This window comes from Salmo salar, chromosome 05 (assembly GCF_965601325.2).
Source record: "Salmo salar chromosome 05, fSalSal1, whole genome shotgun sequence".
Taxonomy (NCBI): domain Eukaryota; kingdom Metazoa; phylum Chordata; class Actinopteri; order Salmoniformes; family Salmonidae; genus Salmo; species Salmo salar.
In genome coordinates, this window is record NC_138295.1 from 49378096 (window position 1) to 49450184 (window position 72089).

General features: G+C 44.7%; 1 protein-coding gene across 2 annotated transcripts; it reads left to right on the forward strand.

The window, feature by feature from the left end:
• The first annotated feature begins 11005 nt into the window (after positions 1 to 11005).
• On the forward strand, positions 11006 to 29555 carry LOC106605015 (vascular endothelial growth factor A-A). Of its 2 annotated transcripts, XM_014200230.2 has the most exons (7): positions 11006 to 11717; positions 13014 to 13056; positions 17897 to 18093; positions 18692 to 18768; positions 19295 to 19327; positions 26457 to 26588; positions 27936 to 29555. In XM_014200230.2, the coding sequence occupies exons 1-7, from the start codon at positions 11649 to 11651 to the stop codon at positions 27955 to 27957; spliced, it is 573 nt and encodes a 190-aa protein (XP_014055705.1). In that variant the 5' UTR covers positions 11006 to 11648; the 3' UTR covers positions 27958 to 29555. The 2 variants fall into 2 exon arrangements, with proteins under 2 accessions (XP_014055705.1, XP_014055707.1); XM_014200232.2 differs by lacking the exon at positions 26457 to 26588.
• The last annotated feature ends 42534 nt before the right edge of the window (positions 29556 to 72089 follow it).

A 72089-nucleotide genomic window follows, 5' to 3' on the forward strand; every position in this document is an offset into this window, starting at 1 on the left:
TTAATTACATTTTTAACCTCCCTTTCAGGTCAATGCTGTTCTGGGTCAGAGAGAGAGGACTGTTTCTTCTCTGTCAGCAGGTTTTGTTGTTTGCAGCCTGGTGTTATGATTTGCTGGCCTACCACCTTGTGTGAGGAGGTAAGCCAACCCTCAGCAGATTTGCCCTCAATAACTGGCTTTGTCGTTTAGGTTTGTTTGCTGTGACTGGCTCATCAAACTCAAGGTTGGAGGACCAGGGTACTGCTGGTCTCTGGGCTTAATTTTGATTGATGGGGTACAGTGATGCTACATGTATAGGGGCATGTCAAAGAGACAAACTCTCTTATACTGTTCCAAGGCAGTTGGAAAATTAAGACTACAAGGTTTTCATGATCAACTTCACAGACATTCGATGTGACCCTAGGGTATGGCAGGTAGACCAGAGGAATCACAAGCGTACATTTCCAATTAAATTTAGCCATTTTATGGACAGCTTTTTAGGTCTTTTGAAGTTTATTCAGTTACTTGTCCATGAAAACCATATCTTCCCGAGGATAAAACATCTGATATCTTCATTCCATCTAAGAAATGTACTAATTCATTTTGAAATGGAATTTTCTCATTATGTAGGAATGTACTTCCTGTTCATCAAGAGTAACTCAAGCCACAATGTTCTGTAACTACCCTCTATGTAACCTGAGCTCCAAAGTATATGTTTGGATTCCCAATCTATGGGCCTAAGCAGAGGAATACAGTACAGTACATACAGAAGATATTGAATGGTATTGAAGGAACTCAAGGAAGGTTTGTAAGGGGATGTGAGAAGCTCCACATTGATGGTTCCTTCTCTCCAGGGAATACTGGTGGAGCCGGACTTTAGGATGAGAACATCCCTGTCTAGCCTGGACAAGATACTGTTACTGGACCACCCATGGATGAGACATGATCATTGGCTAGGATGTGGGAAATTCAAAAATTCAGATGACGTGATTGGTTAGGGAAGATAATTGTATTTCCTTTGTTCCAGAATCCCCTTAAAGTTTTTTATTTTACCAGGTAAGTTGACTTAGAACACATTCTCATTTACAGCAACAACCTGGGGAATAGTTATAGGGTAGAGGAAGGGGGATGAATGAGTCAATTGGAAGCTGGGGATGATTAGGTGGCCATGATGGTATGCGGGCCAGATTGGGAATTTATCCAGACACCGGGGTTAACACCGTTAATCTTACATTAAGTGCCATGGAACCTTTAGCGACCACAGAGAGTCAGATCACCCATTTAACGTCCCATCCAAAAGACAGCACCATACACAGGGCAATGTCCTCAATCTCTGCTCTGGAATTTTCTTTTTTTAGACCAGAGGAAAGTGTGCCTCCTACTGGCCCTCCAACACCACTTCCAGCAGCATCTGGTCTCCCATCCAGGGACCAACCAAGACCAACGCTGCTCAGCTTCAGAGGTAAGCCAGCAGTGGGATGCAGGGTGGTATGCTGTTGGCAAGTTGGTCAGGTTGAGATACTTGGCCATGGAGTTGGATATCTCCCAGTCCCTGGCTACCAAACATTTTTAGGACAAGGGAGTAGAACTAAATTCAGGAGGGGTTTGTGTGTGAGGTGATGACATCTCTCTTGCTTTCTGTTCCCCATCCCTACTTTCCTCCTTGTGTGTTTGTTTCTCCTCAACCTCAATTCCTCTGGGTTCCTCTCAGAAACTCTCAGATGGAAATCATGATGCCATGTTCTCTGACAATGTTTTTAAAAAACGACATATTGTATTATTAGTAACCTATACATGTGCAGCCCCTGTGGATTTATTATATACTGTAACTCATGGTAAACTCAAGTTCCTATGAATCAACAATTATTCTTGGTAGATGTTGCTGCTTTATGTTGTGCTTGATAGTGACTGTGTTACGTTGTCTATCACTATCTTCCATGTAACAAGCACACACAGGTGACATTCAAAAACACACACACACACACTCACACACACACACACACACGCTTTCAGCACTGCATTCCAGTGTGAAATTATGTCACCTCTATGCGCCATCAGTGCCAGATTAGCTCTTAGCTACTAGCAGAAGGGTCAAACGTTTCCCATAATAAGTCAGAAGTTGTGATTTCTGTTTGTTTCCAGCATAAAGGATGAAGAACACTAAAGGACTATGTAGGACATGTGCTAGTAGAGAGATATTACTGTAGGTGCCAATGGATAGAGTTTAGCCACCACAGGTCTGTCCGGCAAGATATCTTCAGACAGGTTTATTAAAGACAAAGCTTCACCACATCACACTCTGTAATGATGTCTCACAGTAAAAGTGAGAATGTATAAAAGTCTTTCAATGGAAAGATAGAAGAAAATAATAACCCTAAGTACAGGCTTACAGACTAGTGGTGCGCGGGTCAGCTATTTGTTCACCCACACCCACCCGCAATTGCTAATAGCCCATCCCCAACCGCCCGACTATATGTGATTAAGTGAAAATCTGAGGCCAGCACCTGTCCCTAACCCAAAAATATAGAAAATGTGCTATAGGCTACAGTCAAAGACAGCGAGACATGTGGTACACAGCCTAATGAGCTACTGTAGCGTGACTGGAAGCACCTACAGTGAGGGAAAAAAGTATTTGATCCCCTGCTGATTTTGTACGTTTGCCCACTGACAAAGAAATGATCAGTCTATAATTTTAATGGTAGGTTTATTTGAACAGTGAGAGACAGAATGACAACAAAACAATCCAGAAAAACGCATGTCAAAAATGTTATAAATTGATTTGCATTTTAATGAGGGAAATAAGTATTTGACCCCCTCTCAATCAGAAAGATTTCTGGCTCTCAGGTGTCTTTTATAGAGGTAACAAACTGAGATTCGGAGCACACTCTTAAAGGGAGTGCTCCTAATCTCAGCTTGTTACCTGTATAAAAGACACCAAGGCATGGAGCCTGCAACAACGGTCCCTAGTCCGGAACCTACAACGACGCTCTCCAGTCCGGAGCCTCCGGCGACGCTTCTTAGTCCGGAGCCTCCAGCGACGCTCCTCAGTCCGGAGCCTCCTGCGACGCTCATCAGTCCGGAGCCTCCAGCGACGCTCCCCAGTCCGAAGCCTCCAGCGACGCATCCCAGTCCGGAGCCTCCAGCGACGCTCCCCAGTCCGGAGCCTCCAGCGACGCTCCCCAGTCCGGAGCCTCCAGCGACGCTCCCCAGTCCGGAGCCTCCAGCGGCGGTCTGCAGCCCGGAGTCTTCAACGGCGGTCTGCAGCCCAGAGTCTTCAGCGGCGGTTGGCATTCCAGAGCCTCCGGGGGTGCTACTCCCAGAACCAGAGCCGCCGCCAATTATAGATGCCCACCCGGACCCTCCCCAATAGGTTCAGGTTTGCGGCCGGGAGTCCGCACCTTTGGGGGGAGGGGGGTACTGTCACGCTCTGACCTAGGAGAGCTGTGTTCTCTGTTTAGCTAGGCCAGGGTGTGATAGGTGGGCGGGCATTCTATGTATTTGTTTCTATGTTTTGGCCGGGTATGGTTTCCAATCAGAGGCAGCTGTCTATCGTTGTCTCTGATTGGAAGCCATACTTAGGCAGCCTGTTTTTGCCTGTGTTTTCGTGGGATCTTGTTTTTGTGCAGCTGTGTTTGTGCAGTCCCAGAACGTCACGTTTGTTTCAGTTTCACCTGTTTATTGTTTTGTTCGAGTTCACAAATAAAATATGTGGAACTACCGGCACGCTGCGCCTTGGCTAATTTATGACAGGGAATTCGAAGACAGCACTCGTGACAAGAATGGGGAGATTTGATTAACCAACGTCAAGTCCTAGCTGATGGAGACATGCTGGTCCCCCGCTGTGACCATTTTCCCAAGCATCTCTGTGCAGTCAGACCTTTTAATTATTTTATGCCAGCTGTCCCCAACCACCGGGCCGCGGGCCGCGGACCGCTACCAGTCCGCAGCACATTCGCTACTGGGCCGCATGGAAAGGATTTTTTTCTTTTTTTCTGTAAAATAAAATAAAATAATAATTATATACAATTATAGGCTATTTGTGCAGTAATAACATTGAACTTGGTGCACTCTAATATCTCTGTCACGCCCACAACAGTTTACAGATTTTGAACTTGAGTAATGCGAGTTCATCACGGTCTGCATGAACTGTGTTGCCCGCCAACTTTGTACTAGCTAGCTATGTTAGCTGACATGAATAAAAACAAACAAATGTCGCTGGAGAGCTTCTTCAGAAAGGGTAAGGGAGATAAAAGGCCCAACAACGATGTCGATAATGCAGAGACAGCAAAGCCCGAGACTGCAAAAAAAAAAAAGCCTCATTCAATAGAAAATATGATGAGTCCTACCTAAAATATGGCTTTATTGCGACAGGTGACTCGCATGCTCCAAGCCCCCTGTGCGTAGTATGTGGAGATAGGCTATCTAACGAGGCAATGAAGCCCTCAAAACTGCTTCGGCACATCGAATCCAAGCACCCTAAAGACAAACCTGTTGAATTCTTTGAGCGAAGGAAACGTGAACTAGAAGGACAGAAGAAAGTCTTGAAAGCCACCGCATCAACAAACGTGGCTGCACTGAGAGCAACATACTTAGTGGCTAGCCGTATGGCTAAGGCCAAGAAGCCTTTCACTATTGGCGAGGAGTTGATTCTACCTGATGCTAAGGACATTTGCCGTGAACTCTTAGGAGAGGCTACAGCTAAAAAGATAGCACAGGTTCCTCTTTCGGCTACCACCGTCACTAGGCGAATTGATGAAATAGTGGAGGACGTTGAGGCACAATTGTTAGAGAGGTTTAACGAGTCACCATCGTATGCAATCCAGGTTGACGAATCTACCGACGTCGACAACAAGGCAATATTGCTTGTTTATGTGCGATATATATTTCAGGATGATGTGCATGAGGATATGTTGTGTGCGCTGTCCCTGCAGACTAACACAACGGCCGCAGAACTATTCAAGTCTTTGGATGATTACATGTCAGGAAAATTGGATTGGTCATTCTGTGTTGGCGTATGCACGAATAGGGCTGCTGCCATGACTGGACGGCTGTCTGGTTTCACTGCCTGGGTTAAGAGGTTGCACCTGAATGCCGAAAAATGTCACGTTGTATTGAGTGATTTTATTAAAAAGTTATCAATAGATTTTTAAAAAACATGAGCTGGCGCACACCCAGAATAATAGTTTGTGTGGTGGTGCTGACTAACGGTGAATAAACTATAAACAATCAACATTTTGATAGATTAAAGTTATCAGTCACATCAAAGCACATGCCCTTAACTCACATCTGTTTGGGCAGCTTTGTGAGGAAATGGACGCAGAGCACAAACGCCTTCTCTTATACACAGAAGTCAGATGGATATCTAGGGTGAGATTGCTTGCCAGTGTTTGAGTTACGAGAGCCAATGTAGAGATTTCTTTCAGAAAAAAAGTGACCACTGGCAGAACATTTCAATGACGAGGAATGAGTCGCAGAACTCGCTTACCTGTGCGACATATTCAACCTGCTCAACAACCTCAATCTGTCACTTCAGGGGAGAATGACAACTGTCTTTAAGTTGGCAGATAAAGTGGCTGCAATCAAAGCTAAACTGGAACTGTGGGGACGATGAGTGGACAGGAGCATATTTGACATGTTCCAAACATTAGCGGGGATTTTGGGAGAAACTGAGACTGGGCCGTCTTTCTCCCAGCTGGTACGAGATCACCTAGCTTCGCTGTCAATGGAGTTTGAGCGTTACTTCCCAACCACCAAAGACCCACGATGTGTGAAGGAATGGATCCGCGACCCATTTGTGAAGGTCCCAGGTGAATCGTCCATGTCCATGCAAGAAGAAGATTAGCTCCTTGAGGTTGCAAATGAATATCCTGAAATAGCCACAAAAGCACTGAAAACGTTGCTTCCATTTCCAACATCCTATCTCTGCGAAGCGGGGTTTTCCGCAATGACGACAACAAAAATGAAATTACGGAGTAGACTGGACATAAGGAACTGTCACTGTCTCCAATCACCCCTAGATGGGACCGTCTTGTTGCCGGGAAATAAGCTCAGGGCTCCCACTGATCAGTGACATGGTGAGTTGCAATGTTGTTATTATATGGTCATTAGAGAAAAATATGCTCTTTATGTCGTTAGACCGACTTAAACAAAAATGTTATGATTAAGCGGCTATACTAAACTTATAGGCCTAATCGATTTTCCGGTCATATCGTGACCCCCCCTCCCCCGTACCGGTCTATATGACCGGTACGTGGTGAAAAAAGGTTGGGGACCGCTGTTTTATGCCACCAGGGCCACAATAATTTGCCCCCTCTGATTATCCGAGTGTGAGCCCCTCCCCATGGGTTACTGCAGCTAGTGTTGCCAGCACTGCCGCTACCTGGGTGGGGGCACCCCACCGAAATTCCCACCGCTAGGTACAAAGTCTTCAACGTCCTCATTAGCAGCTTTGAGAAATTCCACCCATCCGGGGGCTTTGGCTTTGTTAGACCAGCCCTGCCAGGCAGGCTGAGACACTTGAAGGGGCAGTGCTGCTTTAGTCAGTCTCTGATTGTGTTTATCTTTTTGTCTTGGCTGCGAATAGGCTACTTGCAGTATAAACTTAACCACACACTAGCATGCCTAAACTTAACTTCGTCCTAACCACTTGCGCTTTCGTGTAAATACTAGTGGTTTTACAAATCGTGAATGTGACAGTTTCTCGGGCTGCTGCGATTTGGACAATGTTACTGTTTCTTGTGAGATCAAGTTGCAATGGACAGTTTTCTAGCAGAGGTTACATGAGATCTCTGTCCGTACAGAATGATCTGATCTGTATGAATGAGTTAAATTTGGCATGCTCTGCCAGCGTGCCTTTTCATCCCTAGTATAATCTAATTGCCACTGATTAAACAATGTGTGACATATCATCTGCCTTGTCTGGACAATTCACATATTTATCCTTAATATTCCTTATCACTTCTTTTAGGCCCATGTTTTCAACTGAGGGTGAATGGATTTTAAACCAAAGGGCTGGTAGTCAAGCTGACTGTTTCGATGTGTGTGACCCTACTGTACATGAAGATCAGTCATGGGTAATACGTATTAATAAAGACTTGGTTTATTGACAATGAGAAAGGACTATGCTGGAGCAGCTTATTGGATAATAATTGCATGTGAGAGCTGGGGTCTTTGAAACATTTAAGTGGCCATTGTGGTGTTAAAATCCTAATATTAGGGTTTAGTAGTTATACAAAAGGTGAAGGTGGCGTAGATTTTCTTTTTTTATAAGTGTTAATTTTGTGAGATTTTCTTCAATGGACATTACCTGGTTGACATATCTTGGGTAGTGGGTATTCACTGTCCTGCTTGTTTGAGTCTCTGACTCTGATGAGGTCCTCTGATTATTAAGTTTCAGGAAGGTCTAAATTACAAGTGGTTTTTAATGGTAGATCCAAATGCTGAATATCACTCTCCTGCTTTGACAAGTAAATTATTCAGGATGCATGTGTGCTTAACCAGCAGACAGAATTGTGTACACACAAACATGTGCCTCTGTGTGTGTGTTTGGTGTGGGTGTATCGCTGATGGGACAGGAAGAAAGCTCATTAAGTTTCTTGGCCCAAAACTCTGAGGAGATTTTGTCGAATCAGCACAAAGCAGGGAGGCTCTTATGGAGGCAAATGCACCTGCTTGTTATCTTTCAATTAAAAGTCAAAGCTCCGCAAACGAAAGGAGTGACGCTCTGTGGACAGGATGAGTCCTCTCCGTCCTCCGGCTTAGGTTACATCACAGCGAAGAGGGACTCCCTATGCTTCATTCCTCTACTCTCTCCCTCTCTTCTCCTCCTCCCCCTGCACTCATGGTATGATGGGTTTCCCAGCCCTGTCTTGATCTGCAGATGCACATGTTATCATTGTGACTCCCCTGGACGTTGGGTCCAGACTAAATATTTTTGCAGAAAGCATGTGACAGGTCTTATAGGCCTCCGACCGGCTCTCATGATTAAGGACAGAGGTTATGGCCTAAGGTTGTGAAGTGGTTCAGCTTTGACCTTCAGGCTCACAAAGTTTGGCAAGGTGAGGTTTTGATGCAATTCATTGGGTGGGGGAAGAAAACATTTTAATATCATCCTAACACCCAAACTACTTGTATATTATGATTTCTATAAGCATAAACATGAGTTTCGGTGTCTTAACCTGGTACAAGTTCATAGATTATCGAATCTCTCAAATACGTAATAAAAGGAGCAACAGACTTATAACCATGGCAGAAAATAAAAGGGGAGAAGAGACCTTGAAAAAGAACAGGTCTGAGACCGTTAGACAAGACATCTAAGATGGGACAATATGTGCCCACACATAGGGCTCAGTTGGTAGAGCATGGTGTTTGCAACGCCAGCATGGTGTGTGCAACGCCAGGGTTGTGGGTTTGATTCCCACGGGGGGCCAGTACAATTTTTTTTTTTAAATAACATTAAAACAAAATAAAATAAAAACATTTAAAAAACAAATGTATGCATTCACTACTGTAAGTCGCTCTGGATAAGAGCGTCTGCTAAATGACTAAAATGTAAAAATGTAAGGCTCAGATTCCTTGTCAAAGACATATAGAAAGTTACTTTTCATAGATTCCCTCAGCAAGTGTAACATCTAATCGTATAGTGGATTAAGCATATGAGACATGGCAATAATGTTACTAAAATAGTGTGCTTACAGAGAGCAGCGAGTTTGAAATACACATGTGAGCGAGAGTGCGAGAGCAAGCGAGAACAAGATTGACTTCTTGTAAATATTATTCCCAAACATGTGAACAGAGCGAAATGTACCTTTTCTTGCTATGGACACGTTTTGAATGAAAATACGTTCTTGTCTGCTGTAAAATCATATTATTTCACTGATAAATGATGAGTCAAATTACTCCACAGTGTCCTCTACAGGTTAACAGTATGTGTGCAATGAACAGAGGGTGAAATACATTAGCACCTGTGACTTGCCGGTCAAACCATAGTCATCCCATAGAAGAGTAAATAACACTTCACTTTTATTGGGATTCTATTTAGGTGACAAGTAATATAGCCTCTTCTGACCAAATTCACATGTAGCCACCACAGACACAAGCACATATAATGACAACTCCCCTTCACAGAAAATATCGAGGAAAATCTGAGGGAAAGCAGACATGTCAAGAATATGTATATTAGAATGAATGCAATATGCTATGGTGCCAGATACACCCTTGTTATATCGATTACATATCCTATAGGATATATCTAAACCCATGCTAGATGGGTAAATCTGTGTGTGAGTGTTTGTAAATGGTATGCATGTGGAGTATTTCCATTCGCCTCACCCGTTGCTCATTAAACATTAGTCACAAAACCTTTCTATGCTCTACAATAGTCATTTGAATGCCAGTCATACTTTGAATAACTGTACTTTTCCATAGTTGGAAATATACTAATAAGTCTATTTGTTCTGTCTCCACAAATCTAAATATTATATTTTGTATTTACAAATTCTAATTCTGTGTTTGACTATTCTCTAAAAACGTACTTTTAAAACACTGATAACTTATCCATGTAGGGGAAATAAACTGTGGTGTTTTAATCAACACGTTGCTTTGTGTATGGGTATGTGAATCATAGATGGGGAGTGCTGGGCTGGACAGAGTTTGCTATACTCTCATTAAATCAATATTGAAACTCCTTTAGAAGCCTCAGGAAGCTAATCAACACAACAAGGTCCTCAGCCCTGGGGCTGTCCTCGCTATGAATCCCGCCACTGTGACAACAATTTTGGACCCCCTTGTGACCCCCCTAAATGTGGAGTATGAAATAATTTCTACATAACTCATTTTTGCTATCATTCTTTTTTTACATCCGTTATTAGACAGTGGCAACGATGATGATTATGAACATGGTCTTTTGCCTGCTAATGCCTGCAATGCAGTGAAGAAAACAATATGACAACAATAACGTCTAATGTAACTGGACCCTCTAACAGTACAACTGGCCCCAGCTTGGCCCCCCCAGTTGAAATGGTCTAGAACCGCCACTGGGTGGAGGTTCTCTGTATCTCGCTCTATCTGTGTGTGTGTGTGTGTGTGTGTGTGTGTGTGTGTGTGTGTGTGTGTGTGTGTGTGTGTGTGTGTGTGTGTGTGTGTGTGTGTGTGTGTGTGTGTGTGTGTGTGTGTGTGTGTGATATCACATCCGTACAGACTCATGCAGTCCCCCTATTAAAGTTTGACTTACTTTCTAATAAGGACAATTTCTTGCAACGTTCAGCACCTAGAAAGTGCTATGATAATGAGGCTATGGAATGAGCCCTTTTTGATTCCTGAACTCGGCATTGTGTGTCGTATAACAAGAGCAAAACACTATACAGCCCAGGCCATTGCAAGTCCCTCTCCACTCCTTCATACCTGAACATTCTCACCTACTGTACTCTGTATCTTTTTAGAGATCCAGGCATCTCAAATGTCCGATATAGGCTACAATCTCTGTTTAACTGATGAACTAAAGACATGTGTGCACCAAGCGCTGGAAGTTAACTTTAGGTGCAAAAGCGATTCCTGCACTAGTCTAGGCCTAGCCTGATTCTAATTGGGTATTTTCACATTGTTTATGGTAACTGTCTCACTTGCCAATACTTATAACATACAAAAACCTTTGGTTGCAAAATAAAAAGTATGTAAATTCTAATATTTCCACAAAATGGTAAAGGCTATCACAAAACTATTATTTGCAGCTTTTGAATGATTCACTGTAGCCAGAAAGGCAAAAAGAGAACATGAAAGGCACCAACAACACAACTAACTATTGGACATTTAATACTTACCACTTTAAACGTGTCATGTATTATATTTTGCGTCAAAGTTGTGACTTAAACACTCACCAAATCGCACCATGTGAACATCACTGTTAAATATTTTATGGAAGCGCGCCCACCACCCCTCGCCTGCCAACCAGTACCGCCCACATTGGTGATCTAGCCAATGAGCGCAAGCGTCATCCTACACGTCCGATTGCTAAAGGCAATAGCTCATGATCATAGAACAGTAAACGCGCTACACGAGCGAGAAACGGAGGTGTATGACAAGTTCTCCCTATTTTGCGCCTGGACGTCCAAACGTTGAAGAGAAACAAAGTCATAGTAAAATACATTTTAAAAATCTAGACAAGGAAAGGGAGACCGTTTCAAGGAGGAATGCTAACGGATCACTTTGCACAGGCAAACGCTCACACCACTCTGATCAATTTGTAATAACTCAGCCGCCGCTTTCACACGGTGAAGGCAATGCGTAAAGTTGCTTTCAGAAGTTGGTGAAAGTTGTCATCCTGGTGAGCAGATAATAGGACGGAGATGTTCAGTCCATTATGGGTTTTCTAATGTGGATGTAGAATAGAAATCTTGGAAGAGTCTCCGGATGACCGACGCATTTTGGATGTTACCTTTCTTTGGGGCTATTCTCTGAGATTCCTTAGAGGCGGATGCAATACAAAACAATTAAAAAAGGATTCCTCTCAGGTGGCACATCTGCCATGTTTGGATGGATTAGATTTTTACTATAACCAAGATTATCAAGAAATTGTTGAATTTTTTTTGTGGTTTTTCTTTATTATTGTGTCTGATCCAAACGACAGCTGAAATTTTAGTACAACTGTCCAACTCACCTTCGGAATTACAATCATGAACATTGGCAGTTTTGTACAATTATTATTTGCAGTGCTGCTTCAGCTTCATTTGTATGCAGTTAAGGTGAGAATTATATTTAAATCGGAGGGGATCAGATACGTCCGATGAATTAGGAATATAATGCTGTTCATGTTTCATTAATGAGTGAGCGACAAGGGCGATCACATCTCGTCACTTGCTGCTAGGTCCGTAGGTCACTTATAATGTATTCACTTTCTGTGAATCATAGGCCTAAAGAGAGGTTTTATGCCACTGTTGAATTGTTAATCCTGACGTTTGACATACATTTTGGTCCTTTTAGGAAAAAGTGTCATATGCCTATCCAATTAATGCTGTATTTTCTATTATTATAAGTTTTGAAAATGCACAATACACCTGGCATTAATGTCAACAAAATAGTAGGCTAGGCTAAATCGGAATTTTGAGTGATTTAAAAGTGAAATGAGTTGCATCATTACACTAGCATAATCCAAAATCACGACTATATGTTGTGGTGATTTAATTCAATTGGATTCCTATTGAATAAAATCACGACAACATAGTTAGTCACTATTCCCACTGGGCACACACTGGTTGAACCAACGTTCTTTCCATTGAACCAACGTGGAATAAGAGGTTGAATTGCTATGTGTCCCGTGGGTTGATTCCAATATTGGCAATGTATTTGCTCTCGTTTGTAGACTAGTCTACTGTAATGAAAAGCAAAGTCCAGACGACCTGTCTCTTGAGAGCGCAAGGATAGTGCAAACCTGTTGGCCCCTAACAGAATAGCCTAGCTGGTCACAGAGGGTATAGTGTCAACATGTATTTCACTCCGTACTTAAGGCTAATAATAGCCCGTTTCTATTAAACGTAGGCCTTGTTCATTAAAACATAAGCTCAAATGTTTATGATAATCCAGTACAACCAGTAAACGCTAACAATGGGCAACCCACCTCACTGTCTTTCATCTATAACATTACATCGGCTTCTTTCTCACGCAATATTGAAGTGCTATTGCAACAGTCTACGTCAGGTGATAACGTGACTGGAGCGCTGCTGTGATGCCATTTTCTCTCTTCACTTGCCCATAGGCGGGAAAATATTCAATGAAGTAGGCTAGCTGTCATAATAAAGGGGGAATGTATTGGAGTCTTGCTGTATAATAAGCTAATTCCATACATTGATGCATGGCTTAATGACATACCACAAATGACTGTGCATGCAATTACATTATGGAAATGATATATACATAATTCAGAAGCAAAACTGCATTGCCTTTTGAAAACGTGATGCATAGCCTACCATGGAAAAAATGTGCATGACAATGGATAAGACGTTAAGCTTGCTCTAATGGCTTACATGTTTGCATTTTTACAGACAGCCCACATACCCAAGAACGGGGAGAAGAGTAAAAATGATGGTAAGTGCCGAATGTACAAATGTATTACAAGTGCAATATTGTAGAAGTTTATTCTCAGTGTTTACCTTTATTGGGGGATTTGGTGTGTGTATAGCCACCTAGTGGACATATTCTGAATCTGAATTTTCCCAGAACAGACTTTTCAAGTTTAGGCCTTCAATGAAAATGAGTTTTTGACAAATTGGCTGTTGCACATGGCTTTTGCACATGGCTATTGTCATAACAAAATCTTTACATTGTGTCAATGCTCCCTCTCTATCAGTGAGAGTATATGAGTATCATATAGGACCCCATGGTACTATATTGAAGTCTTAGTGGTGAGTCCCTGAGTGAAAGGCTTTACTTGGGACTTTGGAATGACATTTTAGTCATTTAGCAGATGCTCTTATCCAGAGCAACTTACAGTAGTGAATGCATACATTTCATACATTATTTTTCCCGTACTGGTCCCCCGTGGGAATCAAACCCACAACCCTGGCGTTGCAAACACCATGCTCTACCAACTGAGCCACACGGGACAATATAAGTGTGTCTGATCCAAATAGTCTTCTATATGTTAACAGACAAGGTTACTGCATGAATTCAAGGCCACTGCTGAATTCATGTTTTATTTAGCCTTTTTCTCTCCTCTTGTGATTTGGGAACATGGCAAACACATGGTCAGATTGTATCATTTATATTGGACAAAAGCATTTCTGTATGCATGGTTATGTTTGTTTATTGACAGGGACAGAGTGTGTTTCACTTGTTAGCTGTGTTCAAGGCTAGTCATGTTAGTCAATAGTGGATACAGACAGGTTATTCACTGTGATACGTCAGGGACTGGTCCTCAGCAAAGAAAACACAGGAATTGAAATGTGGTTGTTTGTTATTCTCAGCACAAGGGCAGCGACTCCATTCCTCTTCTCTGACACCTGTGAGCGGCTTTTGACCTTCATTTCGCACGCACGCACACAGAGAGAGAGAGAGCGAAATACAGAGAACCTCCACCCTCTCTCACTTCAGTTCACACACACACAGTCCCACATGTCAACAATACTGCCCCTCAAAACATACTCTCACTAAGACACACTCAGTCTCAAAATACACAGAGACAGAATATCCATATCCTCTAAATCCCATCTCCCCTGCACCATCTACATCCCTTTGTGCCCCAGTAGAAGCATGCATGTTCCCCATTCACTATAGCATTGTACCAGTATTCCGCCATCACAGCGATGGGTCACTGCTCTTTCTCTCGAACACAGCTTTAGTGGAGGCACTCTACATAGTTTCCATGGTATCTGGCATCTCCAACTTCCCTCACCTTGTTCATTGTTGTCTTTTCTTCTTTCTTTCTCACATGAGACGGGATTGATAGCGAGGACAGCCCCAGGGCTGAGGACCTTGTTGTGTTGATTAGCTTCCTGAGGCTTCTAAAGGAGTTTCAATATCGATTTAAGGAGAGTATAGCAAACTCTGTCCAGCCCAGCACTCCCCATCTATGATTCACATACCCATACACAAAGCAAGGTGTTGATTAAAACAACACAGTTTATTTCCTAGTGTTTTAAAAGTAACTTTTTAGAGAATAGTCAAACACAGAATTTGAATTTGTTAATAAAAAACATTTAAATTTGTGGAGACAGAACAAATAGACTTAATAGTATATTTTCAACTATGGAAAAGTACAGTTATTCAAAGTATGACTGGCATTCAAATGACTATTGTAGAGCATAGAAAGGTTTTGTGACTAATGTTTAATGAGCAAAGGGTGAGGTGAATGGAAATACTCCACATGCATACCATTTACAAACTCACACACAGATTTACGCATGGGTTTAGATATATCCTATAGGATATGTAATAGATATAACAAGGGTGTATCTGGCACCATAGCATATTGCATTCATTCTAATATACATATTCTTGACATGTCTGCTTTCCCTCAGATTTTCCTCTATATTTCCTGTGAAGTGGAGTTGTCATGGTCAGAAGAGGCTATATTACTTGTCACCTAAATAGAATGTATTGGAGTCTTGCTGTATAATAAGCTAATTCCATACATTGATGCATGGCTTAATGACATACCAAAAATGATTGTGCATGCAATTACATTATGGAAATTATATATACATAATTCAGGGAGGCAAAACTGCATTGCCTTTTTAAAACGTGATGCATAGCCTACCATGGAAAAATGTGCATGACATAGGCTAAGACGTCAAGCTTGCTCTAATGGGCTTACACACACACATACTCACACAATCACATTAAAACAAATGTTGCCTAGGTACTTGAATGCTGCTAGACAGAGTGTGAAGCAGCAGCTGTGCAGAGGGAGACTGTGGGGCTCCGTAGAGCCAGAACAGCACAGGTAGACGTGTTGGGCTGGTGACCTTGGGCTGTAGACTATGGCAGCGAGACAGACAGCCTTTCTCCCCCCACAGGCCTACAGGCTGGCCTGGGCTTCTCCTCTGAGAGCAGGTACTGGGAGGGATAAAGGGAGGTAGTGGACACTGCATCTGCTGACCAGGCAGGTCATCCAGGGGCTAGCAGCAGCGGTGCATGGTTTGAGAAGGAGTAACAGAGCCAGCTACGGCAGGCAGTGGTGTGTCAGGATGTTGTTGTAGCATTAGGCCGGAACTGACCAGGCCGACTGGTTAAGGGGTGGGCTGCCGGGGGTCACATGTCAGAGGTGAACCCTGGCACCGCACAGCCTGAGGTCATGGGCTGCTCGGATGACCTGGGGGTCAGGAGGGGGACGGGGTCGCTGGAAAACCAGTTCATAGGATGGAGGGTGGGGGATTATTCTCGGATGGAGACGGGTAGGGTTAGTCAGCATCTGAGGAATTGTGGGTTGTATGTATATGGCATGTGTGAGTGAGTTCAGATCATGTAGCTTAAACGTGTGGATGTGTTGTAGTTGTCCCTGTGTGTGGGTTTGAATGTGTGATGGGTTTAGGGCTGGGCTGTATACCGTATTTTATGATATACCAGAATTGATGCAGGAACCGTTTTGGGTTTTTACTTTACCTTCTATACCGGTATTTGAATGTTTGGTTTGTTAAATGTGATATGCCATGTGTAATGTCAATTTTTATAGTTTACTTGCTTCTTGAGTTATCTCTCTCCGCGCCACTTTCCACACAGACCTAGCCACGCCCCCTGTCACTCAAGGAGGGCATTTGACATTAATCAACCACGAGACATTTGCGTTCAGTCTGCATGGTCAATGCAACAATGTTGATAACAACAATGCTGTTTTCACTTTGCTTCTTAATATAAATCCACTAGCGTTCTATAATGACACGATTAGTTTGTGTTTCTTACATCAGCAAACAGCTAGTTTGTATTTTCTTCACAAGTTGCCCTAAATCTTGTGAGATGCTAATTGTTAGCCGCTGATGCTTATAGCTAGCTAATAAATGTACTGTGTAAGAGCAAACGTAGCTAGCTAATTACTGCCTGATAATACCAGTGATGGTGTAGACCTAAATCAGCATGTTTGTGCAACAGTATCTTCTAAATCAAAGAGGAATATACAAAGCAAGAATATATTGTTTACATGAAGTATCTAAGAGAACATGCAATGTAGCCAAAGCTTATAGGGTCCCCTAGGAAACACTTATCAACACTTTAGTTCCTACCCTGTCACAATAACTCCTCCTTGGCATTTTAATTAATTGTCATCTCAAACAACACTGTATTCAAAGTGCCCACTATTATATTCTAACTATAGAATTAGAATAGTCATTCTATTTCCATGCTTCCAACAGTTTTGGAGTGTGCCTCTGGCTATCTGTAAATAAAAAAAACAATACCATGGTGCCATCTGTTTTGCTTAATATAAGGAGTTTGAAATGATTTATACTCTTACTTTTGTTACTTAAGTAAATTTACTTTTGATACTCAGGTATATTTAAAACCAAATACTTTTAGACTTTTACTCAAGTAGTATTTTACTGGGTGACTTTCACTTTTCTATTAAGGTATCTTTACTTGTACTCAAGTTTGACAATTGGGTACTTTTTCCACCACTGCAATTGAGTGCAGGAAATGCAGAAATTATAAAACTGCTGAAATTTGTTTTGGTTGAAGTTGAACAGTATAAAACAATAAGAATGGAGAAAGACCCATTGAAATCACTTATAATGTATGTGTTGCCACCCTAGGATCACTCACTACTCATAAAGCAAATGTAGAATTTTTTTATTCAAAAACTAAAAATACCGCCATACTGTCCTTTTTAAACATTTTTTTTTTTTAAATACCGTTATATAGTATTTTGGCCATATCGCCCAGCCCTAGGTGGGCTTTAGACAGCTGTGAGCACATGCGCAGGTTTGACTGTTTTGTTTTGCTGGGGGACATTAAGACCCTTGTCAGCACAGTAGTCTGCTTTGTTGCATCTGAAGCCATATATATGTGGCTTTGTTTATCTGCTAAGCTGGCTTTAGTAATGGGAACCACTCAGGAAACAAATGCCTGTACCTTTTGACGACCACAAAGGCACACAAGTACTCTCTTCCACTGCCAAGTGGAACCAGAACAGATGGGGGGATGACAGGGGGATTCTAGGAAATAGAGGAGGCATGGAGAGTTAGGATAAAGGAGAAAAAGGCACACAACTGGGGAATGAGGGAGGAAAGAAGGATGAAAGAGAATGCTTTGGAGAGTTTTACAAAGCGGAGAGGTTGGATGTGCTGTACTCTACAGTATAGCAGTTTTGTGGTAGGGTTGCCACTGATGTTGCTGTCTTCTCCTCAAGGAATCTTACTGTTACTGACAGTTATCTATGGCACGGTGAGGATGAGAAGGAAACAGTACTGATGTTCTCCCTCTGCTCTTCCTCCTGCAGTGGTCCCGTTTATGGACGTGTATAACAAGAGCATGTGTCGGACACGGGAGATGCTGGTGGACATCTTCCAGGAGTATCCAGATGAGATTGAGCACACCTACATCCCCTCGTGTGTGGTGCTCATGCGCTGCGCCGGATGCTGCAACGACGAGGCGCTCGAGTGTGTCCCCACGGAAACAAAAAATGTTACCATGGAGGTAAGCGCCAACTCCAATTCTCGCCGGGACCGGTGAACAGGGGATTTGTTAAACCCTCTCTCTCCTCTCTCTCTCTCTCTCCCCTCTCACTCTCATTCCATCTCCTATCACTTACAACCCCCTCTCTCTTCCGTATCTCTGTGTCCTTTCTCTCTTCTGTTCCTCTTCTCACTGGTTATCTAGGTCTCTCTCTCTCTTGCTTTGCTTTTCTCACTGTCCCATGGAAAAAGTGAAGCAGCAGGGGCTTGGCATGTCAGCTATTTTGTTTACCCTTGCACACCCTGTTTACGCCCCTGTTTATGTGGTTGAAGTCTTTCTTGGCCACGGTCAGGAGTCAGGACTTAATGTTGGCATGAGCCTAGGGTGGAAAGGAATAAGCTATAGGAATGTGATACAGCGCATGCCTGGCTATGGTGTCAGCCTATCTTCACCGACCGGTTAGCTAGTGGTCAGACTGTGACCACTTTGTCAATGGTCAGAGCAATCACTCACTAAGAATCTCTGAGGTAGTAATGTTGCGGCAGAGGAATTTGGTTTGGGGGGATTGACCCTTTTTCAATGTGAATTTTAATGTTTCATTTCTTATGTTTCTCTACAGGTAATACAAGTGAAACAGAGAGTATCGCAGCATAATTTTCAGTTAAGTTTCACAGAACATCGAAAGTGTGAATGCAGGTAAGAATCTTTTCTCAGGTCTATAATGATTTCAGGCTTCACTGTTTTGCTTACTGGTTAAAGGTCCAATGCAGCTGTTTTTATCTCAATATCAAATCATTTCTGGGTAATAATTAAGTACCTTACTGTGATTGTTTTCAATTTACATTTTCAAAAAGAAACAAATAGCTTCTTATTTTGCTATTACTGTCTGGGAGTGTTCTGAGTAGGGAGGGGAAAACTGAAAACTAGCTATTATTGACAGAGAGATTTCGAAATCTCTTTCTTATTGGTCTATTAACTAATTATTGAGGCCAAAACTCCATCCCACCAAAACAGGCTGACATTTCAGTCGGTCTTTTCAAACAGCTCTTACACTAAAAGGGCATTATCATAATTTTTTTTTTTTTACAGTATTATTCCAACCTCATAGTGTGAAAATGTATATAAAACATAGGAAATCATGTTTTTGACTGCACTGGGCCTTTTAATAAAAAGCTAAATATAAAGCTAAAGGTTTTGTTCTCTATTTTCCTCTTAATTTCAGACCAAAGCCAGAAGTTAAGGCAAAGAAAGAAAAGTAAGTACATGTTTTGCGTTGTTATTGTTGAGTTATTTGTGGGATGAGGGGAGGGAGCTGTCTGTGTTCAGTTTGGCTCCCACTCTGATATTCAAACTGTCAAAACAGCTCTATCTGCCAGCCCCAAAATATCTGAATATTTTGATTGACCAGTTTCCCAACCAATCATCATCCCGTTCCCACAGACGCTTTAACTTAACACAGAGGACTGGGACCTAATCCTCCCGAACCAATAAGTATTCAGTATTCCTCATGTTGATTGGCAACTGTACATGCAGATGAGAAGAAGCCAGCTGGACACTGTGGTACCGGCAACAATGTGGGGTAGCACTAATGCTAATGCTAATAGTAACGGTGAAGCTACACTATCTTTTACCCCTGCTGCACTGAGAAGTCAGCAGTTGCCATGCTCCTGCTGATAGGACTGAGTCGATCATTTTAAAGGGTGGTGAGAGGAAGTGTTAGGTTGCCTTCTAATAGTGATTGGGATTATCAGCACCTCATAGGCTCCTACACCACACCACATAGCCCTGTCTCTCTCTTTTTAACATAGCGAGGGGGGGGGGGTAGAGGCCTAGTTCTCCATGTTCCCTTCACACCTTGTGGGAGTTAGAGGACTAGCAGCACACCTTATGGAAAAAACAGCCTCTCTCCTCTATCTTTACTGGTGCTGATAAGATATATAGTTTTTTTTACGGGGTTTGTTTCAGTTTGTCTTCCTGCCAGGGTCTGTTCGTTTTATGGCGGTTGGTTTAGTGCTTTACTCTGCGGCTGTAAGAGTTGGGTTGAGGTAGTTAGCTAGTGCCAGACCATCCACGACTGGCCGGGCTGTCCAGCAGCCTTCTTCTTAGCTCCAGTTGCTCATGCCTGACCCTCGGCCCTCGTGGCTACTTCCACACTGTAATCATTGCAACAGGTGTCATTCAGTTAACCCATTTTTATTTTTAAAGTTGTAAATAGTGGATGAGCCCGGAGATGAAGACGCAGTGGACGTGGTTAGTTACAGGCAGTGTGGAGGGAGGGAAACGGACTGACTGTCCGTGTTGATGCAGGGGTGTGTGTGTGTGAGACGTGTGTGTACATGTCTTTAGCCACCTCAGCTGGCACTTCAGAGGATGTCCCTTGTTTTAATTGGATAAGAACCACGCAGGGTTAAAGCACCATGGATCAGTGGAGGAGAGATGGGATCATGTTAGTTACCTAAGAGGGCTAAATCAAATCCATTTGTCATGAGGCTGAGCTGAGCCTTGTCCCCGCGCTGTGCCACACACACCTCTGCCTGCCACCCAGCACGTAGGCAGACAGCTCACCCTAGCCAGGCCAGGGTGGGGTGCAGGGAAAAGACAGGCCATTCATGAGCTCAGACACACCCTCACTCATTCACTCAAATGCATACTGAACATAATACTATAGACCAGGTTTTCCCAAACTGGGGTACACGCGCAATGCTGTCGGGGGCACGACAAAGATTACATTTGTTTTAATGATTATTATTTTATTTTATTCTTCACATTTTCAAACAATCCATTTATATTTTCCAAAGGGGCTATACATTTGGGTAAGGTTTTCTCGCCTGAGTAGCCTCGTTTCACTGCCAAAAATAAAATGAAACCATCTAGTGCTCAGCGAAATAACAACACAATGTCAAATACATGTAGCCTAGTCAAATAATGAACATCTATTCACATTAACCGTTACTCTCTCATGGGAATTCCACTAACGTATGTAGCCAAACGTAGCTGCTGCTCATTCTATTTGCTCAAAAATTGATAAATGGTTAAAAAAAGTATGGCCTGAGTCAGTAGAGACACATATCAGCTCTACTGGTAGTACTGCTACAATCAGCAGTACAACACCTGTTGACGACACAAGTTGTTCTGCTTCTACGAGCACATCCAATGCTAGCATCAGTAATTCTACATTTATTGTTAGCCCAGCTAGCATGGACACTGACAGTTTTACCCGGCAAAGCACTCAACAACAGACAGGGACGTTGGTCCATCGAAGAGGTGCAAATATGATGAGAACTACATTGATTTGTGGTTCACTTATTTTGGGAGTAGGGCCTTTCCTCAGCCACAGTGTGTTATATGTGCAAAAGTACTATCTCACAACCCAATGTAACCTTCACTCTTGCGCAGACATTTAGAAGCAAAACATGCCAATTTGAAAAATAAGCCACAGGAGTTTTTTTTTGCGAGAATCTAGATGACTTTCGAGTAGTAAGACATGTATAAAAGCAACAGATAGCATTAATAAGAAGGGGCTAGAAGTGTCTTATATGGTGAGCTACCAAGTGGCTAGGACAGGCAAGCCCCATACTATTGTGGAGGACTTAGTTCTTCCTATGGCTGGGACAATGCTGGGGGAAAAGGCCAAAAAAACTATACAGACAATGTCTTCATCAAACAACAGTGTTTCACGACGCATCAGTGACATGGCAGTAGATGTTTTGGAACAATTACTGCTTCGCATACAAGCCAGTGAATTCTATGCGTTACAGCTGGATGAGTCAACAGACGTGGCGGGCCTGGCACAGCTCCTGGTAAATGTCCGTTACGTTTATGAGGGCTCAATTAAGGAAGACGCCCTCTTCTGCAAACCACTGCAAACCAGGACAACAGGAGAGGATATTTTTTAAGTACTGGACAGCTTTGTGACATCAAATGGACTTTTGTGGTCAAGATGTGTTGGTATCTTTACTGATGGCGCAAAAACCATGACAGGGAGACATAGTTGAGTGGTAACGCATGTGCAAGCAGTTGCTCCTGACGCCACTTGGGTACACTGCAGCATCCACCGAGAGGCTCTTGTTGCCAAGGGAATGCCTGACAGCTTGAAAGACGGTTTGGACACTACAGTGAAAATGGTTAACTTTGTTAAAGCAAGGCCCCTGAACCTTTGTGTATTTTCTACATTATGCAATGATATGGGCAGCGACCATGTGATGCTTTTACAATATACAGAAGTGTGCTGGTTATCAAGGGGCAAAGTATTGACACGTTTTTTAAAATTGAGAGACAAGCTTAAAGTTTTCTTTAGTGACCATCATTTTCACTTGTCTGACCGCTTGCATGATGAAGAGTTTCTCACACGACTGGCCTATGTTTTTTTTTTCTCACCTGAATGATCTGAATCCAGGATTACAGGGACTCTCCATAACTATATTCAATGTGCGGGACAAAATTGATGCTATGATTAAGAAGTTGGAGCGCTTCTCTGTCTGCATTTAACAAGGACAACACACAGGTCTTTCCATCATTGTATGATTTTTTTTGTGTGCAAATTAACTCAAGTTTACGGACAATGCCAAATATGATATAGCGAAGCACCTGAGGGAGTTGGGTCTGCAATTACACAGGTAACAAACAACTGGATTCGTTATCCCTTTCATGCCCTGCATCCAGTCCACTTACCGATATCTGAACAAGAGAGCCTCATCGAAATTGTAACAAGTGGTTCTGTGAATATTGAATTTAATCAGATGGCACTGCCATATTTCTGGATTGGGCTGCACTCAGAGTATCCTGCCTTAGAAAATCACACTGTTAAGACACTGATGCCCTTTGCAACCACGTACCTATGTGAGAGTGGATTCTCGGCCCTCACTAGCATGAAAACTAAATACGGGCACAGACTGTGTGTTGAAAATGATTTAAGACTGAGGCTCTCTCCAATACAACCCAACATTGCAGAGTTATGTGCATCCTTTCAAGCACACCCTTCTCATTAACCTGTGGTGAGTTTTTCACCATTTTCTATGAACAATTAAGGTTTTATATGTAAGATGGTTAAAAAAGAGCAAAATTATTGATTATTATTATTTTTGCCCTAATCCTATAAGAGCTCTTTGTCACTTCCCACGAGCCGGGTTGTGACGACAACTCACAATCATTCTTATGTTTAATAAATGTATCATATAGTGTGTGTGTGGCAGGCTTACAATGATGGCAAAAAACAACATTCGAGAGTGCACTGACCCAGGTGCTAGAGGGGGTACGCAGCTGGAGGTTGAATGTTTGAAAGGGTACGGAACTATAAAAGGTTTGGGAACCACTGCTCTAGACACATACTTGGGGCTCTATTTTAACAAACCTAACGCAATGGTAAATATAAGTGCAGGCATTAGCGCTATATGTTAAGTGGCTTAAATTGCTTACAGAAACAAAATAACAAAATGAAGACCTATCTTTGCTAAATATATTAACTTTAACCCATTTGCAGTCCACATTGTTCTAAGTAATTGTATGGCTTAATAGCATTCACATTTAGGGGCTAGGCCTACTGTAAATTGCATTCTAGCTGAGCACGGACATGCCAAACATTGTCAATAAGCAATATTAAATTAATTATTGATTTGGCCTACAAAGAGAACGAATAGTTATAATCAAATTCTAAACAAAACAAATAAAACCAGGAAGGTGAATCATTCTAATAAGATTGGTTGTAATAACATTAAAAGAAAAACAAGCAATCTGTTTGTTTTTTTTAAAACAACAATAAATAATTGTAAAATGTAATGATATCATAAAATCGGCAGGATAAAAAGAAACGCCTTGCTGTTGAACCAGCCTTCGTTATAGTAGGCTTAAGGGAGGGCTTGTGTTTTGAACATATGAAACAGAAAACAGGCAATTGTTACAGATAACTTCTAAATACGAGGTTAATCGGTATTCAATGAGGTTCTCATCTCTTGTTTCATGATGGGCATGACACATAATGGAGAAGGGTTTACACACATCCAAAATGGGACCTGCATGGCTAAAATAATGTGGGCCTACCTACAATGCATAGATAAAAAGGGAATGTCAGCTCACTCCTTTACTCCTTTCAAACTTTATATTTTAATAAAGCTTTGGTGATTAAGATTTATTTCCAGGTGGTCTCAGGAGCCAAACCCTTTATCGACAGTCTTGACTACTTCACAATTGCATTGGGCAGGACAAAAAAAAGCCTTAATTGAGTGGAGGGGAGGCTATACTTGATTTTTAACCAAATAAAATAAAATGTTTTTTTTTATGTTTCTATATACAAAGTATACAGGAACATTAGGCTACTCTTGTTCCATGCGCATATTGGCAGTGTGCGTCACTGCTGTATAGGCTGAGTTTCCGCTGTCAACATTCATGCCATAACCAACTGCGTTACCGCTAAAACCAGCTTTTGGTTGGTCTTAAATATCCCTATCAGCACTGCCTGAAATTAGCACTTTGGATCATGTTTTTAAGGACACGCCTAAAAATGTTCCACCCCACCCATCTGAGCGCAAGCGTGCTGATTGATATAAGAAGGGTAAATTACCGAACCTGGCGTTAGGGCCGCAAAATGCAAGTGAGCTAGTTTTTACATGACGAAATTGCAAACTAAAGCGCATTTCATGGTAGTACTGCCTTAATGCCAGCCAAAAATAGAACTCTTGATATGCATAGACTGATTTACAAAGGCAACAGTGGATGTATTTACATTGACACACGCATTTAAATTGAGACACACACATGTTCAAACAGGGATCGATCCCACTACTAATGAGGAGACTAGATTAGAAGGGAGATGCCCGACTTGATTGATTGTCTCCTCTTTGGCCTAAACTCTATTGATTGAACTCTGTATGATTGTCCCTGCCTCCACTTAGGTGTCTTTTCTCTTTTGCCCTGTTCTCTATTTTCTAGGGGCAATGACCAAAAGAGAAAGAAAGAGAGAGACACTGGCACGATGAGGTCTGAGGCCTATGCCAGCGCCTCTTCTGTGGCATGTCTGCACATGGGCACTATGTCTCTCTTGATGGTTGGCTTGATTTTGGAGGAACTTGTTTGTATCTTGTAAGACGCAAACCTCTTTTTGTTTGGCATGAGGAGGCTCCATTTTTTTTTAAGAAACCTTTTTTTTGTCTGGCGTACGTACTTAAGTCCATGGCGAGGGCAGTAATGTGAAGTTGACGTGAGTGAGAACTGTCAGGTAATGATGATGTCTGTATGAAGCATGGCTGTCTACCACCCCCTCACTAATCCATGGCAGCAGGGTCGATGCCATGTTGAGTCTACATGCTGCTAGAAGTTTGTTCTCTGTTTCTCTGTTGCCTTTTGTTTTAGCAGATAGGTGGATGAACCAACACTATTGTCTTAAATTTCTACCACAATAGTGCCAATTGGTGTGGTTACTTTAAGTACAGACAGGCTTGGCTCAGTTCATGTTTGATTAGAGTTATTGTCACCTTGAGTGGTACCCCTGAAAAGGGTTGCTTTGTTCATGCTTTTAGACGGGAAGGTCTTGAACGTGACGTAGACGTGATCTGACCTCACATAGCTAGTAGAAATACGGCCAACTGAGTTGTCTGAGACAAACCGTAGCTTCATCTCGTCTGGTGCATCACAGCACTCCCCTGTCTCTGTCCTTGTTTTGTCTCACATGTTCACCTCCATAAAAGATACTGCATCTTTAAGCACCAGCGATGGCATCTACTTTGACCTTAAACTAGGCTAGTGAAAATAATACGATTAGATTGTCTTTGATCTGTATTTTATAATCCTTACATTGTGCTTGAGCCTGCGCTTACTCAGCCAAGCCATCATTCTGTCATCCTAACATCCCATTAGTTTGTGGCAATCATGTGAGCATGTCTGTAGGGTAATTGTAGTGGGAAATATAGACAGATTTTGGGAGGGATGGGTTTTTAAAGATGGCTGCTCCCTTGTGAGCATGTCATTGGATGGATCGGGAAGCAAATGCTATGTGTTTCTGCTGTGGCCTTTACCTTATCACATGCACCTGTTTTGTGTGTGTGTATACAGGATCATGTGTGTATAAGTGCAAATGTTCTCATTCAATGTTGCTTCTCATAGACCCAATCACACATGTGCTTGTCATGCTATTAGAGAGGATGAATGAGTGTGTGAGTGTATGCAAGCATGATGAGGCCCATGTGTGTAGAAAAGTCTTTACATGTGCTCTCTTTCTAACCCGATCACAATGCTCCACAACCTCAAACAACCTTTACACCACCCAGCGGCTGCAGAAGTATTGAGCTAATATTGCTCAAATGTTCGTCCAATGTTGGGGCGGGGGCTCTATAGCTGGATATGCTCTATAGCTTAGACCTCTCTCTCTCTCTCCCTTTTTGCTTCTCTTGCAGCCACTGTGAGCCTTGCTCAGAGAGAAGAAAGCGCTTGTTTGTGCAGGACCCTCTCACCTGTAAATGTTCCTGCAAATTCACACAATTAGACTGCAAGTCCAGACAACTTGAGTTAAACGAAAGAACTTGCAGGTTTGTTTACGAAATATTATGATAAACAACGTGACTTGATCTATACTCCGTTCATCTACATCCATCCACCTGTTTGCACTTCTGTCATTTGCTTGATTTTTTTTTCTCCTGCTGAGAAATGCATGCTTCTCACTTGCTTATAGAATATGTTTTTGTTTGTATAGAGAATTGTGTGGGACTATGTTTGCTTGTAAGTGTGTTTGTATTGTCTGTTGTCGTACGTAATATTCTGATACTCTATCGTGTGTTCTATAAAGGTAGTATATTATAGCTAGTATAGTGTAGACACTTAAACTAGACAATACACAAAAAACAGCCCGTTTCTCACTTTAGATTCCCTTTAAATGAATGTGTGTGTGTGTGTGTGTGTGTGTGTGTGTGTGTGTGTGTGTGTGTGTGTGTGTGTGTGTGTGTGTGTGTGTGTGTGTGTGTGTGTGTGTGTGTGTGTGTGTGTGTGTGTGTGTGTGTGTGTGTGTGTGTGTGTGTGTGTGTGTGTGTGTGTGTGTGTGTGTGTGTGTGTGTGTGTGTGTGTGTATAAATAAATTCTAGCACTAAGCAAGATGTGTGTGTGTGTGTGAGAGAGTCCGCACCATATTGGGTCAGTCTGTAGTAATGCCCATTTATTCTGACCGACTTATCATCTCCCAACATAGTCTCCTTATCTCTTTCCCATCACTACATGGATATATATAACCACCTGCGTAGGAGGGGAATTTTAGCATCCATTGTTGTTTTTAACTTCGACCAGTCTTGATCACACAAATGAACAGACATGTTTATAAGTCAGCACAGTACAGGACTCAAGACAGAACTAAATCATGCATGACACTAACACTCAAAGGGAAAGTGTTTCCCTTGGTTCGTAACTGTGAACGAACAGGCTCTTAATTGAGTGAAGGTAGAGCTGGTGTCCATGCTGCTCATTTCTAACTGTGCTACTCATAACTCCTACGAGGCGAAGCCCTAAACTCAATTACTAATCAGGGATTAAAACGCCATCTCCATTGGTTGCAAATAACGGCTGTATTCAGTCAGTGGCCCAATGGAGATCTGACTGCTTCCGGTGAAACTCCCACAAGGCCCTGTGTTGATGACCTCCCTTGACACTACTATATACATCCCTGACCTTTGAACCTTAGGGGCCCCCCACACAGTGTGCTGGATTTAGAGAACCACACATGAGTGGGGTGGCCAGGGACATGATTCCAATTGGTCAGGGGAGGAAGAGGGAGGGGCTGCAGGAGTTTTCCACATTTGCGGTGATGTGATTTGCTCAAGGCTACACCCCTGCTGGGAGGAGGATTTGTTGCCCAACTTCTAACCTAATGTCTGTCATGTCATCCACAGATGTGACAAACCAAGGAGATGAGATGAGGAGAGGGGGACAATGAAATGAAGGAATATTTTCTTGGCACAGCACTTTGAAACCTGAAAACGCATTCCCTGGATGGACAGAAAATTACAACGCAAGAAAGAACGAGCAAGAGAGAACGATGGAGAGAGACTGAGATAACAACATGCTGTTGTATATTTCTAAGATATATATTCTAAAAGGACAATGACAATGTGTATTGCTGCTATAAAAAATGAGACGTTATAAAGTGAACGAATGCGCCACTGTCTGTAGTGTGAATGGCACAAATGTTTAGTTGCCAGGGTGTTTGGGCCTGAGCGTGGATAGGACTGAGAGTTTTTGTCAGAATACATTTTATTTTATGTAACACTTCACTGGATGTTGGTCTGCTGTGGATATGAGTATCTTAAATATATCTATATAAAAACTAAGTGAAATTGTGACCATAACTTCACTGAGAGGTGCAACGGGAACATGTTTCTCCTCAGACCTCTGAAGGTATAGAGAACTGTCAGAAAGCAGAACTACTTCCTCTATGGGGTGAAGTTTTTGTCACCACTGTATTGACTAACACCAGATAGGACTCGGTGTGAGAATACTTCTAAAGGGATATTAAATGTAGGTATATATGGAGACGAGAGAATACTGAACTTGATTCCATCTTCCGCCAAGGAACAGTTGCATTCAACTCACCACTGTCAAAATCAATGATCTTTATTTGCTTTGTTTAATGTCTTCATTTGTTTTCCAAAGATATAATTGCACACACATATTAAAGAATAGTCCATTATGGAAAAAATTATCTGTATATACTTACCTAATATCCCTTTGTCTAGTACACTACATCTAATTTATAATGCTAGAATATCTTCAGTATTCTGTGCATTTAATTTATATATTTATATACAGTGTTATGGTTGATATTGATTTTACTTCCTCACCTGGCAATGTTATCACCAATCTGTTTGGCCATGGAAAACATTGAAAACTGTAGACGTATTTCTTTTTTTTTTTTAAAGAATGAAAAAAAGAACAGAAAGATAAAACTTCAACATTCCTGAAAATGAGATACTGTATGTTTTGTTGGGCTAGAGGGGCTGGTAGCATGTGTCTTGATTTTGTTACAAACTAACCCTGCCACAAACATGTTTGTGAAAAGACGCACAGCCAACGTTGCAGTTTTAAGCTCGAGTCAGGACATGTGTTTTTGCACTTGAGTGCCCGAAGACACGTCATGAGGAGGACTGAGGGCGTCTCACTAACCTTGGTCATCTTGGGCAAACTCCACAGTGAGAGACACTCTGGCCAGCCCAGATTAGCCAGAACAGGACTTGGCATAGTGGGGAACCAGGAGCATTAGAAGGAGACGATGCTTTCTGCCCTTTTATGAAAAAAAGAAACATTCTATTTGTATTTCAGTGTCAGAAATGCTTTTTTGTTTGTTGTATCATGTACAGACACATTTTTAGTATATTTTCACATTAATATATTTATTGGTGCTGTAAAATTATCCATTTTACAATAGTAACATCTTTTTTTGTTTTTAGTGTAACTATTAACTATATTTATTTAGAAAATATATTGTTTTTTATTAAACAGAAAATGCAGTTCTCTTTGGAAGCCTATCTTTTCAACTGTTTTGAAATTACCTCTGACATTTTGATCAATCTAAAATAATTTGATCAAGTAACAATACAACACAATCCTACTTCATTAATCATTCCTAAGCCAATTGATAAGGCATCATAAGAGTACAAGACTACATTAAAATACATGCAATGCAACATACAGGTATCTGACAAAATAAAGGAAACACCAACATAAAGCGTCTTAATAGGGCGTTGGGCCATCACAAGCCACAACAGCTTCAATGCACCCTGGCATAGATGCTACAGTTGTCTGGAACTCTATTGGAGGGATGCAACACCATTCTTCCATGCAAAATTCCATCATTTGGTTGATGGTGGTGGAAAACGCTGTCTCAGGTGCCGCTCCAGAATCTCCCATAAGTATTTAATTGAGTTGAGACCTGGTGAATGACAACCATTACATCGTTTTCATGCTCATCAAACCATTCAGTGACCTGTGGATGGGGGCATTGTCATCCTATGGGGGCATAGCCATGGTTTCCAAAATAATGGCTGAAATAATGGCCTGCCCAGCATGACCCTAAGCATAATGGGATGCTAATTGCTTAATTAACTCAGAAACCACACCTGTGTGAAAGCACCTGCTTTCAATATACTTTGTATCCCTCATTTACTGTACTCAAGTGTTTCCATTATTTTGGCAGTTGCCTGTATATAGGCCTACATTCATAAAGATTCAGAAATTACATTACATTAAGCACTGATGCAATACAAAGTGCAGTACAAAGTGCAATACAGTTCCTGGAAGTTGACATTTTTTCCACAATGCCCCAAATGGAACCATAGGTCTCATGGTCCTTTGCATGATCAAAGTAGGTCCAACTGGTGCTTAAACCATAAAATTAACATTTTAACAAAAGAAGCCACAAAAGGTTTTGATCTATTCATACTTAACAGTACATGAATGGCAGATGTACATAAAAAAGTGATAGATTCACTTGGGGTTCGATTCAATCCGTATCGCAGAAGTTCCGTGCTATAGCGTGATTGAAATGTAAAGGTAATTTCCGATTGAGCCAACATATGCAGTGTTTACCGTGAATGCAGTTCTTGTAAACATTGCCTTTACATTACAATCACGCTATAGCACTATAGCCCTTGGTTAAGTGGTCAACACCTCAACACAATAACTTACAATGAACAACAGAGGAGAAGAAAATAAACTCCCCATTAATGTCAGAACCAAGCATTGACTTTGTGCTATATTTCAAATAATTTACCCAAATTGTTCACAAAGAATCTCTGAAACAGTGGAGTTTTTTTTGTCCATGAGTGGTTTGTGATTTTAAACCGAACCTCTCTAATTAGAATCCAAAAGTACAAATGACTATGTGGTTATGTCATTTCATGCATTCTACCTCCACCAAGAAAAGATTTGCAGTGGCTCTCTCTTAAAATAAACCCCAGAGAGAGCGGGAGGAAGGAGGGAGCCTATTGTCTTGGATTTTATTTGACATCTTCCTCTTATTCATCCTCCTCCCTCCATCTCTTCCTTCTTCCTCTTGAGTTGGTCAGCGTCAGCATGCCTGTGTACTACTGTAGGCCATTAATCATGTTTAGTAAGGTAAACTGCACACTGGTACTAAGAAATTGCTTAGTCACGGAACAACATGGAAAGGCTGACCCGCCCACTCCAGGAAATGACTAATGAGACCTGTATTTGAATAACGTTCAAATAACATTCAGGTAGTGGCTAACCACCAGGTTCTGGCCCATTTTCACTTTGTATACTTAAAAGGAAGTTTCAACTTGATTCCATAGAAAGTGTGGTTTCATTTTTTGTTTTACAAGTGCCTCCCTCACCCTAGTATTGCATCATGAGGCCTACATGAAGGAAGTTTCTGTTGTTTGTGGGTGTTGTCTTCCAGGATTTTTTTTTCTCCCTTTTCCAGTGAAATGGACTTATGGAGGAATTACATGATACAGTGTAGGGGCATGTTTAATAAAGATCCTGTCCAGTCAGCGGTCAATAATGTTTCAGCTTTGCAGATTATCGATAAAGCCATGAGTGATTATTTGATCACATTTCTGTGACTGTTCAGTGTTATCAATCAATACAGGTTTGAATGTAATGAGTTGGGTCTTTTTATATGGATTCAGCCAGCTAGCTGTTTACCACTGATACACATTTTGTATGATCTGTTTTACGAGGGTTGATTTGGATCAGGGCTTTCATTATTTTAAACACAACACTCTGGATTGTTTTGTTGTCTTCTCACAAAAGTAATTCAGGTTCACTTGACATAGCTCAAATTATTTAGGGTCTAGTGAACCTTGCTCTGGTTGTTGAATGAACAGGTGATAACGGGAGCATGTTATCGCGCTGTAGAGTCCCAGTAACATTGACTAGGCAAGTCAGTTAAGAACAAATTCTTATTTTCAATGGCAGCCTAGGAACAGTGGGTTAACTGCCTTGTTCAGGGGCAGAACGACAGATTTGTACCTTGTCAGCTCGGGGATTCAAACTTGCAACCTTTCGGTTACTAGTTCAACGCTCTAACCGCTAGGCTACCCTGCTGCGCAGTGCCAATCCAGCTGTTTGACTGTTTGACACCTAACACAGAATAACCAAGATTAATGCCATAAAACAGGGCTGAAACACTGTGTCAGATTTAGTACCATAAATGAGACAGAACACATAATCTTCCTCCAAAACCAGGGACGTTGTTGGGCTAAATTCTCAGAAGAATGCTGTAAATGATTTAATTTGTGATTAGAGAGGAATTTTAAAAAATCGAGCCAACTTTGACCCTGTGTTAACTTCAAGGGCTAGTGTTGCGCTGGACTTAAAGTGCTGCTTTAGCAACTATAAGCTGCTGTTGCTAACATTAAACCTCTACCTCTGACTTAATTTTTAAAAATATTTGTGTGTCCATGTGTGCGTGCTTGCAAGCGTGCGCACATGTATGGCTGTTTGTGTGTGTGTGGGTGGGTGCATGTGTGTGTGCTTGTATGCTTGTGTGTGTGTTCATCTCATGGAGTCCTCCTGAAATAATGTGGGGGAGGAACCCAAATGACCAAGCCCGTCAGACTGACCTGTGTGCACAGAAAGATTTTGAAAGGTTTTGGCAATCTAATTAGGGAAATACCACTGGGAATTTGCTATTCTAAGCACACATACAGGACAACATGAAGAAATTAGGTGGAATAAAAGTGTACCTTCTATAATGCAACACCAGCAACCTGCTCAAAAAGTTTGTGTTGAATTAATAGAGAAGAGGTTGTGTACCTCGGGCTACCTTTCTAAATTCGCTTCTGTATTGTGAATGACTGTAGTGAGGACTATTGAAATGAATAGAAAATGAAGGGCAGAGGAGCTGTGCGTGCATGCGTGCCTGTGTGCGAGTGACGTGCTGTGAGGTTTGGTGGCTGGGTAAGAACTGGCTATTATGAAAGCCAGATTTACTCAAAAATAAACCTTGATGAAGCCCAAATTCACCATACAAGAGATAGCGCCAACAACCAATGTAAACGCCAATGTAGCCAAGAAACACATTCGATAGCTTCTAATGGCGACATATTTCATGTCATCTGACAAAATGACACACTACTCAACTCAGCTCAGCCATAGACCAATGTAGTATCCACAGTTACAACTGATAGATGGCTCTAAAAGACCAATGTATGGACACATTTCATCCAAATCATACATTTTCATTGTAGTTGGCGTTCCACTCTTCGAGCCCTCCAAAGTTCCAAACGGCGCATTACATTATTCTAACTAGGAAAATTGTTTGAGGTGCTGTATGCTATACTGTCAGGTTGTTTTTGCTAGCTAGCTAGCTTCAAGTTTGTTCAGTTCAAGGGATGTGAGCGCCAAATTAGGCAGACACGCCCAAATCTGCACAACTTCCCCAGGCAATACCCACATAACATGTTTAGGCAATATGCATGTGCAAAATATGGAATTCGCTCAATGTAACAAATGTCAGCTCGGCAAAGCAGCGAGGCCTATGCTGACCCTGTCCATTAACAGTCATTGGAGTCAGGATCGGCCGCGCGCGTCAACAATTTTAATGGATGAATGAAGGCATGCATGGGAAGGCATGCATAACTTGGCGCCTTCCCTGATGATGTAGTTTCAGAAAATGTTTTGTATTTTGAGCATAGAAACCATCAGAATCATTTAGAAAAAACATTAAATAACAAAAAAGGATGACAATTTTGTATATATTTTAAAATGTTTTGGGCTTTTCATAACAGAGTAGTAGCTAAGCACCCCCTCCTCTGAATGCATGTCACTGTGTACTGTAGCTTTAAGAATCCCACTGTGCTGTATTCAGTTCACACGCTGTCACTAGGACAAGGACGATGTGCCTCTGATCAGGTAATCTTGGTCTCTTGCTACAGGCGGTGGAAACTGCCCACACCATCAGATCCACACTACGTCACCAGTCTCACCCTCTACCCCACTCAGATATTGTGTGTGTGTGTGTGTGTGTGTGTGTGTGTGTGTGTGTGTGTGTGTGTGTGTGTGTGTTGTGTGTGGGGTGTGAGAGAGAGAGAGAGAGAGAGTAACAGAGAGAGAGGTTATTGTGTGATAATGAGAAGCGTATAGCTATAGCTGAGAGTGACTTTGAGGGATGGAGAGTGAGAGATGATGCAGTCATCAGCTGATTGCTGTTGTCGGTTAATTAAAGCATAGGGTAGTTCAAGTTTCAAGTTTTAATGTCACGTGCACAAGTACAGTCAAATCCTTTTCTTGCTACCTCTAAACCCAACAATTCAGAAATCAATAACAATGTCTTACTAAAATAACATAAGGTAAAACAAAATACACAATAAATAAAAAATAAGAAATAAGATCACGAGAAGAAAGTTACAGTGCCTTTAGAAAGTTTTCATACCCCTTGACATTTTTAACATTTTGTTGTGTTACAGCCTGAATTATATATTTTTTACATATATTTAACCCCTTTTTTTGGTTAGGCACAAAAGTACCTTCAAATCAAATCCAATGTTATTTGTCACAAACGCCAAATACAACAGGTGTAGACCTTACCGTGAAATGGTAACTTACAAGCCCTTAACCAACAATGGAGGTTAGTCAAGGTAATTTGTACATGTAGGTAGGGGTAAAGTAACAATGCATAGATAATAAAGTCATTCAATACTTTGCCAAATTAAACAGCTCTGAGTCTTCTCCTGTAATGCGTAATGAGGTTGGAGAACACATGGCAAGGGATCTGAGACCATTCTTCCATACAGAATCTCTCCAGATCCTTCATATATCCCGAGGTCCATACTTGTGGACTCTCCTCTTCAGCTCATCCCACAGGTTTTCTATGGGGTTTAGGTCAGGGAACTGGGATAGCCATGGCAAAACCTTGATTCTGTGGTCAGTGAACCATTTTTGTGTTGATTTTGAGGTGTGCTTTGGATCATTGTCCTGCTGGAAGATCCAACCCCGGCCCAGTCCATGATACTATGTATCGTAACAAGTTGTCCAGGGACTTTGGAAGAAAAACAGCCCCACAACATTCAAGATCCAACACCATAATTCACAGTGGGGATTAGGTACTTTTCTGCATGGCTATCTTTCTGTCTATGTCAAACCCACCTTGTTTCCAAAAATCTCTCTTTTGGTCTCATCTGACCATAGAACCCATTGAAAGGTCCAGTAACGTTTGGAGCTTGAGTTTGTTGTTTGATGACAGCAAACACTTTTTTATTGCAACCCTCCCAAACAACTTGTGCTTATGTAGGTGGTATATGATCATAGTTTTGAAGACTTTATGACCTCAAGACCCAACTAATGTCTGCAATTCTCCAGCTGTGATCCTTGGAGATTTTTTTGCCACTCGAACCATCCTTCTCACTGTGCGTGGGGTTGATATAAACACACGTCATCTTCCAGGGCCGATTGTTAACATCTCCAGATGCTTTAAACTTCTTAATTAATGCCCTGATAGTGGAAATGGGCATTTTCAAACGTTGAGCTATTTTCCTATTGCATTTCCTGATTTGTGCAGCTCAACAACCTTTGTCGCACATCATAATTGCATGCTCGGGTCTTTCCCATTGTGATGGATAACTGAGCCACACGGTCCCGTGTGGCTCAGTTGGTAGAGCATGGTGTTTGCAACGCCAGGGTTGTGGGTTCGATTCCCACGGGGGACCAGTATGGGGGAAAAAAATGTATGAAATGTATGCATTCACTACTGTAAGTCGCTCTGGATAAGAGCGTCTGCTAAATGACTAAAATGTAAATGTGAACTTGGCATGTGTGTCACCTCATATTTATACCCCAGTGAAACAGGAAGTCATGGCTTACCACTTGAGTATTCGTAATCACTCAGGTGACCTTAAAAATGTGAAAAAAAGTATGAATGAGAATATACTTCAGTTAGATTTGACTCATAATATTTTCTAGGGGTGACAATAGTTGTGCCACACATTTCGGAGAAAAATATTTATTTAATTTCTTCCACATTTATTTTTTTTTCAATCATTTTACTTCAATTAAAGTTTTGATTTTTGTGAATATTTTGAATGAAAGACCAAGAGGATAAACAGCAAAGACACTTTTTTCACAGCCGTTTTGCTCATGTTTACCAAGGGTGCCAATATTAGCGGAGTGCACTGTTGGTCTTGGATGGCAAGAAGCTTGTTCCCAGTGATTTACTGGGCCATACGCATTACACTCTGTAGCGCCTAATGGTCATATGCCGAGCAGTTGCAATACCAGGCGGTGATTCAACTGGTCAGGATGCGCTAGCTGGTGCAGCTGTAGAACTTTTTGAGGATCTGGGGACCCATGCCAAATCTTTTCAGTCTTCTGAGGGTGTAAAGGCTTTGCCGTGCCCTCTTCATGCATGTCTTGTTGTGTTTGGACCATGATAGTTTGTTGGTGATGTTGACACCAAGGAACTTCTCGACCTGCTCCAATACAGCCCTGTCGATGTGAATGGGGCTGTGCTCGGCCCTCCTTTTCTTGTAGTCCACGATCAGCTCCTTTGTCTTGCTCACATTGAGGGAGAGGTTCTTGTGCTGGCACCACACTGCCAGGTCTCTGACCTCCTCCCATAGGCTGTCTCATCGTTGTCGGTGATCAGACCTACCACCGTTGTGTCTTCAGCAAACTTAATGATGGTTTTGGAGTCATGCTTGGCCACGCAGTTGTGGGTGAACAGGGAGTACAGGAGGGGACTAAGCACGCACCCCTGAGGGGCCCCCGTTTTGAGGATCAGAGTGGCAGATATGTTGTTGCCTACCCTCACCTGGGGGCAGCCTGTCAGGAAGTCCAGGATCCAGTTGCAGAGGGAGGTGTTTAGTCCCAGGGTCCTTAGCTTAGTGATGAGCTTCGTGGGCACTATGGTGTTGAACGCTGCGCTGTAATCAAGGAACAGCATTCTCACATATGTGTTCCTTTTGTCCAGGAGGGAAAGGGCAGTGTGGAGTGCGATTGAGATTGCGTCATCTGTGGATCTGTTTGGGCGGTATGCGAATTGGATTCGGTCTAGGGTTTCTGCGATGATGGTGTTGATGTGAGCCATGACCAGCCATTCAAAGCACTTCATGAATATCAACTTGACTGCTAAGGGGCGGAAGTCATTGAGGGAGGTTACCTTCGCTTTCTTGGGCACAGGGACTATAGTGATCTGCTTGAAACATGTTGGTATTACAGACTCGGTCAGGAAGAGGTTGAAAATGTCAGTGAAGACACTTGCCAGTTGGTCCGCACATCCTGTACACATCCTGGTAATTCGTCTGGCCCCACAGCCTTGTGAATGTTGACCTGTTTAACTTGTTATGGATAGGGGGCAGTATTTTCACGGCCGGATAAAAAACGTACCCGATTTAATCTGGTTATTACTCCTGCCCAGAAACTAGAATATGCATATAATTAGTAGCTTTGGATAGAAAACACTCCAAAGTTTCTAAAACTGTTTGAATGGTGTCTGTGAGTATAACAGAACTCAAATGGCAGGCCAAAACCTGAGAAGATTCTGTACAGGAAGTACCCTGTCTGACCATTTCTTGGCCTTCTTTGTCATCTCTATCCAAAACAAAGGATCTCTGCTATAACGTGACATTTTCTAAGGCTCCCATAGGCTCTCAGAAGGCGCCAGAACGTTGAATGATGACTTTGCAGCCCATGGCTGAAAAACAGTAGCGCATTTGGATAGTGGTCGATCTGAGAACAATGAGACGGGCGTGCGCGTGCACGTGAAGAGTCCATTTTAGATTATCAGTCTTTGAACGAAAACAATGACTCCCGGTCGGAATATTATCGCTATTTTATGAGAAAAATCGCATAAAAATTGATTTTAAACAGCGTTTGACATGCTTCGAAGTACGGTAATGGAATTTTTTGAATTTTTTTGTCACGATACGCGTCCGCGCATCACCCTTCGTTACCCTTCGGATAGTGTGTTGAACGCATGAACAAAACGCCGCTATTTGGATATAACTTTCTCCCCTGACCCATCTGTCTATCTCCTCATTTGAATTCCATGCTGTCACAGTTACCAGCCCTTTCAAGCTTAACATCCTTATCATTTATCGCCCTCCAGGTTCCCTTGGAGAGTTCATCAATGAGCTTGATGCCTTGATAAGTTCCTTTCCTGAGGATGGCTCACCTCTCACAGTTCTGGGTGACTTTAACCTCCCCACGTCTACCTTTGACTCATTCCTCTCTGCCTCCTTCTTTCCACTCCTCTCCTCTTTCGACCTCACCCTCTCACCTTCCCCCCTACTCACAAGGCAGGCAATACGCTTGACCTCATCTTTACTAGATGCTGTTCCTCCACTAATCTCATTGCAACTCCCCTCCAAGTCTCCGACCACTACCTTGTATCCTTTTCCCTCTCGCTCTCATCCAACACTTCTCACTCTGCCCCTACTCGGATGGTATTGCGCCGTCCCAACCTTCGCTCTCTCTCTCCCGCTACTCTCTCCTCTTCCATCCTATCATCTCTTCCCTCTGCTCAAACCTTCTCCAACCTATCGCCTGATTCTGCCTCCTCAACCCTCCTCTCCTCCCTCTCTGCATCCTTTGATTTCCTCTGTCCCCTATCCTCCAGGCCGGCTCGGTCAACCCCTCCTGCTCCGTGGCTCGGCGACTCACTGCGAGCTCACAGAACAGGGCTCCGGGCAGCCGAGCGGAAATGGAGGAAAACTCGCCTCCCTGCGGACCTGGCATCCTTTCACTCCCTCCTCTCTACATTTTCCTCCTCTGTCTCTGCTGCTAAAGCCACTTTCTACCACTCTAAACTCCAAGCATCTGCCTCTAACCCTAGGAAGCTCTTTGCTACCTTCTCCTCCCTCCTGAATCCTCCTCCCCCTCCCCCCCCCCCTCCTCCCTCTCTGCGGATGACTTCGTCAACCATTTTGAAAAGAAGGTTGACGACATCCGATCCTCGTTTGCTAAGTCAAACGACACCGCTGGTCCTGCTCACACTGCCCTACCCTGTGCTTTGACCTCTTTCTCCCCTCTCTCTCCAGATGAAATCTCGCGTCTTGTGACGGCCGGCCGCCCAACAACCTGCCCACTTGACCCTATCCCCTCCTCTCTTCTCCAGACAATTTCCGGTGACCTTCTCCCCTACCTCACCTCGCTCATCAACTCATCCTTGACCGCTGGCTACGTCCCTTCCGTCTTCAAGAGAGCGAGAGTTGCACCCCTTCTGAAAAAACCTACACTCGATCCCTCCGATGTCAACAACTACAGACCAGTATCCCTTCTCTCCTTTCTCTCCAAAACTCTTGAACGTGCCGTCCTTGGCCAGCTCTCTTGCTATCTCTCTCAGAATGACCTTCTTGATCCTAATCAGTCAGGTTTCAAGACTGGGCATTCAACTGAGACTGCTCTTCTCTGTGTCACGGAGGCTCTCCGCACTGCTAAAGCTAACTCTCTCTCCTCTGCTCTCATCCTTCTAGACCTATCTGCTGCCTTTGATACCGTGAACCATCAGATCCTCCTCTCCACCCTCTCCGAGCTGGGCATCTCCGGCGCGGCCCACGCTTGGATTGCGTCCTACCTGACAGGTCGCTCCTACCAGGTGGCGTGGCGAGAATCTGTCTCCGCACCACGTGCTCTCACCACTGGTGTCCCCCAGTGCTCTGTTCTAGGCCCACTCCTATTCTCGCTATACACCAAGTCACTTGGCTCTGTCATATCCTCACATGGTCTCTCATATCATTGCTATGCAGATGACACACAATTAATCTTCTCCTTTCCCCCTTCTGACAACCAGGTGGCGAATCGCATCTCTGCATGTCTGGCAGACATATCAGTGTGGATGACGGATCACCACCTCAAGCTGAACCTCGGCAAGACGGAGCTGCTCTTCCTCCCGGGGAAGGACTGCCCGTTCCATGATCTCGCCATCACGGTTGACAACTCCCTTGTGTCCTCCTCCCAGAGTGCTAAGAGCCTCGGCGTGACCCTGGACAACACCCTGTCGTTCTCCACTAACATCAAGGCGGTGACCCGATCCTGTAGGTTCATGCTCTACAACATTCGCAGAGTACGACCCTGCCTCACACAGGAAGCGGCACAGGTCCTAATCCAGGCACTTGTCATCTCCCGTCTGGATTACTGCAACTCGTTGTTGGCTGGGCTCCCTGCCTGTGCCATTAAACCCTTACAACTCATCCAGAACGCCACAGCCCGTCTGGTGTTCAACCTTCCCAAGTTCTCTCATGTCACCCCGCTCCTCCGCTCTCTCCACTGGCTTCCAGTCGAAGCTCGCATCCGCTACAAGACCATGGTGCTTGCCTACGGAGCTGTGAGGGGAACGGCACCTCCGTACCTTCAGGCTCTGATCAGGCCCTACACCCAAACAAGGGCACTGCGTTCATCCACCTCTGGCCTGCTCGCCTCCCTACCTCTGAGGAAGCACAGTTCCTGCTCAGCCCAGTCAAAACTGTTCGCTGCTCTGGCACCCCAATGGTGGAACAAGCTCCCTCACGACGCCAGGACAGCGGAGTCAATCACCACCTTCCGGAGACACCTGATACCCCACCTCTTTAAGGAATACCTGGGATAGGATAAAGTAATCCTTCTAACCCCCCCGTAAAAGATTTAGATGCACTATTGTAAAGTGGTTGTTCCACTGGATATTATAAGGTGAATGCACCAATTTGTAAGTCGCTCTGGATAAGAGCGTCTGCTAAATGACTTAAATGTAAATGTAAATATGGATTATTTGGAACCAAACCAACATTTGTTGTTGAAGTAGAAGTCCTGGGAGTGCATTCTGACGAAGAACAGCAAAGGTAATCCAATTTTTCTTATAGTAAATGTGAGTTTGGTGAGTACCAAACTTGGTGGGTGTCAAAATAGCTAGCCTGTGATGGCGAGCTATCTACTCAGAATATTGCAAAATGTGCTTTCACCGAAAAGCTATTTTAAAATCGGACACCGCGATTGCATAAAGGAGTTCTGTATCTATAATTCTTAAAATAATTGTTATGTTTTTTGTGAACGTTTATCGTGAGTAATTTAGTAAATTCACCGGAAGTGTTCGGTGGGAATGCTAGTTCTGAACGTCACATGCTAATGTAAAAAGCTGGTTTTTGATATAAATATGAACTTCATTGAACAAAACATGCATGTATTGTATAACATAATGTCCTAGGAGTGTCATCTGATGAAGATCATCAAAGGTTAGTGCTGCATTTAGCTGTGGTTTTGTTTTTTGTGACATTATATGCTAGCTTGAAAAATGGGTGTGTGATTTCTGGCTGGGTACTCTCCTGACATAATCTAATGTTTTGCTTTCGTTGTAAAGCCTTTTTGAAATCGGACAGTGTGGTTAGATAAAGGAGAGTCTTGTCTTTAAAATGGTGTAAAATAGTCATATGTTTGAAAAATGGAAGTTTTCGGATTTTCGAGGAGTTTGTATTTCGCGCCACGCCCATCATTGGATATTGGAGCAGGTGTTCCGCTAGCGGAACGTCTAGATGTAAGAAAGGTCTTGCTCACATCAGCTATGGAGAGAGTGATCACACAGTTGTCCGGAATAGCTGGTGCTCTCATGCATGCTTCAGAGCTCCTTGAAGCAAGCATAAAATGCATTTCAACACTCTGGTAGGCTCGCATCACTGGGCATCTCACGGCTGGGTTTCCCTTTGTAATCCGTAATAGTTTGCAAGCCCTGCCACATCCGACGAATGTCAGAGCCGGTGTAGTAGGATTTAATCTTAGTATTGACGGTTTGCCTGTTTGATGGTTCATCTGAGGGCATAGCGGGATATCTTATAATTGTCCGGATTAGTGTCCCGCATCTTGAAAGTGGCAGCTCTAGCCTTTAGAGCGGCGCGGTTGTTGCCTGTAATCCATGGCTTCTGGTTGGGATATGTACGTACGGTCACTGTGGGGACTGAGGTGGTTGAATTCATTGGATGAATCCTAGAATATATTCCAGTCTTTGCTAGCAAAACAGTCCTGTAGCCTAGCATCCGTGTCATCGGACCACTTCCGTATTGAGCAAGTCAGTAGTACTTCCTGTTTTGGTTTTTGCTTGTAAACAGGAATCAGGAGGATAAAATTATGGGCCGATCTGCCAAATTGAGGGTGAGGGAGAGCTTTGTACGCGTGTCTGTGTGTTCATACGTCCACAAAAACAATTAACCGCTACTGGCAGTTACCTTCAGACCAGTCCCCTAACACTTGTGGGAGTCGTAGAGCAAAATAAAAACTACCATTGTGTTCATAAGATTCCCATAATATTTTGTAGGTCAAACCGTTCAGACGCTACAGACATTTTCGTGAGAAGATGTCGCATAGTCTGACAAACACTGCTCTAGATCTGCCACCTTTCAATGCATATGCGGTAATGCGACATCCAAAGAGAGACATCCAATGCAGATACAGTGGCTTGTGAAAGTATTCACACCCCTTGGCATTTTTCCTATTTTGTTGCCTTACAACCTGGAATTAAAATTGATTTTTGGAAGGGTTTGTAACATTTGATTTACACAACATGCCTACCACTTTGAAGATGCTAAATATTTTTTATTGTGAAACAAACAGGAAATAAGACAAAAAAACGGAAAACTTGAGCGTGCATAACTATTCACCACCCCCAAAGTAAATACTTTGAACTTTGTCTCGATAAGCTTGGCACATCTAGCCACTGGGATTTTTTTCCATTCTTCAAGGCAAAACTGCTCCAGCTCCTTCAAGTTGGATGAGTTCTGCTAGTGTACAGCAATATTTAAGTCATACCACGGATTCTCAATTGGATTGACGTCTGGGCTTTGACTAGGCCATTCCAAGACATTTAAATGTTTCCCCTTAAACCACTCGAGTGTTGCTTTAGCAGTATGCTTAGGGTCATTGTCTTGCTGGAAAGTGAACCTCCGTTCCAGTCTCAAATCTCTGGAAGACTGAAACAGGTTTCCCTCAAGAATTTCCCTGTATTTAGAGCCATACATCATTCCTTCAATTCTGACCAGTTTCCCAGTCCTTGCCAATGAAAAACATTCCCACAGCATGATGCTGCCACCACCATGCTGCCACCACCATCCACTGTGGGGATGGTGTTCTCGGGGGGTGAAGAGAGGTGTTGGGTTTGCGTCAGACATAGCGTTTTCCTTGATGGCCAAAAAGCTCTATTTTAGACAGATACTCAAATCCCTGCTGTGGAGCTTTGCAGCTACTTCAGGGTAATCTTTGGTCTCTTTGTTGCCTCTGATTAATGCCCTCCTTGCCTGGTCCGTGAGTTTTGGTGGGCGGCCCTCTCTTGGCAGGTTTGTTGTGGTGCCATATTCTTTCCATTTTTTAATAATGATTTAATGGTGCTCTGTGGGATGTTCAAAGTTTTGGATATTTTTTTTGTAACCCAACCCTTATCTGTACTTCTCCACAACTTTGTCCCTGACCTGTTTGGATAGCTCCTTGGTCTTCATAGTGCCGCTTGCTTGGTGGTGCCCTTTGCTTAGTCGTGTTGCAGACTCTGGGGCCTTTCAAAACAGGTGTATATATACTGAGATCATGTGACAAATCATTTGACACTTAGATTGCATACAGGTGGACTTTATTAAACTAATTATGTGACTTTTGAAGGTAATTGGTTGCACCAGATCTTATTTAGTGGCTTCATAGCAAAGGGGGTAAATACATCACCACTTTTCAGTAATATTTTTCATTTCACTTCACCAATTTGGACAGTTTTGTATGTCCATTACATGAAATCCAAATAAAAATCCATTTAAATTGCAACAGAATAGGAAAAATGCCAAGTGGGGTGAATACTTTTGCAAGGCACTGTATCTCTATCTTACACTGATGGATTTTAAATGGGATTTTTTTATTATGTTACTTAGATTGAAGCACCAGTGCATCAATACACTCTAGGGGGTTTTAACATGATTTTTGAATGACAACCTCATCTCTGTACCTCACATCAGTAGGTCCCTCAGTCGAGCAGTGAATTTCAAACACAGATTCAACTACAAAGACCAGGAAGGTTTTCCAATGCCTCGCAAAGAAGGGAACCTATTGTTAAATGAGTTAAAAAAAACTAAATAACACATTGAATATCCCTTTGAGTATGGTGAAGTTATTAATTACACTTTGGATGGTGTATCAATACACCCAATCACTACAAAGATACAGGCAACCTTCCTAACTCAGTTGCTGGAGAGGAAGGAAACAGCTCAGAGATTTCACCATGAGGCGAATGGTGACTTTAAAACAGTTACAGAGTGTTTTGTCTGTGATAGGAGAAAACTGAGGATGGATCAACAACATTGTAGTTACTCCACAATACTCAGTGAAAAGAAGGAAGCCTGTACAGAATAAAAATATTACAAAACATGCATCCTGTTTGCAACAAGGCGGGAAAGTAATACTGCAAAAACTGTGACAAAGAAATTCACTTTTTGTCCTGAATGCAAAGTGTTATGTTTGGGGCAAATCCAATACAACATATAGTACCAATAGTACCAATATCCATATTTTCAAGCAAAATCCTAGAGGAAAACCTGGAAAAACTGACTTGCCTAGTTAAATAAAGGTTAAGACGCTGCCAAAATTGTTTCTAACATGTATTGACTCAGGGGTATGAACACTTTCGTAAATTCAATATTTCTGTGTTTCATTTTCAATACATTTGCTAAAATAACAAAAAACATGTTTTCACTTTGTCGTTATGAGGTATTTTGTGTAGGTGAGAGGTGAGAAAAAAATCTTAATTTCATAAATTTTAAAAACAGGTTGTAACATAACAAAATGTGGAATAAGTCAAGGTTTATGAATACTTTCTGAAGGTACTGTATATACAGGGTCAGTTCCAATACCATATTTTGAGTGCGTCCTGGTAAACATGTCTGGGAGGACGGTCACAGATGTTCAACTTTTACCCTTCATATATCAGGCTGGCGCTGTCTTGCTATGAGGTTAATGTCTACCAGCTTCAAGGGCGCGCACACACCCTCACACACACACACGCACACGCACACACACACACACACACACACACACACACACACACACACACACACACACACACACACACCTCCCAGGGAGAGAGCAGAGTGTGAAAGAGATTACAGACGGCATTTTCCATTCCGTCCTGTCCGTGTGGTGTAACTCTGCCCCTGATTTGCCTGAGTAATTATTTAAGTGGAAAGTCACTGGTTGGGAAATTGCTGAGGTTTGGTATTGCAGTGTTGCTTCTTTCAGTCTGGATGCAGATGTCTGCCCTCTTTCAAATGTGAAATGACATCTCACAAATAGTTTATAATAGCTTATTCTATCTCACATGATGATTGTACAAGGGCCACTGTGGCAATGGTTTTCAAGTGTCACCCAAACCAGACAGTATACTGTATCTTGTTAACTACTCCCAAGTGTCTGGACAGTAAAGCACCTCTGTTGACCACCTCTTACTGACCCGAATTAGCTAAACCAATGTAGATTACAGTACTAGTATCCAAGAGCGCTAATGAAATCTGTTAACGGTTTCTCTTTAAAAACTTTGCCCTTTATGTCTGAGTATCTGTATATGTGTTTGTGCCATTGATTAAAAAGATAAAGTGATGTATATTGGTTGTGAAGAATAAAAGTGACAGATGAGGAGGCAGCCAGACAGCCAGACAGGGTGCTATAGGTCCAGGGTGCACACGCACATTGTCCGTCCTTTTCAATTTACCCACTCCAAAAAAAGAGGGCTCAAAAGTTTTACAAATGTTAAATCTGTATAATATCAGACAGTTAAATAGTACAACCAACATTACGACCAGGAATACGAAGCGGATCCTCTGTTTGGTCCATCACCCAGGACAATGGATCGGATCCCAGCCGGCGACCCAAAGCAACGGCGTCGCAGAAGGGGCAGACGGAGCGGTCTTCTGGTCAGGCTCCATAGACGGGCAGATCGCGCACCGCTCCCGAGCATACTACTCACCAATGTCCAGTCTCTTGACAACAAGGTAGACGAAATCCGAGCAAGGGTTGCCTTCCAGAGAGACATCAGAACCTGTAACGTTCTTTGTTTCACGGAAACATGGCTCACTTAAGACACGCTATCGGAGTCGGTACAGCCACCTGGTTTCTTCACGCATCGCACCGACAGAAACAAGCATCTCTCTGGTAAGAAGAAGGGCGGGGTGTATGCCTTATGATTAACGAGACGTTGTGTGATCACAACAACATACAGGAACTCAAGTCCTTTTGTTCACCTGACTTAGAATTCCTTACTATCAAATGTCGACCGCATTATCTACCAAGAGAATTCTCTTCGATCATAATCACAGTCGTATATATTCCCCCCCAAGCAGACACATCGATGGCCCTGAAAGAACTTCATTTGACTCTATGTAAACTGGAAACCACATATCCTGAGGCTGCATTTATTGTAGCTGGGGATTTTAACAAGGCTAATGTAACGGCTGTCTTCAGAAATGGACCAAGGCGCAGCAGGTATGTGAATACTCATATTTAATTTCAAATAAGGAGTAAAGCATCCACTTAACAAAACAATAAAGGTGACAACAGCAACAGTTCTGCAGGCTATAAACGCAGTGCAAAAACAACCACCCACAACCCCAAAGAAAAACACACACACCTATATAGGACTTCCAATCAAAGGCAACTCAACACACCTTCCTTCAATTGGAAGTCCCAATCAACAACACAATCATTCACATACAAAAACTGCCACGTCCTGACCCCAAAACTAATACAATAGCTCCATCTGCTGGTCAGGACGTGACAGTACCCCCCCCCCTCAATGTGCAGACCCCGGAATGCACCTACCAACAGAAAACACCAACAAAAAAGCCATAAACACTAACCCCTAAACAATAAGGGAGGGAAGGGAAGGTGGCTGCCGTCACCGACGGCACTGTGCTACACCCTCCCTCCCCAACCAACCTATCCTGGAGGTGGCTCAGGTGCAGGACGTGGACCTCGCTCCACCTTCGGCGTCGCCCACTTTGGTGGCGCCGATAGCTGCACCGGGCAGACGGGCCACTCGGGCTGACCCTGGCAGACGGACCACTCGGGCTGGGCCGGAGGACAGGCGGGCCACTCGGGCTGGGCCGGAGGACAGGAGGGCCACTCGGGCTGGGCAGGAGGGCAGGAGGGCCACTCGGGCTGGGCCGGAGGGCAGGATGGCCACTCGGGCTGGGCCGGAGGGCAGGAGGGCCACTCGGGCTGGGCCGGAGGACCGGAGGGCCACTCGGGCTGGGCCGGAGGGCAGGAGGGCCACTCGGGCTGGGCCGGAGGGCAGGAGGGCCACTCGGGCTGGGCCGGAGGGCAGGAGGGTCACTCGGGCTGGGCCGGAGGGCAGGAGGGCCACTCGGGCTGGGCCGGAGGGCAGGAGGGCCACTCGGGCTGGGCAGGAGGGCAGGAGGGCCACTCGGGCTGGGCCGGAGGGCAGGAGGGCCACTCGGGCTGGGCAGGAGGGCCACTCGGGCTGGACCGGAGGGCAGGAGGGCCACTCGGGCTGGACCGGAGGGCAGGAGGGCCACTCGGGCTGGGCCGGAGGACAGGAGGGCCACTCGGGCTGGACCGGAGGACAGGACGGCCACTCGGGCTGGGCCGGAGGGCAGGCAGGGCACCCTGGCAGATCCAGGCAGGCGGGCACCTCTGGCAGAACCGGGCAGTCTGGCCACTCTGGCAGTTCCGGGCAGTCGGGCCACTCTGGCAGTTCCGGTCAGTCGGGCCACTCTGGCAGTTCTGGGCAGTCGGGCCACTCTGGCAGTTCCGGGCAGTCTGGCCACTCTGGCAGTTCCGGGCAGTCTGGCCACTCTGGCAGTTCCGGGCAGTCTGGCCACTCTGGCAGTTCCGGGCAGTCTGGCCACTCTGGCAGCTCCGGGCAGCCGGGCCCCTCTGGCGGCTCCTGACTAGCGGGCGGCTCTGGCGGCTCCTGACTAGCGGGCGGCTCTGGCGGCTCCTGACTAGCGGGCGGCTCTGGCGACTTACGACCTGCGGGCAGCTCTGGTGACTGTTGACTGGCGGGCAGCTCTGGTGACTGTTGACTGGCGGGCAGCTCTGGTGACTGTTGACTGGCGGGCAGCTCTGGTGACTGTTGACTGGCGGGCAGCTCTGGTGACTGTTGACTGGCGGGCATCTCTGGCGACTTCCGACTGGCGGGCAGCTCTGGTGACTTAGGACTGGCGGGGCTGGGCTGACGCACTAGAGTCCTGATGCGTGGGGCTGGTACTGGACGTGCCAGCCTGGAGACACGCACCTCCATGCTAGTGCGTCTAGCGGGAAACACCGGACCGAAAGGGCGCACTGGCGGTCTTGAGTGCAGGGTTGGCATCACCCCTTCCGGCTCGATGCTCACCTTGCCCTGGCACCTGCGGGGCGCTGGTACTGGGCGGACTGGGCTGCGCGTCCGTATAGGCGAGATGGTGCGTACCTCAGCGTAACATGGCGCCCTCCACCTCATACGCACCTCCCTGTAGTCACGGGTAGCTGGCTTACGGCTCTTCCCTGGCCTGGCCAAGCTACCCGTGTGCCCCCCCCCAAAAAATTATTGGGGGTGCCTCTCGGGTTTCCTACCCAACCGTGTTCCAGCATAACGTTCCCGTTGGTTCCTCTGTCCAGCTGCCTCCACTCTCCTGAGTGCCTCCACCTGTTCCCATGGGAGGCGATCCCTTCCGGCCAGGATCTCTTCCCATGTGTAGGCTCCCTTGCCGTCCAGGACGTCCTCCCATGTCCATTCCCCCCTTTTTTTTCTCCTGTGGCTTCCTCCTCTTCTGCTGCTTGGTCCTGGTTTGGTGGGTGGTTCTGTAACGGCTGTCTTCAGAAATGGACCAAGGCGCAGCAGGTATGTGAATACTCGTATTTAATTTCAAATAAGGAGTAAAGCATCCACTTAACAAAACAATAAAGGTGACAACAGCAACAGTTCTGCAGGCTATAAACGCAGTGCAAAAACAACCACCCACAACCCCAAAGAAAAACACACACACCTATATAGGACTTCCAATCAAAGGCAACTCAACACACCTGCCTTCAATTGGAAGTCCCAATCAACAACACAATCATTCACATACAAAAACTGCCATGTCCTGACCCCAAAACTAATACAATAGCTCCATCTGCTGGTCCGGATGTGACAGCTAATCTCAAAACAAGGCTCCCTAAATTTTACCAGCATATCGATTGCGCGACCCGGGCTGGCAAAACCCTGGATCATTGTTATTCTAACTTCTGCGATGCATATAAAGCCCTCCCCCGCCCTCCTTTCGGAAAAGCTGACCACGACTCCATTTTGTTGCTCCCAGCCTATAGACAGAAACTTAAACAGGAAGCACCCGTGCTCAGGTCTGTTCAATGCTGGTCCGACCAATCGGATTCCACACTTCAAGATCGCTTCGTTCACGTGGACTGGGATATGTTCCACATTGCGGCGAACAACAACATTGACGAATACGCTGACTCGGTGTGCGAATTCATTAACCTCTCTAGGCTAGGCGGGACGAATTCGTCCCACCTACGTAACAGCAACTGCTATCCTGTGGCGCGATTTTCAAAACCTTAAAAATCCTATTACTTCAATTTCTCAAACATATGACTATTTTACAGCCATTTAAAGACAAGACTCTCGTTAATCTAACCACACTGTCCGATTTCAAAAAGGCTTTACAACGAAAGCAAAACATTCGATTATGTCAGCAGAGTACCAAGCCAGAAATAATCAGACACCCATTTTTCAAGCCAGCATATAATGTCACCAAAACCCAGAAGACAGCTAAATGCAGCACTCACCTTTGATGATCTTCATCAGATGACAACCCTAGGACATTATGTTATACAATACATGCATGTTTTGTTCAATCAAGTTCATATTTATATCAAAAACCAGCTTTTTACATTAGCATGTGACGTTCAGAACTAGCATACCCCCCGCAAACTTCCGGGGAATTCGCTAACATTTTACTAAATTACTCACGATAAACGTTCACAAAAAGCATAACAATTATTTTAAGAATTATAGATACAGACCTCCTCTATGCACTCGATATGTCCGATTTTTGGTGAAAGCACATTTTGCAATATTCTAAGTACATAGCCCAGGCATCACGGGCTCGCTATTTAGACACCCGGCAAGTTTAGCACTCACCATAATCATATTTACTATTATAAAAATTTCATTACCTTTTGTTGTCTTCGTCAGAATACACACCCAGGACAGCTACTTCAATAACAAATGTTGGTTTGGTCCAAAATAATCCATCGTTATATCCGAATAGCGGCGTTTTGTTCGTGCGTTCCAGACACTATCCGAAATAGTAAAGAAGTGTCACGCGCTTGGCGCAATTCGTGACAATAAAATTCTAAGAATTCCATTACCGTACTTCGAAGCATGTCAACCGCTGTTTAAAATCAATTTTTACGACATTTTTCTCGTAGAAAAGCGATAATATTCCGACAGGGAATCTCCTTTTCGGCAAACAGAGGAAAAAATCCCAAAGGCGGGGGCGGTCGGGGTCACGCGCATAAGCTAGTGTCTCTTGATGGGCCACTTGAGAAAGGCGATAATGTGTTTCAGCCTGGGGCTGGAATGACGACATTCTGTTTTTTCCCGGGCTCTGAGCGCCTATGGACGACGTGGGAAGTGTCACGTTAGAGCAGAGATCCTTAGTAAATGATAGAGATGGAAAAGAAGTTCAACAAATGGTCAGACAGGCCACTTCCTGTAAAGGAATCTCTCAGGTTTTGACCTGCCATTTGAGTTCTGTTATACTCACAGACACCATTCAAACAGTTTTAGAAAATTTAGGGTGTTTTCTATCCATATGTAATAAGTATATGCATATTCTAGTTACTGAGTAGGAGTGGTAACCAGATTAAATCGGGTATGTTTTTTATCCAGCCGTGTCAATGCTGCCCCCTAGCCCTAACAGGTTAACAAATGCATCGGTGATGTCGTACCCACAGCGTCTATTAACCTCTATGGGCTAGGTGGGATGCTAGCGTGCCACCCGTGGTGCACTCCATCAACAGCAGGTGCATTTCAAGAGCGGCAAATTTGAATCCAAATAAATGTCAAAATTCACATTTTTCAAACATACAACTATTTTACACCCTTTGAAAGATAAACATCTCCTTAATCTAACCACGTTTTACGATTTCAAAAAGGTTTTACGGCGAAAGCATAAATTTAGAGTATGTTAGGACAGTACATTTACAAGAGTTTTTGTCAATTCAAAGACAGGGTCACCAAAACCATAAAACCAGCTAAAATGATGCACTAACCTTTTACAATCTCCATCAGATGACACTCCTAGGACATTATGTTAGACAATGCATGCATTTTTAGTTCTATCAAGTTCATATTTATATCCAAAAACAGCGTTTTACTATGGCATTGATGTTGAGGAAATCGTTTCCCTCCAATAACCGGCAGTCAAGTCAGCGTCACAAATGAAATAATTAAAATTAGAAAACATTGGTAAAATATTATATTGTCATTTAAAGAATTATAGATTTACATCTCTTGAACGCAATCAACTTGCCAGATTTAAAAATAACCTTACTGGGAAATCACACTTTGCAATAATCTGAGCACTGCGCCCAGAAAAATACGCGTTGCGATACAGACTAGACGTCATGTTGGGGAGATCTAAAATCGAAAATACTATGTAAATAATCCATTACCTTTGATTCTCTTCATCAGATGTCACTTCCAGGTATCACAGGTCCATAACGAATGTAGTTTTGTTCAAAAAAGCTCATCATTTATGTCCAAAAATCTCCGTCTTGTTAGCACATGATCTAAGCCAGCCGGACTTCTCGTCATGAACGAGGGAAAAAAATATATTTACGTTCGTTCAAACATGTCAAACGTTGTATAGCATAAATCATTAGGGCCTTTTTTAACCAGAACATGAATAATATTCAAGGTGGACGAATGCATACTCTTTTATAACGTATTGGAACGAGGGTACCCAACATGAACTCGCGCGCCAGGTGTCTAATGGGACATCATCGTTCCATGGCTCTTGTTCGGTCAGATCTCCCTCCAGAAGACTCAAAACACTTTGTAAAGGCTGGTGACATCTAGTGGAAGCAATAGGAAGTGCCAAAATATTCCTCAGCCCCTGTGTTTTTCAATGGGATAGGTTTAAAGGCAATACAACACATCAGGTATCCACTTCCTGTCAGAAAATGTCTCAGGGTTTTGCCTGCCAAATGAGTTCTGTTATACTCACAGACACCATTCAAACAGTTTTAGAAAATTTAGGGTGTTTTCTATCCATATGTAATAAGTATATGCATATTCTAGTTACTGGGTAGGAGTGGTAACCAGATTAAATCGGGTATGTTTTTTTATCCAGCCGTGTCAATACTGCCCCCTAGCCCTAACAGGTTAAAACATTCCCCAACCAGAAACCGTGGATTGATGGCAGCATTGGCGCAAAACTGAACGCGTGAACCACTGCTTTTAATCAGGGTAAAGTGACCGGAAACATGACCGAATACAAACAGTTTAGCTATTCCCTCCGCAAGGCAATCAAACAAGCTAAGCGTCAGTATAGAGACAAAGTAGAGTCGCAATTCAACGGCTCAGACAAGAGAGGTATGTCTTGCTACCAGACAAACAAAACAATTTCTTTGCTCGCTTTGAGGACAATACAGTGCCACTGACATGGCCCGCTACCAAAAACTGCGGGCTCTCCTTCACTGCAGCCAACGTGAGTAAAACATTTCAACGTGTTAACCCTCGCAAGGCTGCAGGCCCAGACGGCATCCCCGGCCGCATCCTCAGAGCATGCACAGACCAGCTGGCTGGTGTGTTTACGGACATCTTCAATCAACCCTTATCCCAGTCTGCTGTTCCGACATGCTTCAAGAGGGCCACCATTGTTCCTGTTCCCAAGAAAGCTAAGGTAACTGAGCTAAATGACTACCGCCCCGTAGCACTCACTTCCGTCATCATGAAGTGCTTTGAGAGACTAGTCAAGGACCTCCACCCTACCTGACACCTTAGACCCACTCCAATTTGCTTACCGCCCCAATAGGTCCACAGACAACGCAATCGCAATCACAATCACACTGCACACTGCCCTAACCCATCTGGACAAGAGGAATACCTATGTAAGAATGCTGTTCATCGACTACAGCTCAGCATTTAACACCATAGTACCCGACAAACTCATCATTAAGCCTGAGACCCAGGGTCTCAACCCCGCCCTGTGCAACTGGGTCCTAGACTTCCTGACGGGCCACCCCCAGGTGGTGAGGGTAGGTAACAACATCTCCACCCCGCTGATCCTCAAGACTGGGGCCCCACAAGGGTGCGTTCTCAGCCCTCTCCTGTACTCCCTGTTCACCCATGACTGCGTGGCCATGCACGCCTCCAACTCAATCATCAAGTTTGCAGACGACACTACAGTGGAAGGCTTGATTACCAACAAAGACGAGACAGCCTACAGGGAGGAGGTGAGGGCCCTCGGAGTGTGGTGTCAGGAAAATAACTTCACACTTAACGTCAACAAAACAAAGGAGATGATCGTGGACTTCAGGAAACAGCAGAGGGAGCAGCCCCCTATCCACATCGACGGGACAGTAGTGGAGGTGGAAAGTTTTAAGTTCCTTGGCGTAAACATCACGGACAAACTGAAATTGGCCACCCACACAGACAGCGTGGTGAAGAAGGCGCAGCAGCGCCTCTTCAACCTCAGGAGGCTGAAGAAATTCGGCTTGTCACCAAAAACACTCACAAACCTTTACAGATGCACAATTGAAAGCATCCTGTCGGGCTGTATCACCGCCTGGTACGGCAACTGTTCCGCCCACAACCGTAAGGCTCTCCAGAGGGTAGTGAGGTCTGCACAACGCATCACCGGGGGCAAACTACCTGCCCTCCAGGACACCTACACCACCCGATGTCACAGGAAGGCCAAAAAGATCATCAAGGACAACAACCACCCGAGCCACTGCCTGTTCACCCTGCTATCATCCAGAAGGCGAGCTCAGTACAGGTGCATCAAGCGGGGACCGAGAGACTGAAAAACAGCTTCTATCTCACGGCCATCAGACTGTTAAACAGCCATCACTAACATTGACTGGCTGCTGCCAACATACTGACTCAACTCTAGCCACTTTAATAATGGAAAAATTGGTGTAATAAATGTATCACTAGACACTTTAAACAATGCCACTTTATATAATGTTTACATACCCTACATTACTCATCTCATATGTATATACTGTACTCTATACCATCTACTGCATCTTGCCTATGCCGTTCGGCCATCACTCATTCATATATTTTTATGTACATATTCTTATTCATTCCTTTACACTTGTGTGTATAAGGTAGTTGTTGTGAAATTGTTAGGTTAGATTACTTGTTAGATATTACTGCATGTCGGAACTAGAAGCACAAGCATTTCGCTACACTCACATTAACATCTGCTTACCATGTGTATGTGACAAATACAATTTGATTTGATTTGACCTAGTAGTCTATCTTTTTAATCTTTCTTATTCTAATTTATCTTCCTTACCCTGTTTCACCCAAGTCTATCATGTTTAAGGTAAGACCCAAATGCAGACTGTCGAAGTAACAATGTTTATTACAACAGGGGCAGGCAAATGACAGGTCAAGGCAGGCAGGGGTCTATAATCCAGAGAGGGTGTAAGACACAGGAACAGCAGGCGGGCTCAGGATCAGGTCAGGCAGAGGTCGGTAATCCAGAGTAGTGGGGCAAGGGTACAAGACGACAGGCAGGCTCAGGGACAGGGCAGGCAGAAAGGTCAACACCGGGAAAACTAGGAAACAGGAACAAAACGAGAGACAGGAGCAGAGGGAAAACCGCTGGTAGGCCTGACGAAAGAAAACGAACTGGCCACAGACAAACAGAGAACACAGATATAAATACACAGGGGATAATGGGGAAGATGGGCGACACCTGGAGGAGGGTGGAGACAAGCACAAAGACAGGGGAAACAGATCAGGGCGTGAAAAAATCAGTCCGTTGGCTTTGCTCTCTCTCTCTCTCTCTCTCTCTCTCTCTCTCTCTCTCTCTCTCTCTCTCTCTGCTTCGCTGTCTTCTACTCGCTCAGTCTCCACTCTTGAGAATCTCTTTCTGGAACGGCAGAAGTGCAGTAGACCCCTTGTTGAGTCAGGATGCCTGAGAATTATGGGCCGCTCAGCTACTTCATTTCTATTCCCAGCATGCCCCAGGGGCTCTGAGGGAAACATCCAGTGGGAAGAACAATACAAAGCAGGGTGCATTACGGCAAAGTGACCTCATCCCACAGTAAAGCATATTGTGATATATGTGGCATGGTAAGATTAGGGGTAGGCCACTGTTGGGGGTTAGGGTGACGTGACCGGTTTCTTTCTTGACTGGTGTCTCTATGCTGCTATCTGTCTGTGGCTTAGTTCCCCTAGAACATCATCACCTCTGATGTATTTATGATCATGAGAAGTATGAGGCTGGGCCCTGAACAGTGTTGCTGTGAAAAATGTTTGAGCATTATGGCTACCTGTGTATTCCCACTGGAACTGTTGTGTAAATACATGTGGGAGGAGAGGTGTTTAGGGGGTTAGCGTAGCGGGGAGGTGGGTGTCTTGTATCTGCTCATGTGAACACACTCATCTTATGTCAAGCTCTCTGCTGGAGTTGTTTTTACATTTTACATTTACATTTGCCATTTTTTGTGTGTGCAATTTTACACGATGCTTTTGCAATTTCACACTCACAGACAGATAAAGTTGCAGTCAAAGAGGAATATGCAAATGTTCAATTTACCAAATAGAAATATGAAAGTAAACACAATGGATGTATGTAGATCCTCTCTGTGTGTGTGTGTTTATGTGTGTGTGTGTGTTCCTACACATGCATTTGTGTCCACCTGTTTTCACGTGTGTGTATATGTGTGTGTGTGCATGTACATGCACGCTTGTGTCTGCGTGTGCATATAAATGGGGGTAGGTGTACATTCCAATGGGAGCCCAGACTTGTTGCTGCATTCCAGACTCCTGCTTCAGGAAACAATCTCCTTTGAGAATCCCGTGGGGATTTCCACCGAAAAGAGTCATAAAAAATATATAATCTGTTGGGACAGGACACAACGTAGCGAGTGAATGGAAAAAGTGTAGTATAAATACTGTATTATGGGAAAAAAACTGTAGTAACTATATACTATAGTAATTACTGTAGTGTTTTTGAAGACTGTAGTATATTGTAGTATTTACTGTAGTATTTTTCTTTTATTATCTTTGACATAGCAGTGAGAACATTGTCCTTGAGGAAACCTACTGGGCAAAATATTCAAAGAGCATTTTGGATAGGTAGGACTGCGGTCTGAATGGACATGTCAGAGCTTCTGCTCTTTTTTTAATATCCTGTTGGGAGCACAATATATGGTCTATACTTGGCATGTAGGTTTCTCACTTATGGGTGGCAGAAATATGAATATAGAGAGGGTAATGGGCAGGGTATATCCACATTAAATACTGTAGTATATACTATAGTAATTATTGTAGGGTTTTTGTGGACTAGTGTTTTTGCAAACATTACTATAATATTTACTGTAGTGTTTTTGTGCTATGTAGTATACTGTAGCATTTACTATAGTGTTATACAGTATACTACAACATTCTGTAGTAAGTACTACACATGATTGAGGTATACTACAGCGTATACTATAGTATTCTTCAGTATACTACAGTTTGCTACAGAATTCTACAGTAAGTACTATAGTATTCTATAGTAAACTGTAGTATTTGTTCACGTGGGCTGTTCACATACAGTGTTGACAAATGTCTTGGTCTGTTCACTATAGTTATTGGAACTGCCTGGCTGTAAGTGACTGTACTACAAATACACAGGGGAGAAAATAGCCATTAGCTCAAAGTTTCTTCACGAAGACCCTTTACACTGGACCTCCGAAACAGACCCTGAAACTTAAGACATTCTCATTTGGCTAAGCCCAAGGAAAGTCACCCTCTAAGTTAGCTAGCTAGTTAACTAACAAGCTAGACTGTTGGTTTATAAAAGCCAAACAAGTCTAAACATGTTTTTATGAATTTCTCATGCATTTACACACAAAAACAGTAAGAAGCTAACAATGGGCATAATAGCACTGTAACAAAAGTAAATGTTTGCGCAAATGTGAATCTTAATGATGACTAGTTTTGCCAGTAAGTTAGTCATTCATTCATTTACCGCTTCCCATTTTGATCACGTTTGCATTGGCTTAGGGCTGGATTCAATCTGTATCACGCAAGTATCATGGAAGATATGCAGCATTTACCGTGAATGCTGGAACATTGCCTTTAAATTTAAATTGAGCTATGACATAGATCTTCTGCGATACTTCCACAATACAGATTGAATCCAGCCATAGTATAGCAATAAACTACTTCTAGGCATGCCTAAACACACCTATCCACATAGAAAACAGATGAACAGACAGACAGACAGAGACAGACAAACAGACAGACTCACATGCATGCAGGCATGGTGGTTTAGAAATAGAAAGTAGGAAGTAAGAACTCTCCACCAACATCCTGTGCCAGAAATGTGACGGATTCTCATGTCTATGTGTCTGTCTCCCTGTCATGCCACTACCAACTAGCCTACAGCAGTTAAATCCAGTTTCTAAAATGTAAATCAGCCAGTAATAATGACAGTAACTATAGAGCCATGCCTCATCTGAAAGTGACTAAATACCGTCAGCTCTGTAAATGATGTCATGATGATCACGCCACCGATAAAAACGTAGAAATCAAAACCAGTTTACAGTAATGACTCTGGAATCAAACCCGTGTCAATGACCTCAGTGATCAACCCATTCAAGGTGTCATTGACACCACACACCAACGTTTACTGGAAACACCATAACCCTCAAGAAACGCCCCCATGCGGTTTGCAGTTACTTATAGCAAGCACCTGTACTCTTTCACCACATGGGTTTATAGTTAATCATTTGCAAAGCTATTCCGGGTTATATGCTGTACATCAACTTCTGCCCTGTAATTTCAGAAGGTTAAGTGATACTATAGTATCATGCAGGTCCAATCAGATAGGTTTGTAGTTTTTTTTATCACCAACCAATTAAATAGTATGAGTAATTAGGTAGTTATAAGCCCAGAGTCACAGACAGGCGTTATCTGTTCTTGGTTTCTGGTTGCTTTTCTCTGAAGATAACATACTGTCCTCTTTACACAGATATACCTTACTCCATCGCTAGGCATTCCTCTATACTCCCTCCTTCGGATACATTTTAAATTAGCAGTATTATTTTTTTGTAGAAAACATTCAGTGGCCTTGTGGTTAGACGGTCTGCCCTGAAATTGGAAGGTTAGGGGTTCGATCCCAGGTCGAGGCGTACCAAATATGCTTGTACATTAAGCTGTCTCATGCAACAGAAACAGGAGAAGGCTACTTACTTCTCTATGGATGGCCATTTCATAATATGCCTTTTGCGCTCTGTGTTATCTCTGCAATGTCTAGGGTGGTTAATGGAATTGTGTGGACTCCATCAAACTCGCTCTGAGAAATTAGGTTTTACATCGAGCATTGCAAACCGCCACACAAGTCATATCAAGGTCAAAATATTGACACATTGGACTGGTCTCCTGACTCATAGTATTCTTGTGGGCGTGTCTGGCCTGGCGCTTACTCACAGGACTTGGAAATGGCCAGTGCCCATCTCTGCCCACCCTACAAACGGTAGCATTGTTTCAACCAAATCAGTCCTTTGGGTCTCTCTCTCTGGGTCTCTCTCTCTGGGTCTCTCTCTCTGGGTCTCTCTCTCTCTCTCTCTGGGTCTCTCTCTCTCTCTCTCTGGGTCTCTCTCTCTCTGGGTCTCTCTCTCTCTCTGGGTCTCTCTCTCTCTGGGTCTCTCTCTCGCTGGGTCTCTCTCTCTCTGGGACTCTCTGTCTCTCTCTCTCTGGGTCTCTGTCTCTCTCTCTCTGGGTCTCTCTGTCTCTCTCTCTCTGGGTCTCTCTGGGTCTCTCTCTCTCTCTCTGTGTCTCTCGGGGTCTCTCTGTGTCTCTCTGGGTCTCTGGGTCTCTCTCTCTGGGTCTCTCTGGGTCTCTCTGTGTCTCTCTCTGGGTCTCTGGGTCTCTCTCTCTCTGGGTCTCTCTGTCTCTCTCTCTCTCTCTGTCTCTCTCTGTCTCTCTCTCTCTGGGTCTCTCTCTCTGTGTCTCTCTGTGTCTCTCTGGGTCTCTCTGTCTCGCTCTCTCTCTCTCTGGGTCTCTCTGTCTCTGGGTCTCTCTGTCTCTCTCTCTCTGGGTCTCTCTGTGTCTCTCTGTGTCTCTCTGTCTCTCTGTGTCTCTCTCTGGGTCTCTCTCTGGGTCTTTCTGTCTCTGTGTCTCTGGGTCTATCTGTCTCTCTCTCTCTGGGCCTCTCTGTCTCTCTCTCTCTGTCTCTCTCTGTGTCTCTCTCTCTGGGTCTCTCTGTGTCTCTCTCTCTGGGTCTCTATGTGTCTCTCTGTCTCTGGGTCTCTCTGTTCCTCTCTCTGGGTCTCTCTGTCTCTGGGTCTCTCTGTCTCTCTCTCTCTGGGTCTCTGTGTCTCTCTCTCTCTCTGGGTCTCTGTGTCTCTCTGTGTCTCTCTGGGTCTCTCTGGGTCTCTCTGGGTCTCTTTGTCTCTGGGTCTCTCTCTCTCTCTGGGTCTCTCTCTCTGGGTCTCTTTCTCTGGGTCACTCTCTCTCTGGGTCTCTCTCTCTCTGGGTCTCTCTGTCTCTGGGTCTCTCTGTCTCTGGGTCTCTCTGTCTCTCTCTCTCTTTGGGTCTCTCTGTGTCTCTCTGGGTCTCTCTGGGTCTCTCTGTGTCTCTCTGGGTCTCTCTGGGTCTCCCTGTCTCTCTCTCTCTCTGGGTTTCTCTGTCTCTCTCTCTCTCTCTGGGTCTATTTGTGTCTCTCTCTGTGTTTCTCTGTCTCTCTGTCTCGGGGTCTCTCTGGGTCTCTCTCTCTGGGTCTCTCTGTCTCTCTCTCTCTCTGGGTCTCTCTGTCTCTCACTCTGGGTCTCTGGGTCTCTCTCTCTGGGTCTCTCTGTCTCTCTCTCTCTGTCGCTCTCTGTCTCTCTCTCTCTGGGTCTCTCTGGGTCTCTCTGTGTCTCTCTGTGTCTCTCTGGGTCTCTCTGTGTCTCTCTGTGTTTCTCTGGGTCTCTCTGTCTCTCTCTCTCTGGGTCTCTCTGTCTCTGGGTCTCTCTGTCTCTCTCTCTCTGGGTCTCTCTGTCTCTCTCTCTCTGGGTCTCTCTGTGTCTCTCTGTCTCTCTGTGTCTCTCTGTCTCTCTGTGTCTCTCTGGGTCTCTCTCCGGGTCTCTCTCTGGGTCTCTCTGTCTCTCTCTCTCTCTGTTTCTCTCTCTCTGGGTCTCTCTGTCTCTCTCTCTCTGGGTATCTCAGTCTCTCTCTCTCTGGGTCTCTCTCTCTGGGTCTCTCTCTCTCTGGGCCTCTCTGTCTCTCTCTCTCTGTCTCTCTCTGTGTCTCTCTCTCTGGGTCTCTCTGTGTCTCTCTCTGGGTCTCTCTGTGTCTCTCTGTCTCTGGGTCTCTCTGGGTCTCTGGGTCTCTCTGTGTCTCTCTGGGTCTCTCTGTGTCTCTCTCCGGGTCTCTCTCTGGGTTTCTCTGTCTCTCTCTCTCTCTGTTTCTCTCTCTCTGGGTCTCTCTGTCTCTCTCTCTCTGGGTATCTCAGTCTCTCTCTCTCTGGGTCTCTCTCTCTGGGTCTCTCTCTCTCTGGGCCTCTCTGTCTCTCTCTCTGTCTCTCTCTGTGTCTCTCTCTCTGGGTCTCTCTGTGTCTCTCTCTGGGTCTCTCTGTGTCTCTCTGTCTCTGGGTCTCTCTGGGTCTCTGGGTCTCTCTGGGTCTCTCTGTGTCTCTCTGGGTCTCTCTGGGTCTCTCTGGGTCTCTCTGTCTCTGGGTCTCTCTGTCTCTGGGTCTCTCTCTCTCTGGGTCTCTCTCTCTCTCTCTCTCTGGGTCTCTTTCTCTGGGTCTCTCTTTCTCTGGATCTCTTTCTCTGGGTCTCTTTCTCTGGGTCTCTCTCTCTCTGGGTCTCTCTGGCTCTCTCTGGGTCTCTCTGGGTCTCTCTGGGTCTCCCTGTCTCTCTCTCTCTGGGTTTCTCTGTCTCTCTCTCTCTCTCTGGGTCTCTTTGTGTCTCTCTCTGTGTCTCTCTGTCTCTCTCTCTCTGGGTCTCTCTGTCTCTGGGTCTTTCTCTCTCTGGGTCTCTCTCTCTGGGTCTCTCTCTCTCTGGGTCTCTCTCTCTCTGGGTCTCTCTCTCTCTGGGACTCTTTCTCTCTGGGTCTCTTTCTCTGGGTCTCTTTCTCTGGGTCTCTCTCTCTCTGGGTCTCTCTCTCTCTGGGTCTCCCTGTCTCTGGGTCTCTCTGTCTCTGGGTCTCTCTGTCTCTCTCTCTCTGTGTCTCTCTGTGTCTCTCTGGGTCTCCCTGTCTCTCTCTCTCTCTGGGTTTCTCTGTCTCTCTCTCTCTCTCTCTCTCTGGGTCTCTTTGTGTCTCTCTCTGTGTCTCTCTGTCTCTCTGTGTTTCTCTGTCTCTCTGTCTCTGGGTCTCTCTCTCTGGGTCTCTCTGTCTCTCTCTCTCTGGGTCTCTCTGGCTCTCTCTCTGTGTCTCTCTCTCTCTGGGCCTCTCTCTCTCTCTGTGTCTCTCTCTGTGTCTCTCTGTGTCTCTCTCTGTCTCTCTCTCTCTGTGTCTTGTGTATTGGATCAAACAGCCGGCTATGCAAACAGATGGTGTGTGGAGATACACAAACAGAGCTTCCGTAATGAAGGACAGCCATTGCGTAATAGGGTAAAAGTCGGTGAGAATGCTTAAGCACAGCTGTCGTGGTTTATGTAAGCAGGAGCAGGTGATAATGACAGAGCAGAGGGCTAGTTACAAGGCTAGATGTGGACTGATAACACAGCATAAATATTGGCAATGACTCCATGAATCAGGCCCATAGACATAAGATAGACATCTGCCCCATTATGGCGTCTGTGAAAGCATGAGGAGCGCCATTAAGGCCATCTCCATTTTGAAATTGTCCATTTTCTTCTTCTACTACTTTTACGAGTTGGCAAACAAACTGAAAGGGTGCACACTGCCACCTAGATTGTGTTGTTTGAACAGGTATAATGCCAAGGTTGGCGATGTACTGCCACCTGCAGTTATGGAATGTTTCCTCACAAGTTTTATTCATTGGCTGATACCTCCTGGTGACCTGGATGGAATTATGTGATCCTTCCTTAATCCATAGGAAGTCCCATCCAGTCGACTACTTCAAAATGGTGAAAGTCCTCAATGGCGCTGCCCATGCTAAAACAGGCTTTTGGGCACCCTCTATCTATTTCCCACTCCACAACGAGCAAACAAATTATGTGCCCATTACCATGCTTCATATTCTTGACTTCCATGCTACTCGAAACACCAAAAAAAGTTATGTCATACTACACTCTTAGAAAAAAAGTGTTCCAAAAGTTTTTTTTGGGCTGTCCCCTTAGGACAGGGGTCCGCAACTAGCGGTCCGCTTTCAAATTTTGCCCCCTAAGTGTTCTGAGCGCCAAAAATGGCTATATTTTTGGGAGATAAAAGACTGTCAAGTGATTTTAATTTTGCAAATCTGTTCCCAAGTATTCCCACGCGTAAAAGAGAGACATATGTGATCGTACACAAATAATAATAATTAATAATATTTCATTGGATTTATATAGCGCTTTTCTACTAATCGAGGTACTCAAAGTGCTTTACATAGTAGGGGGGAACTCACCTCATCCACCATCAATGTGTAGCACCCACCTCAGTGATGCACAGAGACCATTTTTGTGCCAGAACGCTCACCACACATCAGCTATCAGGTGGAGAGGTGAGGAATGATATACAGTACCAGTCAAAAGTTTGGACACACCTACTCATTCAAAGGTTTTTATTTTTTACAATTTCCTACATTATACTAATCAACAAAGTGTCAAACAATTCTTCAAAGTGTCACAATGGGTGGCTTGTGGATTCCGAAAGAGTCAGGCGCAGGAGACAGAAAGATTCCGTTAATGAATTTAATAAAAATATCCACACGGAAAATATGCAAGGTATGGAGTGCAAGGTGTGCAAAAGTAACGCACCACCCTTAAAAGAACGTAACCAGGGACGCAGCCCGAAAGGAATAGCGTAACTCCACAATTTACAGAACCACATGAAACACACCCTGACAAACGAACAATCCCGCACAAACAACAAACCTAACTAACTAGCCTAAATACCCCTCCCCACTAACAACTAACACAAAACAGGTGCGCAACTAACCTAGGCCTAACTAACAGAACGTGAACCATAAATCGATGGCAGCTAGCGCCGCCCGGGCGAGGAGGGGCGCCACCTTCCGTAGGTGTCGTGACAGTACCAACCCCCTGACGCGCGGCTCCCGCAGCGCGCCGACGCCGGCCTCGAGGACGCGACGGAGGACGAGGTGCAGGGCGATCTGGATGGAGGCGGTGAAAGTCCTGGATGAGCGTAGGGTCCAATATGTCCTCCACCGGTACCCAGCATCTCTCCTCCGGGCTGTACCCCTCCCAGTCCACGAGGTACTGCAGACCCCTCACCCGGCGCCTGGAGTCCAAGATGGACCGGACTGTATACGCCGGGGGCCCCTCGATGTCCAGGGGGGGCGGAGGGACCTCCAGCACCTCATCTTCCTGCAGCGGACCAGCTACCACCGGCCTGAGGAGAGACACATGAAACGCGGGGTTAATACGATAATAAGAAGGAAGTTGTAACCTGTAACACACCTCGTTTATTCTCCTCAGGACTTTAAATGGCCCTACAAACCACGGACCCAGTTTCCGGCAGGGCAGGCGGAGGGGCAGATTCCGGGTTGAGAGCCAGACTCTCTCCCCTGGGGCAAACACTGGAGCCTCACTGCGGCGACGGTCCGCGCTCTTTTTTTGTTTTCCCTTGGCCCGTTCCAGTGACTCCTTAAAACCTGTTTAGGATAGGGGGCAGTATTGACACGGCTGGATAAAAAACATACCCGATTTAATCTGGTTACCACTCCTACCCAGTAACTAGAATATGCATATACTTATTACATATGGATAGAAAACACCCTAAATTTTCTAAAACTGTTTGAATGGTGTCTGTGAGTATAACAGAACTCAAATGGCAGGTCAAAACCTGAGAGATTCCTTTACAGGAAGTGGCCTGTCTGACCATTTTTTGAACTTCTTTTCCATCTCTATCATTTACTAAGGATCTCTGCTCTAACGTGACACTTCCCACGTCGTCCATAGGCGCTCAGAGCCCGGGAAAAAACAGAATGTCGTCATTCCAGCCCCAGGCTGAAACACATTATCGCCTTTCTCAAGTGGCCGATCAAGGGACACTGGGCTTATGCTCGTGACCCCGACCGCCCCCGCCTTTGGGATTTTTTCCTCTGTTTGCCGAAAAGGAGATTCCCTGTCGGAATATTATCGCTTTTCTACGAGAAAAATGTCGTAAAAATTGATTTTAAACAGCGGTTGACATGCTTCGAAGTACGGTAATGGAATACTTAGAATTTTATTGTCACGAATTGCGCCATGCGCGTGACACTTCTTTACTATTTCGGATAGTGTCTGGAACGCACGAACAAAACGCCGCTATTCGGATATAACGATGGATTATTTTGGACCAAACCAACATTTGTTATTGAAGTAGCAGTTCTGGGTGTGCATTCTGACGAAGACAACAAAAGGTAATCAAACTTTTATAATAGTAAATATGATTATGGTGAGTGCTAAACTTGCCGGGTGTCTAAATAGCGAGCCCGTGATGCCTGGGCTATGTACTTAGAATATTGCAAAATGTGCTTTCACCAAAAAGCTATTTTAAAATCGGACATATCGAGTGCATAGAGGAGGTCTGTATCTATAATTCTTAAAATAATTGTTATGCTTTTTGTGAACGTTTATCGTGAGTAATTTAGTAAAATGTTAGCGAATTCCCCGGAAGTTTGCGGGGGGTATGCTAGTTCTGAACGTCACATGCTAATGTAAAAAGCTGGTTTTTGATATAAATATGAACTTGATTGAACAAAACATGCATGTATTGTATAACATAATGTCCTAGGGTTGTCATCTGATGAAGATCATCAAAGGTGAGTGCTGCATTTAGCTGTCTTCTGGGTTTTGGTGACATTATATGCTGGCTTGAAAAATGGGTGTCTGATTATTTCTGGCTTGGTACTCTGCTGACATAATCTAATGTTTTGCTTTCGTTGTAAAGCCTTTTTGAAATCGGACAGTGTGGTTAGATTAACGAGAGTCTTGTCTTTAAATGGCTGTAAAATAGTCATATGTTTGAGAAATTGAAGTAATAGGATTTTTAACGTTTTGAAAATCGCGCCACAGGCTTGCAGTGGCTGTTACGTAGGTGGGACGAATTCGTCCCGCCTAGCCTAGAGAGGTTAACGGTGTTCCAGGTTTCCCTTGAGCGCTGGACCCATTCTTCCACCGCAGGGGCTTCCGTCTGGCTCTGATGCCAGGGCCCCAGGACCGGCTGATACCCCAACACACATTGGAAAGGTGACAGATTGGTTGAGGAGTGGCGAAGAGAGTTCTGAGCTAACTCGGCCCACGGCACGAACCTCGCCCACTCCCCTGGCCGGTCCCGGCAGTAGGACCACAGAAACCTGCCCACATCCCGGTTTATCCTTTCCACCTGCCCATTACTTTCGGGGTGAAAACCTGAGGTCAAACTGACCGAGATCCCCAGTCGCTCCATAAATGCACGCCACACCCGGGATGTGAACTGGGGACCCCGATCCGAAACGATGTCCTCAGGCACCCTGTAGTGCCGGAAAACGTGGGTGAATTGTGCTTCCGCGGTCTGCAGGGCCGTAGGAAGACCGGGTAAAGGAAGCAGACGGCAGGACTTAGAGAACCGGTCCACAACGACCAGAATCGTGGTGTTGCCCTGGGACGGTGGGAGATCAGTGAGGAAATCCACCGCCAGATGGGACCAGGGTCGCTGCGGAACCGGGAGGGGCTGTAATTTCCCTCTAGGCAAATGCCTAGGAGCCTTACTCTGGGCGCACACCGAACAGGAGGAGACATATCGCCTCACGTCCCTCACCAAGGTGGGCCACCAGTATTTCCCACTAAGACCACGCACCGTACGCTCAATCCCCGGGTGACCTGAGGAGGGTAGCGTGTGCACCTACCGAATCAATCGATCGCGGACACCAAGCGGGACGTACTTACGACCCACGGGACACTGAGGAGGAGTGGGTTCCGCCCGTAACGCCCGCTCGATATCCGCATCCACCTCCCAGACCACCGGTGCCACCAGGCAGGAGGCTGAAAGTATGGGGGTGGGCTCGGCGGACGGTTCCTCAGGGTCATGGAGACGAGACAGTGCGTCGGCCTTAGTGTTCCAGGAACCTGGGATGTACGAGATTGTGAACTGAAATCTCATAAAGAACATAGCCCACCTGGCTTGACGAGGGTTCAATCTCCTCGCCGCCCAGATGTACTCCAGGTTACGGTGGTCGGTCCAGATGAGAAAAGGGTGACATACCCCCTCAAGCCAATGTCTCCACACTTTCAGGGCTTTTACCACAGCCAGCAACTCCCTGTCCCCCACGTCATAGTTACACTCCGCTGGGCTTAACTTCTTAGAGAAGAAAGCGCAGGGGCGAAGCTTCGGTGGCGCGCCCGAGCGTTGTGATAGCACAGCTCCCACCCCAGCCTCGGACGCATCCACCTCTACTATGAATGGCAAAGAGGGATCCGGATGCGCCAACACCGGCGCATCGGTGAACAGAGCCTTCAGCCGACTAAAGGCCCTGTCCGACTCCGCCGACCACCGCAGCCGCACCGGGCCCCCCTTCATCAGTGAGGTAATGGGAGCTGCCACCTGCCCAAAACCCCGGATAAACCTCCGGTAGTAGTTGGCAAAACCCAAGAATCGCTGCACTTCCCTCACCGTGGTGGGAGTCGGCCAATTACGCACGGCCGAAATTCGGTCACATTCTATCTCCACCCCGACGTGGAAATGCGATATCCCAGGAAAGAGACGGCTGGTTTGGAAAACTCACATTTCTCCGCCTTGACGTATAGGTCATGCTCCACCAGTCGTCCAAGCACTTTACGAACCAGAGACACATGCTCGGCTCGTGTGGCGGAGTAAATCAGAATATCATCGATGTATACCACCACACCCTGACCGAGCAGGTCCCGGAGAACATCGTTCACAAAGGATTGAAAGACGGCGGGAGCATTCTTTAACCCATACGGCATGACGAGGTACTCATAATGGCCAGATGTGGTACTAAATGCTGTTTTCCACTCGTCTCCCTCTCGGACACGCACCAGATTGTATGCACTCCTGAGATCTAACTTCGTGAAGAAGTGTGCCCCGTGAAATGACTCTATCGCTGAAGCAATGAGAGGTAGCGGGTAACTGAAACCCATCGTGATGGCATTTAGACCTCTATAGTCAATGCACGGGCGCAGACCCCCCTCCTTCTTCTTCACAAAGAAGAAGCTCGAGGAGACGGGTGAGTTAGATGGCTGGATGTATCCCTGCCTCAAGGACTCAGTGACGTATGTTTCCATAGTCTCCTCCTGAGACAAGGGATACACGTGACTACGGGGAAGTGCAGCGCCTACCTGGATTTCTATCGCACATTCTCCTCATTGATGAGGTGGTAATTGGGTCGCCTTCGTTTTACGGAAGGCGATAGCCAAATCGGCATACTCTAAGGGAATGTGCACGGTAGAGACTTGGTCTGGACTCTCCACCGTAGTTGCACTGACGGAAACCCCTATGCATTTGCCCAAGCACTCCCTTGACCACCCCTTAAGAACCCTCTGTCCCCACGAAATCTTAGGGCTGTGAGTGGCTAGCCAGGGGATCCCTAGTACCACCGGAAACGCCGGGGAATCAATGAGGAAGAGACTGATACTCTCCTCATGACCCCCCTGCATTTTTAGTACCAGCGGCACAGTCGCCTCCCTGACCAGACCGGACCCTAGTGGTCGACTATCTAGGGCGTGCACGGTGAAGGGTTGGCCCAACTGAACCAAGGGAATCCCTAACTTAGTTGCGACCCCACGGTCCATAAAACTCCCGGCCGCGCCTGAATCGACTAGCGCCTTAAGCCGGGAGTGAGGGGAAAAAGCGGGAAAGGACACTAATACATACATGTGACTGACAGAGGGATCTGGGTGAGGCTGGTGCTGACTCACCTGAGGTGTCAAAGAAGTGCTCTGCCTGCCATCTAGACTCCCGGGTGAGTTCCTCCAGCACCGGTCCACAGTGTGTCCTCTGCGACCACAGGCGGTACAGGAGAGACCCCCCCCTCCGACCTTCCTAGCGGCAGCCCCCCCCTATCTCCATAGGCGTAGGAGCAGGAGGGCTAGGAGGTGGAATGAGCAGGGCCCGGTTAGGACGCCCGCAGGCCGCCAGCAGATTGTCCAAACGGATCGACAAGTCAATCAGCTGGTCCAGAGAGCCAGCAGTGTCCCTACATGCTAACTCCCGGCGGATGTCCTCCCTTAAACTACACCTGTAGTGATCTATAAGGGCCCTCTCATTCCACCCCGCCCCAGCAGCCAGGGTCCGAAACTCCAGAGCAAAGTCCTGCTCGCTCCTCGTCTCCTGTCTCAGGTGGAACAGCCGCTCCCCCGCCGCTCTCCCCTCCGGGGGATGATCGAACACTGCCCAGAAGCAACGGGTGAACTCCGGGTAGCTGTCCCTGGCTGAGTCCGGACTGTCCCAGACGGCATTGGTCCATACCAGGGCTCTACCCGTGAGACATGAGACGAGGACGCTGACACTCTCCTCCTCCGAGGGAGGAGGACGGACGGCCGCTAGGTATAACTCCAGCTGGAGTAAGAACCCCTTACATCCAGCGGCCGTGCCATCATACTCCCTGGGAGGGGAGAGTTTAACCCCGCTGACACTGGCTACTGGAGATGCTGGTTGAGGTGTCGGCTGTTGGACCGGCTGGTTAGTGGGGCCGGAAGCGCTTCGGTCCCAACTCTCTAGGCGTGCCAGCACCTGGTCCATAGCAGTACCCAGACGGTGGAGGAGGGTGGAGTGTTGATCGATCCGCTCCTCTATGGACGGGGCTGGTGTTGACGTTCCTGCTGACTCCATGGTGGTGCGGGATTCTGTCACAATGGGTGGCTTGTGGATTCTGAAAGAGTCAGGCGCAGGAGACAGAAAGATTCCGTTAATGAATTTAATAAAAATATCCACACGGAAAATATGCAAGGTATGGAGTGCAAGGTGTGCAAAAGTAACGCACCACCCTTAAAAGAACGTAACCAGGGACGCAGCCCAAAAGGAATAGTGTAACCCCACAATTTACAGAACCACATGAAACACACCCTGACAAACGAACAATCCCGCACAAACAACAAACCTAACTAACTGGCCTAAATACCCCTCCCCACTAACAACTAACACAAAACAGGTGCGCAACTAACCTAGGCCTAACTAACAGAACGTGAAACATAAATCGATGGCAGCTAGTAGGCAGGCGACGACGACCGCCGAGCGCCGAGCGCCGCCCGGGCGAGGAGGGGCGCCACCTTCCGTAGGTGTCGTGACACAAAGTAGCCACCCTTTGCCTTGATGACAGCTTTGCACACTCTTGGCATTCTCTCAATCAGCTTCATGAGGTAGTCACCTGGAATGCATTTCAATTAACAGGTGTGCCTTGTTAAGAGTTAATTTGTGGAATTTCTTTCCTTCTTAAAGTGTTTGAGCCATATTATGGCAAGAACAGCTCAAATAAGCAAAGAGAAATGACAGTCCATCATTGTTTTAAGACATAAAGGTCAATCAATACGTATTGTCTGACCTTCATGTCTTAAAGTAATGATGGACTGTTCTTGTTATAACGAGCTGTTCTTTCCATAATATGGACGTGGGCCATAATATGGACTTGGTCTTTTACCAAATAGGGCTATCTTTTGCATACCTTGTCACAACACAACTGATTGGCTCAAATGCATTAAGAAGTTAAGAAATTACCAAATTTACTTTTAACAAGGCACAACTGTTAATTGAAACACATAACTATTCAACCCCCCAAACTCAATACTTTGTAGAGCCCCCTTTTGCAGCAATTACAGCTACAAGTCTCTTGGTATGTCTCTATAAGCTTGGCACATCTAGCCACTGGGATTTTTGCCCATTCTTCAAGGCAAAACTGCTCCAGCTCCTTCAAGTTGGATGGGTTCTGCTAGTGTACAGCATTCTTTAATTCATACCACAGACTTTCAATTGGATTGAGGTCTGGGCTTTGACTAGGCCATTCCAAGACGTTTCCCCTTAAACCACTTGAGTGTTGCTTTAGCAGTATGCTTAGGGTCGTTGTCCTGCTGGAAGGTGAACCTCCGTCCCAGGCTCAAATCTCTGGAAGACTGAAACAGGTTTCCCTCAAGGATTTCCCTGTATTTAGCACCATCCATCATTCCTTCAATTCTGACAAGTTTCCCAGTCCCTGCTGATGAAAAACATCCCCACAGCATGATGCTGCCACCACCATGCTTCACTGTGGGGATGGTCTTCTCGGGCGGTGATGAGAGGTGTTGGGTTTGCGCCAGTCTCCCACATGCCTTTTGGCGAACACCAAACATGCTTGCTTATTTTTTTCTTTAAGCAATGGCTTTTTTCTGGACACTCTTCCATAAAGCCCAGCACTGTGGAGTGAATGGCTTAAAGTGGTCCTATCAACAGATACTCCAATCCCCGCTGTGGAACTTTGCAGCTCCTACAGGGTTATCTTTGGTCTCTTTGTTGCCTCTCTGATTAATGCCCTCCTTGCCTGGTCCGTGAGTTTTGGTGGGCGGCCCTCTCTCGGCAGGTTTGTTGTGGTGCCATATTCTTTCCATTTTTTAATAATGGATTTAATGGTGCTCCGTGGGATGTTCAAAGTTTCAGATATTTTTTTGTAACCCAACCCCGATCTGTTCTTCTCCACGACTTTGTCCCTGTATGACTTTATACAAGTATTTTTTTCATTTCACTTCACCAATTTGGACTATTTTGTGCATGTTTATTACAAGAAATCCAAATAAAAATCAATTTAAATTACAGGTTGTAATGCAACAAAATAGGAAACATGCCAAGGAAGTTCCAGAGGTACAGAATGGCAGGCACGCTCGAGGTCAGGGAAGGCAGAATGGTCAGGCAGGCGGGAATGGAGTCCAGAAAAACAGGCAAAGGTCAAAGCCTGGAGAACTAGTAAAAGAGAATAGAACAGCAGGAGCACAGGAAAAACACACTGGTTGACTTGAACATACAAGACGAACTGGCACAGAGAGACAGGAAACACAGGGACAAATACACTGGGGAAAATAAGCGACACCTGGAGTGGGTGGAGACAATCACAAGGACAAGTGAAACAGATCAGGGCGTGACAATTAGAAACATGTTTGGACTTTTTCACAGTTGTCTATTTCCTTACAATTGGTCAAACTGATATAATTTCAAAATGTTGTACTGAAAATCTTAGCCATTTTTTTTTTTTTTGGGGGGGGGGTTATTGTAATTTCTCCCTGGTACCTGAACGTCTTTTCTCCACAAAATTGACTTTGCAGATGTCAACTAGTGTAACGGCTGTCTTCAGGAATGGACCAAAATGCAGCGGAGTTAGTATTCATCTTTCAATTTAATTGGAAAGAACACTATACAAAACAAAAACAAGGAAACTGACAGCCAATAGTCCTGTCAGGTGCAACCACACTAAACAAGAAACAATTACCCACAAACCCCAGTGACAAACAACTCCTACATATGTGACTCCCAATCAGGAACAACGATTCCCAGCTGTTCCTGATCAGGAGTCACAAGACACACACCAGACTGCCACGTCCTGACCCCCAAACTACTACACCAGCTCCATCTGCTGGTCAGGACGTGACAACTAGCTTACAATGAAGCATTCATTCTATCGAATTAGGACATTCTTCTGGTGAGCAAGGCTTTACTTAGTCTTCTAGAGCAGTGGTTCTCAATCCTGGTCCTGGGGACCCAAAGGGGTGCACTTTTTTTTGTTGCTCTAGCACTACACACCTGATTCAAATAATCAAAGCCTCATGATGAGTTGATAATTTGAATCAGCTGTGTAGTGCTAGGGCAAAAACTAAAA

Bases quoted from the DNA above. Each gene is read 5' to 3' on its own strand.
- LOC106605015 (XM_014200230.2), top strand. From the start codon at position 11,649: ATGAACATTGGCAGTTTTGTACAATTATTATTTGCAGTGCTGCTTCAG. The intron at 11,718-13,013 runs GTGAGAATTATA...GCATTTTTACAG, and splicing joins TTCATTTGTATGCAGTTAAG to ACAGCCCACATACCCAAGAA. The intron at 26,589-27,935 runs GTTTGTTTACGA...TGTCATCCACAG, and splicing joins TTAAACGAAAGAACTTGCAG to ATGTGACAAACCAAGGAGAT.